Genomic DNA, 72,089 nt, shown 5'->3' with positions numbered 1-72,089 from the left:
ATTAAATAGGAATCTGACTTACCATACTGCAAATCTACCACCTCCATAAGGCTTCCCCAACCCAGTGAGCCCCTGTAAAGCTCATCCCTCTCATTTAAAATTCACTGTCCTTATTACTGCCATTTTGTGACATAATTAACTTAATTATATGCTCATCAACTATACATCCTTGAGAGAAGACCAAAATCTGTGGATGCCTCTTCATATAACCTGGAGTACTTGGTAAATGCCTGCAGAATCACTATTTTAACTGATAAGATTTGATGGCAAGCATTAAAGACCAGTCTTTAAAAGCAAAATATCCTAAAGTCAACAGTAACAGAAACCTGTGAGTTTTGCCCACTTTCCTTTAGCTGGTGATTGACAGTAGTGCCAAACAGCATAGTCCTCTTAGGATGAGAAATGCAAACCAAAGTGCAGGCATCTTCCTCTATTTAAAAACCTGAGACTTAGAAAGTTAGGAAGTAGGGTAACCCCAGACATTATCATTCTGTGACTCCCTTTGAAAAGCAGCTGTGAAGCCAGACATGGTGGTACTTTTGGAGCCCATACTCGGCTACATAGCAAGTTTAAGCTAGCTTAGGATAATATGAGAACCTTGTTTCTCACACACACACAGAGAGAGAGAGAGAGAGAGAGAGAGAGAGAGAGAGAGAGAGAGAGAGACAGACAGACAGACAGACAGACAGACAGAGACAGGGACAGGGACAGAGAGAGACAGACAGAGACAGAGACAGACAGACACACACACACACAGAAAAAGATGTGGGGATAGAAGAGACAGGAGAGCTGGTTGTGAGTGTACAGAAAGTAGTAGAGGGAATGTCAATGAATAGCAATGCCAGTGCAGAATCCTGACCTGTGTTAGGGTAATCCACCCAACTTAGAATATTAATGGGTTACAAAGACATTAAGACCTCACTCCTGAAGCTTTGCTTCAGTGGAGGTGGCACTGTGACTCTGACCCCTGCAAAGCAACCTAGCTGGAACTAGGCAGCCAGAGCTCGCATAAACAGGGGATGTGATACACTCAGGTACCCTGGTTCTAAGAGAATAACAGAAGAGAAAAGTGTAGTAACTCTGTGGTGAGTTGTTCTGATATACTTTTGACTTTCATCCTCAATATTCTAGCACTGTCATAATCAGGAGGAGTTCCTAAGGATATGACTTTCATCCTCAATATTCTAGCACCTAAGGAGTTCCTTAGGGTATGCAAGAATCTGATTTTAAAGTTAGGTGGAAGTGAGTTCCTGAAGAAAAGAATAATGTTAGATGACTAATAGACAAGTCCTTTAAGTAAAGTAAGATAAGTAAAACCAGAACCTCCTCTGCACCAAAATACATAGACACTTTACATATTATATATTTATTTACATAATTCTGTTTCCACAGATTTGAACTTCTCCTACCCAAGGTATATGCACACACATGAACACACACACACAAACACACACAAATACCACTCCACAAGGCCATGTGATAAAATTTTACCAGTTGTTTTCTCTAATGAAAAACCATGTCAATATATAAATTTATATTGAAGTACTGAAATCTGGAACAGCAGACAGCTGTCAATAAGTCAAATACTGCACAGTCAAAACCAAATTCAATTGAGTTCCCCAAACTGGGTTTTGACCCATGCAGTTGATCATGAGTTCATCCACTTGGTTGGAAAATCCGAAAGGTGGCATTCAGTTTTCCTCCTGTTTGTCCATTCTCTCTTCCACTGAGCATCAAGCATTTGGCTTTTGTCTACCTGATTTCTGTGTTCTTTTCTCTGGCGTCAGACCCTCCCACCACTATCCTGGGTGAAGCCTTCCTCTGGACTACATCCTCCCATCAACATTTCCATCTCCACCTGAGGCTGCCTGCTTCTGCCTGTTTCCCAGACTCCCTTGGCATATCCTTTCATAAACACTTATCTACTTCTGGATATGGTGCTGCAGAACCATTGCACTCTTCCTCCCCCCCCCCCCCCACGTGGGTTCATATTGGCCATATAGGCCTCTTCTATGCTACCAAACACACTTTACCTCTTCACCGTTCCCGCCTTCATCTCCCAGAAATAGCTGTCACCCCGCCCTTACCTTACTGAAAAACTCCTTATCCTCCCCCAGGGCGAGGTGGGAGCATGATTTCTGCCACTATTGTTCCATCCTGGAAACTCTGGTACTGAGCGTGCTCCACAATTAAGGCATTAGATCACCCAGAGCCTACACTGAACCTGAGGTCACACCCTTCCTTCTCAAGAGAACGGGTCTCACCTGCAAGAGGAGGTTCCATGAGCAGGGCTGTGTTTACATGCATCAGTCTCCAGAGATCAACAGGAGCTTCCCACTTGAAAGCAAAGCTGACGGCCAAGGAATTTTTGTGCTTTTGTGTCCCAGGGTCTTAAACAATCTCTCTTATTGGTCAGTGTGTGTAGAGCTAAAAGCAGAGACCCACAGGAGTGCCAGCAAACTATCTATTTAGATGTAGCTTCACCATGGGTCATGAATTCCTTAATCTGGAATCCTTGGAAACTATTTCAGAATCGTCATGGTGTTTGCTTCAAATGTGCATGGGACTTTGGAATATGCATTTTTTCCAACAACAAATCACTCACTTGGTACTGTTACAGAATTTTTAAAATATTTTATTTTATGTGTATGTGTGTGAGCCTACAGAGGTCAAAAGAGGCATTGGATTTCCCCCTGGAACTTGAACTACACACAGTTGTGAGCCACCATGTGACTGAGAACTAAACCAGGATAAGGACCATTCTGTAGCCCATTTATTTTTTTATTTTTTTATTTTTTACTGATTTATTTTTTTAATTTTTTATTAGATATTTTCTTCATTTACATTTCAAATGCTATCCCAAAAGTCCCCTATACCCTCCCCCTCCCTGCTCCCCTACCCACTCATGCCCACTTCTTGGCCCTGGCTTTCCCCTGTTCTGGGGCATATAAAGTTTGTTAGACCAAGGGGCCTCTCTTCCCAATGATGGCCAACTAGGCTGTCTTCTGCTACATATGCAGCTAGAGACACAAACTCTGGGGGTACTAGTCAGTTCATATTGTTGTTCCACCTATAGGGTTGCAGACTCCTTCAGCTCTTGGATACTTTCTCTAGCTCCTACATTGGGGGCTCTATGTTCCATCGTATAGATGACTGTGAGCATCCACTTCTGTATTTGCCAGGCACTGGCAAAGCCTCACAGGAGACAGCTATATCAGGGTCTTTTCAGCAAAAATCTTGCTGGCATATGCAATAGTGTCTGCGTTTGGTGGCTGATTATGGGATGGACCCCCCGGGTGGGGCAGTCTCTGGATAGTCCATCTTTTCATCTTAGCTCCAAACTTTGTCTTGTGTTTTGGAAGCTATATCTTGGGTATTCTAGGTTTCTGGGCTAATATCCACTTATCAGTGAGTGCATATCAAGTGACTTCTTTTGTGATTGGGTTACCTCACTCAGGATGATATCTTCCTTAATCATCAGGGAAATGCAAATCAAAACAACCCTGAGATTCCACCTTACACCAGTCAGAATGGCTAGGATCAAAAATTCAGGTGACAGCAGATGCTGGCAAGGATGTGGAGAAAGAGGAACACTCCTCCATTGCTGGTGGGATTGCAAGCTTGTACAACCATTCTGGAAATCAGTCTGCGGACTCCTCAGAAAACTGGACATAGTACTACTGTTAGATCCAGCAATACCTCTCCTAGGCATATATCCAGAAGATCTTCCAACTGGTAATAAGGACACATGCTCCCCTATGTTCATAGCAGCCCCATTTATAATAGCCAGAACCTGGAAAGAACCCAGATGCCCCTCAACAGAGGAATGGATACAGAAAACGTGGTACATTTACAGTCTGTTTGCATCACTCATGCATTTTAATTCCTTAGGTACATAGTAAGACCTCTCTGGAAAATACCACAGTCCTTCCTCAAAAAGAGGCAAGTAAGAGCTTTCAAGAGGTTCTCATGAGAATTCATTAGCTTCCATGTGAACAAGTAGTTTAGAGCCCATAAAAGTACCACGTGCCTGGAGTAGGCTGTTGCTAGTCTCAGGCATGGAAACCCAAACAATTTAGTTGGTTGAGGTCTCAGAGTGCCTGAATCACTGACAGGGAATCAGGTCACCAGGGCATTTGTTTAAAAGTTTAATTCCAGAGTGTTCCAGTTCAAAGTGAGTGCAGACCTCACTTCAACTCTAAAACTAGTACTGAAGGCCAGCTCAACTTTAAATAACATTGAGGGCAACTTCATGCATGTCCCTATATTTTATGCATGTCCTTATACTTCATGCATGTCCTTTTATAATCTTCATAGGGTTTATTCAAACCCTAGAGAGTTTCTCATGCTATGGAGGAGCAAAGTGAAGCACTGAGTTGTAACACCAAGGTGACAGATCCAAAAATGTAAACTATTCCAAACACCAGAAAAATAATAAATTAACTGTGACAGCCACTGAAAAACAGTACTCTGGCCTGGAAAAATGGCTCAAGCTGTAAATGGTTACCACACCAACATGAGAACCTAGGCTGAGACCTCAAACACCCTGTAAAAAGCCAGGAACAGTAGTGCATACCTGTAACCCAAGTGATGGGGAGGTAGAAACAGGAGGAGTTCTGAGACTTCTTGGCTGACTGGTTTAGCTGAATCAGTGAGTTCCTAGTTCAGCAAGAGACTGCCTCAAAAGCTAAGGGGAAGAGTTACTGAGAATAACATTGACACAGACCTCTGTTCTACACAAACATGCGCATACATGCATATACATGCACACAAAAATATTGTACACTCACGTTCATGTGCATATATATGCAAGTACACAAATACGTACACATATATACAAACTTTTTAAAAAGAAGACTAGCACCCTTTCCTAAGAACAACTCTCTATGTTAAAAGCATCCTGGACATTGACAAAAACTCTAAATGGGGACAATGACAAATTGAGTACCAAAGAGACAAATCAGACTCTCAGAGAACAGGAGTTTAAAAGAATCCTAACAGCTCATAAAAATGAAAAGGCATTAGCTCTGAGGGAAAGTACCTGGTCTATTTTATATTCTGTGTTGTGATCATGTCCTAACAAAATAGAGATTCACTTAGTATTTGCTGACCTCAATGAATTAAATTAAATGTAATCAACACCTCGATTGCCTTCTTTTCCCTCTCGTCTGACAATATCTTCAGTTTTATATAAAAGTGCATATTTACTCAATTCTCAGTTGATGCCTCCTGTGGAGGACATTGTCCCCAGCCCAACAAAGAGCACACAAGACAAAGATAGAAGCCAACCACTAGCTAGTCTCCCTGTGGTCCCATCATTGGTTCACTGGGGGATTTTTCCATTCAATAAACACCTACTGAGCACTTAATTTGCTGTCAGACACTGATATGGGCACTGGAGATGCTGCACACAACAGAAAGGTTAAGGTTTCTAGCCTCACAGGAAGCAGTGGGGTAGGGAGGACACATAAAATGTATTCATGCATACATCTTTATATATTTCCTCATAGATGGACACAAGTATGCAATATATATATATATATATATATATATATATATATATATATATATGTAGGTATATATATATATATATATATATGTAGGTATATATATATATATATATATATATATATATGTGCATGTGTGGCTATAATGTAGGGAGAATGGAAAGAGGAAAAAAAAGACGTGAAGCAATTTTGAAATTCGTTCAAGTGACCACAAGAGTGACCACAGAATTCAGATAAAGAATTAAAATTACACTTACAAAATTACACTTACAAAAATTAATGTGACAAACTAGGGAAACAGCCCAGTGGGGCCATGTACTTGAGTTTGGCTACCTAGCACCCACATAAATACAGGTGTGGCTGTACTCTGCTGAGTGAGTCAAAGACAGATGAATACATCCCTGTCCAGGCATGCTAGCCAATCAGTGAGCAGTGGGTTCAACAAAAGAACACATCTCAAAAACAGAGAGAGGAAGAGGGAGAGAGAAAGACAGAGAGAAAGGGAGAGAGAGAGAGGGAGGGAGAGAGATGCCTTTGACCTCTGACCTCATCATCAATGCACAAAACCATACCCACATGCAGAGAGAAGAAGACTAATGTGAGGAAATATGCTTGTGCATCTTGCGAGTAAAATCTATTGTAGAAAGTGATGAGTACAGAGTGAGCATCAGGTAGATAATGCTGTTCTATTCAGATAAAGGGAAATGGGGAAAGGAGCAAGCATGTGTGAAAGACTGTGAATTCAATGTGGCTTCCAGTCCACAGAGATGCTAAGCATAGTTGGAGATCCACGAGGAGCCTGGAAGATAGATACTAGAGAGTTATCAGCAAGGAGCTAGTAATGGAAATCTGGGAATTGGATCATCACAAAAGGTCCCAGTAGTTTAATCGCCAAAGTATAGAAGAAACTCCTGCTACTCAATAGTTATAAACTGATTTTAATGTATTAATGACTTGAATAGAGATTTCTCCAAAGAAGACATGCAGATGGCAACAGATATATAAAAAGTGTTTGACATCACTAATCATACAGGAAGTGCTAGTCAGAGCCACAATGAAAGATATTTGCAAAACTGGTGAAATACTTGCTATCAAAAAGTCCAAAGATAACAAATAGTAGCAAATAAGTAGAAAAATTGGAAGCCATGTTCATGGCTGGTGAGAATGTAAGGTTGTTTTGCCACATGAAAACCATTAAAGGCATGTCAAGAAGTAAAAATCAGAACTGCAATCTGACCTAGCAATCCCACTTCTGTGTATAGATCAAAAAATTGAAAAGACGTCATGACTCCAGTGTTTATTGCAAGGTGTGGGGACAACTTAAAAGCCAGTGGAGCAAAACAGGCGCAATACAATAAATACAATCCATACAATAAAAAAATTGATTTAGTGGAAGTAGCTAAAGCCCCCCTACCAGATGGAATCCATGGCTGGTACTGTGGTCAGGACCAAGAATCTGTGGCTAACTAGATTATAAGTCCTAAGGGAGAACTTGTTACTTCTTTTGTCCTGCTAAATAAAAATAGTTGAAAGTCAACTTCTGATGACTTCATGTTAGGCCCAGATTGTACATCTCTCATTATTCATTGGTGAAGCCTTTTATTTCCACAGTATAACGTGATTAACACAGAGTCACCACTGACCAAGGTGAGGAGAATAAGAGACTGCAGAATCTTCAGCCCTAACTGTGACCTCTGTATCACAGCTTAGGGGTCATTGTGTAGGGAGCAGAAAGACTTTAAGGGCCAGAGGTTGTAGATAATTAGAAATAAACAGTACTCTCTCAACACAATAAGGTAGTAACACAAGAGAACACACAGCAGCTGTGACAGCATGCGCAAGATCGTCAGTCAAAATCCCAGCATGGAGGGAAAGAGAGGTAATCACTAAGTCCCCTTAACTGAAGACCTATTGACCTTGAAGGAGAGATGGTTTTATTTAAGGATATGACATTCACCCACACCCCTTTTAAGTCATCCATGCTCCAATGGATGGCTCCATACACAAGAATATATGGAAAGTAAACACCGGACTCAATGTTTTAGAGGGTTGGGGTCTTATTTGTTGGTTTTAAGAGGACATGTGGGTGGGGATCTGGAAGGAGATAAGGGAGGAGTGAGGGGTGAATATCATCAAAATACATTGTATTAATTTCTCAAAGAGCAGGGCGGGGCGCTTCTTTAATTCCCGCACTTGGGAGACAGAGGCAGGCCGGTCTCTATTAGTTAAAGATCAGCCTGGTCCACAGAGCAAGTTGCTTCAAAGAAAAAAAAAAACTAAAGAGATGATAATAATAAAACTTAAGATCCTCTCAGCATTTTAAAAGAAATAAAGTTTATAGTACCAATATCACAGATGAAATGGCAAAAAGTGGAAAGTGGCCTAAATCAGCCCAGAAAGACAAATACAGTGAGTGGGAGTTATCATTTGCAGTGTCTAAAATAGTCAAATTTAAGGCATCCACATATGTGCTTCAAAATGTTGCACAGTGCCTCAAAAGTACATTTAATTTTCATGCATGAATTGAAAAGAAATATCATCATTGTCAATATCATGGGATCTTGGGTGGTTTTTGACAGTTGAGGGTGAGAAGGAAAATGATAAACTAGTTATCCACAGGCATGAAAAGTCGGTTAAGAAAAATGGATTGGTTTGATAGGTCCACTGCGTAGCTCTGTACCTACAGTCATCAGCTCTCTACTGTTGCACACTTTACAACGTTTGACGACAGAGCTCATGTAAGCACTCACACCATGATTAGAACAATAGATGAAGTGCCTAATATGAAACTGGAAGACATGCTATCATTTAAGAAAAGGAGATGCACTGTGTGTTTTTCACTTGAAAAAAAATGTCCTCAGCAATGCAGGCAGAAAAGGTCGAAGGCACTTCTAGAGCTGACAGATCTTCAAAGGATTGATTACAACTGAGCATTTGAGACAGTGGGCAGCCCATCCATAGCATGATGAATGTCGCCATCTAGTGGAACATGAGATGAGCAGCTGGCAGATGACCATTAGTCTTCATACACATTGCCCTTGGGCTGTAACAACCTTAGGGGGTTGGCTCTATGTGGAGAAAAAAGGCCACAGAGACAATTTCACAAGTTCTGCGGTTTCTCAAACAGTAAACCTTGAGTAACACTCAAGTCCCTCCGGGGCCTTGGAAAGGCTGCAAACCAGAGGCATTCAGAACAGGACTTACCACAGCCTGGGGTGGCAGGCTCCCTGCCTGTTTCATGAGTTCTGGGCATCTGTGGCTCAGAGTCCTCCTGTAATGACTAATTAATGGTCCTCAACCTTATACTGGGTTCTTCACTTATTCATCCCTAGTAGTTCAACAAACATATGAAAGCAACCCTTTCTTTTGTGTCAGGAGCGAGGTAACCGCTTACAACAAAGAACCCACATTAGACAAAACAACAGAAGCCATTACAGTACAAGAAGAGACTATTTAAAAGTTCCATGGATAGGTCCATTTCAGGGTTCACAGATAGCTCTAGTTAAGCCAGATGGGTCACAAAACAAAATGAAGTCGTGAGCCTGCTGAAGTGACAAGTAAGGATGAAGGGGTGTGGTCGGTAGGAATGGTAAAGAGCAACAGTGACGTAATCAGATAGAATGTAATCAGAATACTTTATGTCCCCGTGTGGAATTCTCAAACAAAAACAGTAACAAACCAGTTTCTGTCTGCACCAGACCTGATCCTGTGCTCTCTAAACCCAAGTAGCAACAAGAGAGAGCTGGTCTCCCAGGAGTGCTGACATACCCTGAGTACAGGGAAGATCACCAATTCTGCTCAAATTCTTGGCCAAAGAGGGACCCAGCCAGAGCCATCCGGACACAGGAACAAAGGAACAGGAAGAAACAATCACTTTTCCTTAATATTTTTTGTCATCAATGGACTTGATTCCCAATACAAAGACATAGACTAACAGACTGGATATGTAAACAGGACCCAGCACTTTGCTGCATGCAGAAAAAAGGCACCTCAGTGTCAAAGACAGGCACTACCTCAGAGTAAAAGGCTGAAAAGCAATTTTTCCAAGCATATGATCCCAACAAACAAGATGGAGTAGCCATTCTAATATCGATTATAATCAACTTTCAACCAAAAGTTATTTTAAAGAGATAAGGAAGGACACTTCATACTCATCAAAGGAAAAATCTACCAAGAAGAACTCTAAATTCTCTGCTCCAAATGCAAAGACACCCACATTCATAAAAGAAACTTTACTAAAGCTCAAAGCACACATTACGCCTCACACAATAATAGTGGGAGACTTCAACAACCGACTCTCAACAATAGACAGATTGTGGAAACAGAAACTAAACAGAGACAAGGTGAAACTAACAGAAGTTACGGACCAAATGGATTTAACATATATCTATAGAACATTTCATCCTAAAACAAAAGAATATACCTTCTTCTCAGCACTTCAACGTACCTTCTCCAAACCTGACCAAAAAAATGGTCACAAAACAGGCCTCAACAGATACAAGAACATTGAAATAATGCTTTTTTGTGACTCATCAAGGTAGGCTATGTTTACTATCCACTTGTACAACCAATTAAGGGGGATATAGGAATTAGTAGATGCTAGCAACAGTAAGAGACACAACTAGTTATCAGCTACAAAGTTGTGTGCCCTGTGTACTACAGTTCCACTCTTCTTTCATATTCATATCAGCCATTCTCTTGTTCCCAGCAGATACCAGGTACCAAAGTAAAATCAGAATCAGATAAATGATCTAAACAGTCCCATAACCCATAAATAAATAGAAGCAATCATTAATAGTTTCTCGACCAAAAAAAAAAAAAAAGCAGCTCAGGACCAGATGGGTTAAATACAGAGTTCTATCAGACCATCAAAGAAGACCTAATACCAATACTCTTGAAACTATTCCACAAATTAGGATCAGAAGGAACTCTACCTAATTCTTTCTATGAAGCCACAGTTATGCTGATACCTAAACCACACAAAGAACCAAGAAAGAAAGAGAACTTCAGATCAATTCTATTTCCCTTATGAATATTGATGCAAAAATACTCAAAAAAATTCTCCCAAACCAAATCCAAGAGCATATCGAAATGATCATCCATCACGATCAAGTAAGCTTCATCCCAGGGATGCAGGGATGATTTAATATATGGAAATCCATCAACATAATCCACTACATGAACAAACTCAAAGAAAAAAACACATGATCATTTATTAGATTTTAAAGGCATTTGTCAAAATTCAACATACCTTCGTGTTAAAAGACTTGGAAAGATTAGGAATTAAGGCCCATAACTAACCATAGTAAAAACAATATACAGCAAACCAGTAACCGATATCAAACTAAATGGAGAGAAACTTGAAGCAATCCAACTAAACTCAGGGCCTAGACAAAGCTGCCTACTCTCTCCCTATCTATTCAATATAGTACTCAAAGTTCTAGCCAGAGCAATTAGACAACAGAAGAAAGTCAAAGAAATACAAATCAGAAAGAAAGAAATCAAAATATCACTATTTGCAGATGATGTGTTAGAATACTTAAGTTACCCCAAAAATTCCACCAGAGAATTCCTAAACCTGATAAACAACTTCAGCCAAGTGGCTGGATATAAAATCAACTTAAACAAATCAGTAGCCTTCCTATACGCAAAGGATAAACGGGCTGAGAAGAAAATTAGGGAAATGACACTCTTCACAAAAGTCACAAACAATATAAAATATTTTGGTGTAACTCTAACCAAACAAGTGAAAGATGTCTACAACAAGAACTTCAAGTCTCTAAAGAAAAAAATCTAAGACCTCAGAAGATGGAAAGATCACTTATGCTGGTGAATTGGCAGGATTAATATAATAAAAATGGCCATCATGAAGAAAGGAATCTACAGGTTCAATGAAATCCCCATCAGACTTACAACTCAATTCTTCATAGAGTTAGAAAGAGCAATTCTCAAACTCATTTGGAATAACAAACAACCCAGGACAGCGAAAAGTATTCTCAACAATAAAAGAACTTCTTGGGCCATCAGCATCCCTGACCTCAAACTGATTTACAGAGCAATAGTGGTAAAAAAAAAATGCATGGTATTGGTACAGAGACAGTCAGGTAGATCAATGGAATATAATTAAAGACCCAGAAACGAATCCACACATATACCTATGGTCACTTGATCTTTGACAAAGGAGCTAAAACCACCTGGAGGAAAAAAAAGACAACATTTTCAAAAATGATGCTGATTCAACATGTAGAAGAATGCAAATTGATCCACTCTTACCTACCTGTACAAAGTCCAAGTTCAAGTAGATCAAGGACCTCCACATAAAACCAGACACACTGAATCGAATAGAAGAGAAAGTGGGGAAGAGCCTCGAACACATGGGCACAGGGGAAAGTTTCTGACCAGAACACCAGTGGCTTATGCTCTAAGATCAAGAATCGACAAATGGGACCTAATAAAATTGCAAAACTTCTGTAAGCCAAAGGACACTGCCAACAGGAAAATAGGCAACTAACAGACTGGGAAAAGATATTTACCAATCCTACATCCAATAGAGGACTAATACCCAATATATACAAAAACTCAAGAAGTTAGAGTCCAGAGAACCAAATAACCCTATTTAAAAATGGGGAACAGAGCTAAACAGAGAATTCTCAACAGAGGAAACCCAAATGGCCAGGAATCACCTAAAGAAATACTCAACATCCTTAGTCATCAGGAAAATGCAAATCAAAACAATTCTGAGATTCTATGTCACATCAGTCAGAATGGCTAAGATGAAAAACTCAGGTGATAGCAGATGCTGGTAAGGATGTAGAGAAAGAGGAACACTCCTCCATTGTTGGTAGGATTGCAAAGTGGTACAAACACTCTGGAAATCAGTCTGGTGGTTCCTCAGAAAATTGAACATAGAACTACCTGAGGACCCAGCTATACCACTCCTGGGCATATAGCCAGAAGATGCTCCAACATGTAATAAGGACACATGCTCCACTATGTTCATATCAGCCATATTAATCATAGCCAGAAGCTGGAAAGAACCCAGATGTCCCTCAACAGAGGAATGGGTACAGAAAATATGATACATTTACACAATGGAATACTACTCAGCTATTAAAAACAATGACTTCATGAAATTCTTAGACAAATGGATGGAATTTGAAAATATAATCCTGAGTTAGATAACCCAGTCACAAAGGGACATATATGGTATGTACTAACTGACAAGTGGATATTAGCCCAAACGTTCAAATTACCCAAAATACAATTCACAGATTATATGAAGCTCAAGAAGAAGAAAGGGCAAAGTGTGGATGTTTCAGTGCTTCTTAGAAGGGGGAACAAAATACTCAGAAGAGGAAATATGGAGACAAAGTGTGGAGCAGAGATTGAAGAAAAGGCCATCCAGAGTTTTCCGTACCTGGGAATACTTCCCATATACAATCACCAAACCCAGAAGTTATTGTGGATGCCAGGAAGTGCTTGCTGATGGAAGCCTGATATGGCTGTCTCCTGAAAGGCTCTGTCAGAGCCTGACAAATACAGAGGCAGATTCTCTCAGCCAACCATTGGACTGAGCTCAGGGTCCCCGATGGTGGAGTCAGACAGAGAAGGGACTGAAGGAGTTGAGGGTATTTGTAGCCCCCTGGGTGAAGCAACAGTATCAACCTGCAAAACCCCACAGCTCCTGCTGACTGGACCACCAACCAAATAGAACACATGGAGGAACCCATGACTCTGGCGACATATGTGGCAACAGATGATCTTGTTGGACATCAGACCCTTGGACCTGAGGCTGTTCGATGTCCCCAGTGTAGGAGAATGCAAGGGCTAGAAGGTGGGTGTGGATGGATGGGTGGGGGAGCATCCTTATAGAGGCAAGGAGAGAGGGGATGGAATAGAGGGGTTTCCAGAAGGGAGTCCTGAAAAAGTGATAACATTTGAAATGTAAATAAAGAAAATATCCAATAAAAGGAAACAAAAAAGCAATAATACCTATAAAGTCCCTTTCTTGCCAATAATTTGACTCTTCTACCCTATTGCACAGTTATTCTCCCCAATCAAACACTTTATTTTTATTAATTAATTATATTTATTTATATATATATATCACAAATGTTGCCCCTCTCCAAGTCCCCCCTTGCAGAGTTCTTCCCCCTTCCTCCATCCCCTTCACCTCTGAGAGTGTGGCCACCACCCTGGATATCTCTGCACTCTGGAGCATCAAGTCTCTACAGTATTAGGCACACCCTCTCCCACTGAGGCCAGACATGGCAGCCCTCTGCTGCCTATGTGCAGGGCACCTGTGTATGCTTTTTGGTTGGTGGCTCAGTCTCTGGGAGCTCCCAGGGGTCCAGTTTAGATGACACTATTGGTCTTCCTATGGGATTGCCATACCCTTAGGCTTCTTCAGTCCTTCCCCTAACTCTTCCATAAGACTCCCCAACCTCCATCCAATACTTGGCTGTGAGTATCTGCATCTGTCTCAGATCTTTTACTAGCTTGGTTAGAGTTACACCTAGATATTTTATAATATTTGTGTCTGTTATAAAGGGTGTTGTTCCCCTAATTTATTTCTCAACTCATTTATAATTTATATAAAGAAGAGCTACTGATTTCTTTCTTTCTCTCTTTTTTTTATTAGATGTTTTCTTTATTTACCTTTCAAATGTTATTCCCTTTCCTAGTTTCCCCTCTGAAAATCCCCTATCCCATCTCCCATCCCCATGCTCCCCAACCCGTCCAATCCCATTGCTGGTCTTGGCATTCCCCTATACTGGGGTGTAGAGCCTTCACAGGACCAAGGGCCTCTCCTCCCGCTGATGACTGACTAGGCCATTCTGTGCTACATATACAGCTAGAGCCACAAGTTCCACCATGTGTTTTCTTTGATTGGTGGTGTAGTTCCTAGGAGCTCTGGGGGTACTGTTTAGTTCATATGAATGTTCCTCCTATGGGGCTTCAGAACCCTTCAGCTCCCTGGGTACTTTCTCTAGCTCCTTCATTGGGGATCTTGAGCTCCATCCAATGGATGATTGTGAGCATCCATTTCTGTATTTGCCAGGCACTGGCAGAGCCTCACAGTAGACAGCTATATCAGGCTTCTGTCAGCAGGCTCTTGTTGGCATCTGCCTAGTGTCTGGGTTTGGTGGTTGTTTATGGGATGGATCCCCAAGTGGGGCAGTCTCTGGATGGTTGTTCTTTCAGGTTCTGCTCCAAACTTTGTCTTTGTAACTCCTTCCATGGGTATTTTGTTCCCCTTTCTAAAAAGGATTCTGAGCTTCTGAGATAATATTCACTTATCAGTGAGTGCACACCATGTGTGTTCTTTTGTGATAGGGTTACCTCACTCAAGATGATAACCTCAGGATCTATCCATTTGTCTAAGAATTTCATAAATTAATTGTTTTTAATAGCTGCATAGTACTCTGTTGTATAAATGTACATTTTCTGTATCCATTCCTCTGTTGAGGGACATCTGAGTTCTTTCCAGCTTCTGGTTATTATAAATAAGGCTTCTATGAACATAGTGGAGCATGTGTCCTTATTACATGGAAGAGCATCTTCTGGGTATATGCCCAGGAGTGGTATTGCAAGCTACTGATTTATTTGAGTTAATTTTATATTCAGCCATTTTGCTGATGTTGCTTATCAGCTGTAGGAGTTCTCCAGTAAAAATTGGGGGGTAGCTGATGTATGCTATCATATCCACACAGAGTGATATCTTGACTTCGTCCTTTCCAATTTATATTCCTTTGATCTCTTTGCTTATTGCTATAACTAGAACTTCAAGTACTATATTGAATAGAGGGAGTGTGTGTGCAACTTTGTCTTGTCCCCGATTTTAGTGAGATTGTTTCAAGTTTCTCTCCATTTAATTTGATATTGGCTATTGTTTTGCTGTATATTGCTATTATTATGTTTAGGTATGAGCCTTGAATTCCTGATCTCTCTAAGACTTTTACCATGAAGGAGTGTTGAATTATGCCTAAGGCTTTTCAGCATCTAATGAGATGATCACATGATTTTTGCCTTTCAGTTTGTTTATATAGTGAATTACATTGATTGATATTTGTGTATTGTTCCATCCATGCATCCCTAGGATGAAGCCTGCTTGATCATGGTGAATGATGTTTTTGATGTGTTCTTGAATTCAGTTTGCAAGAATTTTATTGAGTATTTTTGCATAGATGTTCATAAGTGAAATTGGTCTGAAGTTCTCTTTCTTTGTTGAGTCTTTGGATAGGGTAGCTGTGGTCTCAGAGAATGAATTAGGTAGTCTTCCTTCTGTTTCTATTTTGTGTAATAGTTTGAGAATTGTTGGTATTATCTCTTTGAAAGTCTGGTAGAATTCTACCCTAAAACTATCTGGCTCTGGGTTTTGTTGTTGTTGTTGTTTTGTTTTGGTTGGTTGGTTGGTTGGTTGGTTGGTTGGTTAGTTAGTTGGTTGGTTGGTTCTTGATTAGTTTGTTGGTTGGTTGATAGATTTTAACGACTACTTCTATTTCCTTAGAGCTCATGGAACTGTTTCAATAGTTTACTTAATCTTGATTTAACGTTGGTACATAGTATCTGTCTAGAAAATCATCCATTTCATTTAGATTTTCCAATCTTGCCGAGTATAGACTTTTCAAGTAAGACCTAATTATTTTTTAAATTTACTCAGTGCCTTGTTATGTCTTCCTTTTCATGTCTGATTTTGTTAATTTGGATAGTGTCTCTAAGCATTTTAGTTAGTATGACTACGAGTTTATCTATTTTGTTGATTTTCTCAAAGAACCAGCTATTGGTTTTGTTGATTCTTTGTATAGTTCTATTTGTTTCTAGCTAGTTGATTTCAGTCATGAGTTTGACTATTCCCTACTGTTTATTCCTTTGGTGTGTTTGCTTTTTTTGTTCACGAGCTTTCAGGTATACTGTTAAGTTGCTAGTATGAGATGAGATCACTTCAATTTCTTAGTAAGGACATTTAGTACTATGAATTTTCCTCTTAACACTGCTTTAATTGTGTCCCATAAGTTTGGGTATATTGTGTCTTCATTTTCATTGAATTCTAGAAAGTCTTTAATTTCTTCCCTGACCCTGTGGTCATTGAATAGAGAGTTGTTCAGTTTCCATGAGTATGTGGGCTTTCTGTTGTTGTTGAAGTCTAGCCTTAGTTCATGATGATCTGCTAGAATGCAAGGGATTATTTCAATCTTCTTGTATCTGTTGAGTCTGATTATATGGTCAGTTTTGGAGAAGGTTCAGTGAGGTGCTGAGAAGAAAGTACATTGTTTTGGGGTGAAGTGTTCTATAGATATCTGTTAAATTCTTCCAGTTCATAACTTCTGTTAGTTTGATTGTGTCTCTGTTTAGTTTCTGTTTCAATGACCTGTCCATTGGTGAGAGAGGAGTTTTGGAGTCTCACATTATTATTGTGAGGGGTTCAATGTGTGTTTTAGCTTTAGTAAAGTTTCTTTGATGAATGTAGTTGCCCTTGCATTTAGGGCATAGATGTTCAGAATTGAGATTACATCTTGGTGTGGTTTTTCTTTGATGAGTATGAAGTGTCGTTCCTCATCTTTTTTGATAAGTTTGGCTTAAAGTCTATTTTATTAATTATTATAATGACTACTCTAGCTTGTTTCTTGGGTCTGTTTGCTTGGAAAACCTCTTTCTATCCCTTTACTCTGAGGTAGTGCCTATCTTTTTGCCAAGATGTAATTCTTGTATGCATCAGAATGATGGATTCTGTTTCTAAGCCTGTGTCACTTTATTGAATTGAGTAGATTGGTGTTGAGAGATGTTAATGAGCAATGATTGTTCATGCCTGTCATTTTGTTGTTGGAGATGTTAATATGTGTATGCGATTCTCTTCTTTTGAATTTGTTGTGGGATGATTAATTTCATATGTTTTCTTGGGTGTAGTTACCCTCTTTGTGTTGAAGAGATTTTTTTTCTAGTATCCTCTGTAGGGCTGGATTAGTAGAGATATTGTTTAAATTTAGTTTTGTCAAGAAATATCTTGATTTCTCTATCTATGGTGATTAGGAGTTTTGCTAAGTATAGTAGTCTGGGCTGGTATCTGTGACCTCTTAGGGTCTACAAGACATCTATCCAGAACCATCTAAGTTTTAAAGTCTCTGTTGAGAAGTCAGGTTTAATTTTTATATGTCTGCCTTCATATGTTACTTGGCCTTTTCCCCTTACAGCTGTTAATAATCTTTCTTGGTTGTATACACTTTATGTTTTGATTATTATGTGGCAGAAGGGTTTTCTTTTCTGGTCTAGTCTATTTGGTCTTCTGTAGGTTTCTTGTACAAACTCATAGGGATGTTTTCTGATCCTTTGAACTGGAGTAGATGCTGAAGTAGATCAACTCAGAGCCCTGGATCTGGGACTGGGTGGGAGCAGAGTTGATCAGCTTGCCAGATCTCTTATACCCAAGCCACCAGGACCAGCTCTTTTGTGCTGCCAGGTGAGATATGGAGCTCTCTCGAGTACTGCAGCCTGTGAGGGGTGGGGCAGCTCTACTGATCTCATTCCTTGGGGGTCAGCCCACCTACTGGCCATTGGTAGGAAGTTAAGAGGGCATCTCCTCATGCCACCCACTGTAGGTGAGGATCAGGATCAGCTCTTCTATGCCCCCACCACCAAAGTTAGATCTCCCATATTTCCCAAGGGAGAAACAGGGCCAACTCTCCAGCCATAGGTGAGGGATGGGCCAGCCCTTGGCACAGGGCTCAGACATCAGCATGGCCTCCAATGTCAGCCTAGGGACATCCACATGGCCTTTGGTCGTAACACAGGCCTCAGACATCAACACAGACCATGGTTGCCATAGAGTCATAGACTTAGGCCTGACCCTAGAGGTAGCATGGACACTCAGATCAGTATGTCCCCTGGTGTCAGCATGGCCCTCAGACATTCACATGGTCTCAGGTGGCAGCCCAGACCACTGACGGCCAATGGCCTTCAGTGGCAATGCGGGACACAGACATCAGCACAGACCCTGGCTGTGACTTTGCCCATTGTGGCAGCCTGGGCCTGGACATCATCATAATGACCTCAGGTGGTCATGCAGTCTCCTCACACCCACCTGTTCCTCACTACCATCACATCTCTAGATCCACCTCTCTACACAGTGCATCAACTGCTTGGCTTCATCTTTTCTCCCATCTCTCCACTCTATAATATATCTTTCTCATCTCTCTGTCAATATTTGCGTATCATAGTGGTGCCCACAACAGACCCAGGGCAGGCACTTGGGTGTCTTTTTTTTGCCACCCTTGGAGGAAATACATAATTTATCTTCAACAATGAACTTTTACATAAATTCACAATTGGTTCCTAAGAACATCATATGTGTTCCATTTTCTGGACATCCCAAATACTTTATGAATCACACAGTTGGAACCATATTGAAATGGCCATAGTGACTTTCTATTTAGAACAGTTCAAGGCCCTGAACTCACTCCAGTAATATCCCTACAATTACAGCCATTGCTAAACAGCTTTGTGCAAACTTGGAATTAAAAATTATCTGACTCAGAAAAATAGTCATTTGATCTGATGGGGTTTGTTCGTTTGTCTTTGTTTTGGTTTGGGTTTTTGGTTTTTGGCTGTGTGTTTATTTGTTTGGATCTCTTTTCCCAGAATGCTACCTAGGAATCCCTTCTGTAGCTTCATGGACAAATATTGTGACACCTAAAATTGTGGTTCATTGAAAAGTTTGTGTCTCTGGTTTCATGTGATTGGTGATTTTACTATGGTCTGCTTTGTGTGGTGTTGTGTAGTTTTATAGTGCTAGGTATTGAATCCTGGCATCTTGCATATGCTAGTCAAATATCTACCGCTGAGCATGGGAAGTTTATAAGTTATATGTTCATTCTCAACTTGTGGAATAAAACTGACCATGGCTGTTAGAATAAGAGTGTCCCTCATACATTCAATGATCACCACAGAGCTTTGTTATGTAAACCTGAATTTCCGTATATTAAACCATCCCTGCATCCCTGGAGCCTTCTGATAGACTACTCCCCTGCAACATAGCTTGTCCTTTTTAGATCCCCTTCTTTTTGTATGCATGTATGTTTATATATGTGTTCATGTGTTTATGTGTACATATATGTCTGTGCATGTGGAAGCCAAAGGAAAACCTTTGCTGTTATTCCTTAGGAAACATCCTTTTTAATATTGATTGATTGATTGATTGATTGTATTAGGAGGTGCGGCTTTGTTAGAGAAAATATGTCACTGGGGGTGAGCTTTGAGGTTTCCAAAAACTCATTCCAAGTTCAATGGCTCTCCTTGATGTCTTCAGATGTAGATGGAGAACTCTCAGCTACCATGTCTGCTTGCAACTACACTCCCCATCCTGAAGATAATGAACTAAACTTCTGTACAAGCCCCAGTTAAATGCTTTCTTTCTATAAGAACCACCACGGTCAACTCACGGTCATGTGCTCTTTATTCTAATGTTTTCCTCATATCCCTGATGCCTAGTGGGCATCTCAGACTCAGCTTAGCTCTCAAGAGGTCCTTCACACTGAGCAGGGTCTTCAATATGTTCTCCACATCCACTAAGACCCAACTCGCACACTGATTCCTGTCATTCCTCATGACAGATGGCTAACCTCCCATGTCTTATTCCTGGCTCACTTTGAGCCTGATTAAAAAACTCATTCCAACTTTGCCTGAATAGAACATGATAAAGTTTTATTCAATAAGCTAATGGATAAATGAATTGCAGGTTGGTTAAAACATTTTTGGCAGTCCGGCTTGGTGGTTTCATGGCTGTGTGGTCAAGCATCTTCTCATTAGATGTTCTCTTGGATCTTTAACTTCACTGAGTGGTAACATTATTATCATTGAACATGCTGTACTTAAAAGGCTTAGATAGAGAAGTGTGACTCTCATACCCTGCTAACTGCAACTCCATTATAGGGGTTCACCAAAATGAGGAAGAGTACACTCTGTATAATTTCTTGTACAGCAGCTTAGGCAGACTGGATTTCATGCCAGTAATTTTGCAATGATACCTCTCCAGGGATGGGTAAACCTGTTCTCTACCTGGGAAAGCACTGACCCAATTACCCTGCCCATTGAATGCTAGCTTTCCCGTAAGTCAGCAAAGAAGATGAATTAAGGGCAGGGGAAAATATTTCATCTTAACTTCCCATGGCCTGCCCTCAAGTGGCTAGTCAAACTTAGCAATCACCAACAAGCTTTTGACAAAGAAAAAAAGGCCTGTTTACTCACATGCCTTGCACAAGTATCACTGTTCTAAGGACACACACTCTTGGTTCTTAAGCATGAGACTTGCTTTGTGCAAAAGACCTTCCTAAAAGAATGGTGGTGTTAGCGAGACCGGTGACCTCTTTTGAACTATAAGTTGGCCAAGTTGTGTGCAAGAATGAAAACCAGGCTGCTCAGATAGGTCTCAACTTGTCATCACAGCATGCTGGTTGCTCATTGCACCATCTGCTGATGTTACCTGTGCTCAGTGAGTGTGGAGAGTGACCCAGTGCTCCTCACTAGTTCTCCATCTTCAAGGTTTGCATGTTCCCCTAAGCATGGACTATTCCCCATCACCTTAGACTCTCCAGAAATATTTACTTCTAATTGGACTCATTTCACATAGAGTTGTTATTTTATTTTAAAGATTAAATGACTAAAATGATGAGGTTGTTGTCCACTATTGTAATGGTAATATTGATTGTATTATGACATTTTCTTTACTTTGGCCAATTTTACTGAATAGTAAGCAGGCCACTTGCAGTCCGTATCCCAGTTCCTGCTTTCCCAGACCCCACCTGGACAGCAAGGTCTGCAGCTGAATCTTCTCTCCTTTCCACAGCAACAAAGCACTCTACTCCTCCCACATACAGGGCCTGGCCTTGCCTCCCAGGCAGTTTGGGCGCCCTGGGATGTCAGCATCCTTTTTAGAGCCCCACCTGGATGCTCCTCAGCACCTGCCAGGGCCCAAGCAACTGCCTGGCCCCGGAGGGAATGACTGACCTGGAGGAGCTGGAGAAGTTTGCCAAGACCTTCAAGCAGAGACGCATTAAGCTAGGCTTCACACAGGGAGGTGTGGGATTGGCGATGAGAAAGCTATATGGCAATGATTTTAGCCAGACTACCATCTCTCTATTTGAGGCCCTCAACCTGAGCTTCAAAAATATGTGCAAACTAAAGCAGCTGCTGGAGAAGTGGCTGAACAATGCAGAGTCCTCCCAGCCAGATACTTCAGCGAGCACACCCAGCTCCTACCCCACTCTCAGCGAAGTGTTTGACACTAAGAGGAAGAAACAGACCAGCATCGAGACCAACATCAGCCTGACTTTGGAGAAGATATTTCAAGATAAACCTCAACCCAGCTCGGAAGAGATTTCCTTGATTGCGGAGCAGTTATCCATGGAGACGGAGGTGGTTAGAGTCTAGATCTGCAATCGACACCAAAAGGAAAAGAGAATCAACTGCCCCGTGGCCACCCCTGTTAAGACCACCCATCTACAACTCCTGGCTTGTCTGGTCTCTCCCTCAGCGTCTCTGGGCTCCCTCTCTGTCCGTCCTGTCCACAGCACCATGCCAGGAACAGTAACGCCATCCTGTTCCCCTGGGAACAACAGCAGACCTTCGTCTCCTGGCTCAGGACTCCATGCCAGCAGCCCCACAGCATCTCAAAATAACTCCAAAGCAGCAATGAACTCCTCCTCCTCCTCCTCCTCCTCCTCCTCCTCCTCCTCCTCCTCCTCCTGCTTTAACTCCTTGGAATCATGGTACCATTGGAATCATCCCACCCAGCTCCACTGAGACCAAAAACTTCCTCCTTTCCTCCTGGCCCCTGGTTCCCTCCTGAGAGGAGGAAGAGAGTCATGCCTTCCTTGTATGGACAGACACTTTGAGAAGAGTGGGAGCAATGGCCGCTGCCGAAGAGCAAACCCATAGTCTTGGCTTCTCCTGGATCCAGAGCCTCTGTAGAACCTAACTGTGACCAAAGACCACAGTTGCCTTGGGCTCTTCATCACCCCGCTGAGAGTTTATCGTGCTTGCCTGCCTTGTGCCCCCCTCCATGCTCTCCTGGTGGCTTGACCTCTTGGAGAAAGGGCATTCTGCCACTGGTAGTTCTCAGCTCACCCATGGGCTTCTGGGACAGCCTTTTGCTCGGTGTGCCAAACTGCAAGAAGGGTAGATTATGGCTTTGACTCTGACCTCAGCCACAATCTTGAACTGATTCCAAATTCTATGGAAAGCCTGAAATCGGACGTCTCCACCAAAGCCTTATCTTGTTAAATTAGCACAGTTTTCCCACGGAATCTCCATTTTTGCCCAATTTTCTTTCAGCCCTTACTCCTTTTTCTACAACCAAATCTGTCTATTCTTGGGTGCTACAAAGTCTCTTCCTCTCTATAAATGGCTGAGCTACCCTCTGGCCATGTTGCTCCATCCACAGGTACTCCTCTGTTGCTCACCGGTACCCAAGTTCCAGGACACTTGTCTTTTCTCTATTCCCTGTGGGTCTTCTTGTCCTGTCCCATCTCCTTTCTCCTGGCTACAGAAAAGTGGTGGTAGCATTCTTGTACATAGTACTTTCCTATTCTGCACCATGACCTTTCCTTAATGTGTAATTTTCCACCAAGATGTTTAACTCAGGTGTAAATTTTGAAGATGTCTCTATATTATTTTATCTTCCATTAGAAAAGGAGGAGGGATAACAAAGTGTGGAATACCCCACAGAGTTCCCCCATTAGCTGGGGTTCTGCTGACTTGGGGGGAACATTATATGTGGAGTCTCCTTCTGTGGATCTGTGTGTAAAGCTGTCACATGAAAGCCATCCCAGAAATGGTACCTTTTTTTTTTCCCTAAAGACCAGGAAACTGTTGAGACTCAAAGGAGTCTCTCTGTTTCTAAATATATTTGTACAGCAATGACAAAGTATTCCACTGTTAAAAAAAGAAAGGAAGAAAGAGAGAAAGGGAGGAAGGGAGGGGGAGAGAAGAGAGAGAGAAAGAAAGAAAGAAAGAAAGAAAGAAAGAAAGAAAGAAAGAAAGAAAGAAAGAAAGAAAGAAAGACGGAAGGAAGGAAGGAAGGAAGGAAGGAAGGAAGGAAGGAAGGAAGGAAGGAAGGAAGGAAGGAAGGAAGGAAGGAAGGAAGTGCCATCGATTTCCCAGAGGTTCAAAAACACACAACCTTCTCAATAGTGCCCAACTTTATTTAGCATAAGCTCTCGAAAGGCTTCAACCATGGAATCCTGTTTTGTACGGCAGTGTCTTTTTCCTGAAGACCTACTAATTTTTTAGACAAGCTTTCAATAACTCTTAACAAGTATAACCTGTGGACTGAGAACCCTGGAGTTTTAATCCTGGTGGTAAAATTTATTTCAGTTCTCTTTATCTCCTGCATGTTGTCAGAGTACTATTCTGAAAGCTGACTTATAATAGTACATCATTCATAGCAAAGAGCCTAACTTCTCCAGGCATGATGAATAGTGACAGTAGATACCACAGTTGCAAAAAGCAGTGTCTATAAATAATAACCTAATAATGATAATGAAAATTGGAAATTGGAAAAATGATCCAGAACTGCACACAACAATATTGAAGGTGTTTGTACAGCCAACTAGAAAGAGAACACATCATGCCTTCATGTATGCAAATTACAAAAACAGGACAGATGATGTCTCTGTTGATGGTGGTGGATATCAGCTTATCTTGAAGAGGAGTGTCATGAAACAGAAGAGGCAAGCCTAGAAGAGTTTCTGAGACTCCTGATGAGGAACATAGATACAGACAGTAGGGAAACCTCCTTCAGCTGTATAGACATCTTCTTCTGCATGTGTATTTTTCAAAAGAATGTTTAGATAGAACAAACAGTGGGTGCTGTTGTTTTGTGAAAGGACGGGTAGTCAGAAAGCAGTTGTGTTGCTGCAAGCTATAAGAGCCTCAACTTCTTCCATGAGAATCTATAATATATTCCTGGCGTTTTGGGGTCTTACATAAAACAAATGCTTGTTGATGTATCCAATTCTTGTGGAGTCCCAGTGTAAGACTGCTTAATGTTACACTGCCACTGGCAATTTCCAGTGTTTTGATTGGCATGAATAGGTGGCAAATGTTAGACTTGGTATTATTGGAGGTCATCCTTAATGTAGATTATCTGGTTAAATTATCATTCCCCTGAAGACAGAAACTAATAGCTCTTAATGCCCATCCTACTTAGCCCAAAATGACATAACCAGCAGAGCCCCTCAAAAAGCACTGCTTGATACAGTCATGACAAATACTTTCAAAAAGCAAACTTAGAGCTTGTGACGATAAGTGTCCAAATGCAGTTTTGTGATCATTAGTATCTGTCCTTTGCAAATTCTCTCCTGTCTATATTATGACTACAAGCAGACTGGGCATTTGACAATGGAGATGGAAGTTCAGTAGTGGAGATAGCACCCATGATATCACATATGACTCACTTTAGACTGTGAGGACCTCCTCCTGCTACTCCATGGCCAGCCCTCGCCTTACATACAATCCTAACAAATAAATGAACCCTTAGCTTCCTTGCTAGCACACCTTCAAAGCCACAAGTAGGGCCAACAGAAGAAGTGAGAGGAAGGATAGGGACCTGACACATGTGGTGTTCATAATCAAAAGATGAAAAGTTTGCCCCAACCATAGTTGGCAGGAAAAAAAGAAATTAATAAATTGCACCTCCCCGAGAAAGTCCAGTTGGTTTTAAGTATTAACTGGAGAAAAAACTTGGAAGTAGGAGACTTTGGGGATATTTAAGTGAAATGATGCATGTGTACAGTCATTAAAACAAGCAGAAAAGTGGTGTGTTTTCCCCAAGTTTGATTTAGATTGTAAAATTCAATATAACAAAATTAAAATTCAAAAGAAAAAAAGACCTACTAGTCATGGCAAAGACTGACCTCTCAGCTTGTGTGTGATGTTCCCCAGCCACTGCCATATGTCATATGGACGTTTCTAGAAATGAACAAGCTTAGAAACCTAAGTCAGAATTGGGTCCTTTCTGATAGAAAATTTCCCTATCCTCCATAGTTAGGTCTGCCAGAGACCCACGACTCACAGGAAAAGGTGGTAGGAGTGGGCTTCTTTCCTACTTTTTCCCACCACACATATCCTTCTGTTCCACTCCAAATACAAAGAGTGTGGAGAAAAGAAGAGGTAGAAGGCCTTGTTGGATTGGAGCCACTGTGGTATGCTATCAGGATGAGAGGAGCCAAATGTTAGCTCATGTGCACAGTGTCCTCTTGGGACTCTAAAGACCATCTAATCCAACTGGAACCCATGTCCCAACCAGATAGGTCCTCTAAGCAGGCTCTGCCAAAAATAAGCAATCAAACAAAATTTAGGTCTCATTACAGCTGACAGAAAGAAGACATCCTTCCTTCATCCTCTAGTGCAGTTCCAAACCATTCTTCTTCCTCTGCTTCCGGGATGCTCTTTCTGGATCTGTCTTTTAGCAAGTGCCATGCTGATATCTCCTAAGTCACTCTAGGTATAGTGTACTGGATAACACTATTCAGGGAGGAGGGGTCTTTTCCCATGCAGGTATTAACCAGACCAAGAGATGCTCTCTCAGTAGTAATAAGAAAAATATCCCCTAGAGGGCAGACGTTGTCTATGAATGGAAACCACCAATGTAGCCTATCCCAGGGAGACACTGACCAAAACTGTCAGTGCTTTCCAAGTTCTGGGACCCACCCACCTGAAGCTCCCTGAGCCCTTGGCCAGGAGGCACCAGGCTCTTCCCTCCTCTCCACACTCACGTGCCTTTCCCAGAATTAGCCCATATTTTATTTATAAGTTGGAAGGAGGAAATGAGCAAGAGTGGGGAGCTTGTACAAGTGACCGTTTTCCTTTTACAAAACAAAAAGAAAACACATTGGAGGATGTTAAAAGTAATTAAAAAGAAATGAACGTGTCACTAAAGGAAAATGCACAAACTAAGGAAAACACCACAAACGTATGGATCGTAGTAAAGTTCCATTCTGAGGAAGAACCCAAAGAGAAAAGAACTGGAGAGGAACTGCATGTCCTCTTGAGTGGCTGTGGTTTCAACTTGGAAGGGCTTGAATGATTCTGACACAATCTGGCCTTCTCTTTGTTCGATTACTCAGAGTGCAAGAACCAATGGCCAGGGAGAAGGGAGAACAGCAAGGACATGACTCGTTTGTATTCTTTTTACTCCACATTAACCTAGAAGGGATTTACACATATAAATGCTTCTAATAAATAGGTGTCTTGGTTCTATTTCAAGATAGTAATTCTAAGCCAATAGAGCAAGAACAAGGCACATAATTCAATAATATTTTATTATCAATAGCACAGAAAAGAAGTCACCATTGAACCTTTGGAGGAAAAAAAAACCCTATTTACAATAAATGGCAAGAAATTGGGTAAGGAAAGACACATAAGAAAAACTGCAGCAAATACTTCCTTTTGGTGGCAACTTTAAAATTAGGTTGCAACATAACTGACTTACCAGAACCATTTTATAAATTATTTATGTAGACTACACACTGTTATCTGAAGTCGTTAGGTTTGTAAACTGAGAAAATATATGCCAAAGAACTATGTGTACCTAAATAGTGTTGCTTGTATTTTCTGAAGGTTTGAGATCCCTTCTCTTTCTCCACTGCCGCATTAGACAAAAAAGGAAAGTTCCTTTAATGGCCACAAAACTCTTAGCATCACGAGACTTCCTGTAGATTTTAAGTTGCTGGCGCTGGAGATGTCAGGGACCTTGTGATCTGGTTAGAAGCCTGCCAGCAACAACATTGCCCAAATGACCACATGGGAGATCTAGGAAAAATGAAAGCCAACTTTTGTAAAAGCTGAGCTTTCCCTTAGGGTCTTAGTCTTCAGCTAAAATAGGCCCAGAATTCTTTATCCAACACTCCAAGATCTAGAATGTTCTTCAAAGTGTTTCCATGAGCTGATAACATACTCATTTTTCAGGGAAAAAATTGATCACTTATGAACTATCTTTATGTACTTGTTTTGTGTGAATAGTCTATATTTATGGAACAAATATTAAGGTATTGGTTGATAGGGTGATAGTCCATATGCTATTTGTGGAGTTCCATGATATATAGTATTTACAACATGTCATCTTTCTATAATCTCCAATTAGGATATTGAAGAAAACTGTTTCTTAAGGTTTAACATGGAGACTTCTAGACCTACAGTATTGTGACATGTACACAAATTCACTTTAAAAAGGTACTTGGTGAACCCTATACTCTTGTTCTTAAGAGTTGAAGGAAGTGGAGATCTCTAGAACATTCTTTATCTCAGTAATGCAGAGCCCTGAGAATAATGTCCCCCACATCATCCCTATAGAAGTTCCTCCCTTGAAGACTGCATTTTTATCCATAGCTCTGAATGCTTTGACAAATGAAGAGCACATATTTTCTAAAGTGATTCCCTTTCCCAACAAGTATTCGCTGTTTTCTTTGACAAAGGAAAACAAGGAAGAATTAGGAAAAGGGGTGTCTGTTAGTGTGAAGGTTACATATGACAAATGTGGACTGCTTCCTGATTCAGCAACATTTACAATTTATTGTATAGAAAGTGATTGTCTGGATACAAAGTTTACAGAGCTCTGCGACTACAGACAAGTTCCCTGAGACTTGGCAAGGCCCTGCCAGCTAAGGAGAACAGAATTTGCCAAAGAAAATGATGTTTCGAGTTTTGTTGTGTCTAATGATATAAATAAATGGATGGTCAGCATTGAATTCATCCTTGTGCTGTAAGATCCGGGACCCTGGCACCTCGATGGACTCACCACCATCTTCGGTTATTTCTAGGCATACTCTATGAATCACATTTGACAGGGACACTCCCTTGGTCTCTGACATTCCAGAGAAATCCGATGTACTTTCATTGAAGAGACTTTTCAGCCCTAGGCTTTCCAGACTAGCCTTGGGATCAATCATCTTTTCTACCTTAAACTTTGGGAGGGAAAGTTTGACTTTGGCATTGGCCATGGTACTGGGGTTGGTCCACTGTAACAATGTTTCTGGGTTGAGTTGCTGTTCAATCTAAAGACAAAAAAGAAAAATACTTAATTTTATTTACTTCTAATTGTAAATATTTTTAAAACTAGCTTGATCATAAATAACAAGTGTTAAGCATAGTTTTAAAGAATTTAAATCAACCTTGGTTTGAAGACAGCCCAGCAGAGAGACTAGTTCCTCATGTAAGATCTACCAGTCACCCAGACTTCTCTTCCCCACCCTACAGGAAGGCTCTCTTCTCAGTAACATATATGATAGCATGGTTTTTATTTGCTTAAATTTTGGAGCAATTTTTCAGAAAGAGATTGTGAGCACACTTGACAGTGAAATGAATATAAAATTAAAAACTTTCCTGTAGATATCCTGTTTATTCTCTACAAAGGTGCTCATAGTATTCATGATCTAGACATACCACCAAAGTTAATTAGAAGCTATTCCTTTTTTTAATAATAGGAACTTAGACTAGTTCTGATTCAAAAGTGATGAGCAAAACCATTTCAACTGGTTTGAAAAAATAGATATGCAACGAAGCATAAAATAACTTCGACATAAAATTCTTCATGGAGCAAATGAAATTAAATTGCTCCTTGACCTTCACACAGGTACCACCAAGAATGACAGTAGCTAACTGCTGCTACTAACATAAAACAATAATGTACCAGTGTTATTCTCCTGGTGCAAATAAAAGCCAAGGTTGTGCTAAGGTCATAAGCTAGTGCAAGTGCATTTTCTAACAGGAAAAGAATAATTTATTCTCTTATTAGTCTACAACAATTACTTTTTGATTAATATTCTCAGTTTGGTTTGGTACAAATTACTAGAACAAAAAAAAAAGCGAAAGCATTAGAGTTAACTAGCTTTGCAACTAATGGATTTATTTTTCTGTCTGTTTACAGCATGAGCATGGAGTTTAGGCCAAGGGCTCTTTTCCTCCAAGGCTCAAATCCTAGGTCTTCATGTGATCGACTGATCGATCATGTGGTGATAGACTGGCTATTTACCCTCTGTGACTTCCTTCCTCATCGGTAAACAAGAACATTTATAACAGTTTGTGTTATAAATGTTATAAAAACTAAGTTATCCTTTGCCCATTGTACATGACAATAAATGTTGGCTGTTTTTTCACTTTAAGGAAGAAAAGCCACAGAATGGACTTCAGATCCCTTAAAGATGACTGAGCTGAGGTGTGTGAGGCTGGCCTCTCTGGGCCTCCCCAGACTCCATCTTTACTTCTTTACTATGTTGGGCTTCTCTCGTCTAAGTGCCCAACTGCCTCCTAACCTTCTCCAGGCCTGTGGACTCATCCTCCACGTCCTTGGGGAGCACAATGAGCATACTCAGATGCTTATTCTGGAAAGGAAGTTCTATGATCTTACAGCTGATGTCATCAATGTTACCCAAGCAGAAAGTGGCCTCAAGATTCATCATTTGTACGGGTTTGGTGTCTGTCTGTTAGAAGAGAATATTTTGAAAGGGTTAATTTTCAATTTAAAAAAGAATACATGAAAACATATACATATACAAACATATATACATATGTACAAACATAGATATAGATCTAGGTGATAAAAAGATAAATAAAGATAGAAATGACAGCCAAGATAGGAGTATACAAAGTTCTCTTGTGGTTTTGGAACATTATGGTTTAAGCACAGACACAAGAATCCACATGGTATGATTCTTTTACACATCTTATGACTTCCTTGAAAGTTATTCCTGTACTTTACTATCCTATGTACTCTACATTATAGGAAATATATATTTACATATATAAAAAAAGAAAAATATGACAATATGAGTTCATATTTCATATGGCAGACAGACAACAACAATCAAAATACAAGGAATTATAAAAGTCCAGTAATCCCAGCACTCTCGAGATAGAGGCAGAAGGAGTATGAATTCCCGGGAAGCCTGAGCCACACAATACATACAAAGCCAGTTTGAGCTACATATAAATACCTTGTCTCCAAAACAACAACAACAGCACACTAAGGACATACCATTTGCCTATCATATAAAAGTTCAGGCTTCAATCTCTAACAGTACACACACACACACACACACACACACACACACACACACACACACAGGAGGGGCAAGGTGGGAAGGAGGAGGAAAGGATATGGAGAGAGAAAATGTACAAAGTTATTTTCAAACTATGTTTCTAAGTGTATATGAAATATAAACAAATTTCTTGGGTAGATTTGTGGTCAACCCTCAAGATAATTCATCAAATAAATGAAAATATTACAAAATTTGAAAGAAAACATATAAAACCAAAACCTCTTCTTGTCTCAAGCATTTAGGATAAAGGGGGCATAACTTAGAGATCTGTATATCATTTCTCAGAATAGGTATTATGTTAAGCTCTTACTCTAGTCCAGCCCTTAAAGGACACCAAGGAACATTCTATCACTCAAAATATTTAGTGACTGGCAAATGCAGTTCAAAGGACACAAAAAAGAAATAATAAAACGTTTTCAAAGACAGTGTTTCCCACGCAGTACAGAGTCAAGTGTAGTTGCTCATTAGGTAGACAGTGAAATATCACAATATCAAATCCCTATAATTCTGTTGAGGATCTAGATTTCCAAGCTCTGATGTTACCTGGCTTTATGATTTAATAGCAAAAATAAAGGGATGGCACACCTTCTCCCTCTCCTTTCAGAAGCATGCTTTAGCACTTTGGCAAATATAAAAACTACAACTCATAACATGACCAGAGCCAAAGTCCAAGTTCTACCCACTGCCATTACATGATGTGATCTTGGGGATTCGTAAGAGACACCATTAGCCACATGCTTGAGATTTCACCTATACTGAGGGGCCCTTTGGCATCCCTTCCCAGGGAGGAACATCAACCACCAATCACATCACCAATCAAATGTGCAGTGTGGTCTTGACATGACTAACAGTAGGGTGATCGATAACCCTGTAATAGCAGAGGCTGTAAATTACATGGTGCCCCAGCCCCAATGAAAGGCAGTGCTAAGAATGTCCAGGGCCATGCTAAAGATCTGTTTCTGTGAACTATGCAGTGTATGAGATGTCTAAAGTAGGACAGCTATTCCTGTCCCTTGAAGTCGGTGAAGTCCACTGCAGTCAGAAAGCTCAGGGAGAGAGTGGAGGAAGGACTGTGCGCCCCCTCTTACACAGAACCCTGGGAGATTTTGAATCTATTAGGAGCAATAACACCTTTTTTCCCTTCCTGAGAAACTATGCAGTCATGGACTGTTGTGTTTTATCTGACACTGACATTTGGGCTGAGGACATAGCTCGGTTTGTCAAATGCTTGCTAAGCATGCAGAGCTCTGGTTTGAATCTCCAGCAATACATAAACCAAGTGTGGCAGTTCCTGCCTATGATCCCAGTGTTGGAGAGGTAGAGACAGAAGAGTCAGAAGGTCAAGGTCATTTGGGGATATATTACAAGTTAGAGACTACCGAAAAGAAAATTAAAGCTGGTCTTTGGAAATTGATTATTCACCCAAAAATATCCAGAGCGCTTAGTTGTAAGACACTGTAGACACTAGGGTGGAAAGACAAGGCGCCTGCCCTTATGAAGTCCACACATTAATGCTGGAACTAGGAAAGTAAATTTGTCTGAAGGAAATTACATTTGGGGCAAGTGTGGTATAAACGTGAACTCCATGGGGGAAAGGGGGAGTCACAGAAGCCGCTCTCGCCAACCCCAACCAAGTTGGTATCTGACAGGATTTCCTTCCAGGTTCTAGCATTAAAAACCTGACACTAGATAGGTCATTGGCAAAGGGGAAAAAACCTACTACTATTATTCTGCTGAAAGAACATGGCAATAAAATGACTACTAATGATGTACTGCCATACGCAAACATCAGAGTATTAATCAACTATCATCAGAGAACTTTCTTCTTGAAGTAGATGGTAATTAACAAAGAAATTCACAGCTGGACAATCTGGAGAGAGTGAGAGCCTTCAGGGCACTTGGCCCTAAATGGGATGTCATTATCTAACCCCTCACCTCAATGCTCAGAGATCTATGCAGAAGAAGAAGGGGCAGAAAGACTGTAAAAAACATACATAGTGAGTGGTTCCACGGAAACAGCATCTTCCAGACACAACAGTATGGGTACACATATAAAGCTTCAGAGGCAGGGCAGAATGCATTAAGACCTGCACAAGTTCAGGCTAGATTGGATCCCATTCGTGAGAAGGGGAAGTGGACAGGAAAGCTCTATGCCTGACCAAAAAGCCATTTGCAATTGGTACCTGCTGGGAAAGGGCAAAGACATTTTCTCCAATGGAATGTCACTAGGTATATGTCACCCACCCTCCAGGGCAGGCTTCTCTCTCAGGAGTACGGTGCCAACACAGACTCCATGTGTTTCCTGTGCATGCTCTTTGCTATTTGTTCTATTTTGTTTTTTATTTTGTTTATCCCTTTTGACTTTTTTGTTGTTGCTTAAGAGTTTTTTGTTTTCCTTGTTTGGTTGGAATTTTTTGACAGAGAGAGAACATCATGAGGTTGGGTAGAGAGGGAGGGAGAGACTCTGAGAGGGTTATGGAGCAGAAGAAGATGATGAAAATATATCTATTTTTAGAAGATGATAGGGAGAAATACAACACTGAAAAACTGTTGCATGATATCTACAGAACAAGATACTTTGAATATTGCAGCTGAAGGGTTAACTTCTTTGGGCCTGAGCTCTTTTGTCATTTTTTATTGCATTTATTCATGCCTATGAGAGTATGCACATATATGCAAGCACCATTGCAAAGGCTTCCATAAGTCAGAACAACTTGCAAGACTCATTGCTCTTCTTCTACCACATTGGGTTTGGGGACCAGCACAAGCCATGAGAGTTGGCACTATGTTCCTTCACTTATAGAGGCAATGGTGCTGGCCCAGGTCTGAGTATTTACACCAGCCCCATCCCACCAAAGAAGACCACATCACATACAGATCCCTGAGCCTCCCTAGTTGCTCTCAAGACTTTTCCAGTCTTGGTTCATTGGTATAATTTATTTTTTTTCTAAACAGTTTCTTTACTTATAGGTATTAGTTTTATTACATCCACATCAATAGTATAAATGAAATAGCCCTGAAAAACAGGTTTATAATTCTGATGACCAGGAATGAAGATGAGTAAAGCTATACTTTTCTTTTCTTCATAGTCAACCATATTATAAATTCTTTGAGCTAGGATGGGCACTACAAAAGGGAAGGGGAGGAGTCGGGGGTAAATATTAAACCATGTGTTTTGTTGCTAGGTAAGTTTTAAAAAAATGAGATCAAAGTGCAGTGACTGAGTCAGGAACCTAAGTCCTAAGTGGCCAAGACTTCCTGACAATCCGGTGGCCTCTAGTTTGCTTTGTTTGCTTGCTTTCTCTCCTTTTTCCTCCTTTGGTTTCTGCACAGAGATTCATTCCTGTACCCTGCTCTACTGCCATGTGTTTGGACTCTACTTCCTGCTTCACACGCTGCACATACCTTGCTGATTCTGAAAGGACATTCTTTTGTTTCTGATTCCGGAAATTTCTTCATCCACTTTCCAACAAAGTAGGCAGCATTAACCACAAGGATTTTGGTCTGGTCACTTATACTGTTCTCTGACAAAATGTCCTCAAAGTGGCCTGCAAATGGTCACAGAAAACCACATATAGCAGTTATTTATCTAAGTTGCCGGCGGCTGCAAGCTTGTTCACTCCAGCAGTGGATCCCTCTGTAACCAACAGTGACTGCCAATCCTTCATAATTACTTTCTATTTCCCAACAGATTCCCCCTGTTCAAACACTGTAAACACATCTCTAGGAAAGGATATCTAGACACTGATTACAACCCAAACCATCTTCATTCCAATTCTTTCCTGGCAGGAAAGACAACTGACTGGGGTGTTTAATGGGGCAGTGTGTGCATGGAGGGTGAAGTAAGGGCAGAGACAGGGCTGAGGCGGCTTCACAGGAAGCAGGGATGGACATTGAACTCAGCACAGCCTGAGCAGTGGAGGAATTCAGGACAAACTTCCACCATGATTCTAGGTTTGGCTTTGTTCTCCATTTACATTCGCCTAAGGCCTTTTGTCCTTTTTCCGATTTTTTTATAAAGTTGTAAGAATTTTTAGTTGGAAGTAGATTCAAGGATCGTCTTTCCATCTCCAGACTTTCAAACCTGCCTTCATCGCTTGCCAAAGCCCATAATATAAAAGGAACAGCTGGGCCTCTACCAGAGCCTGTGGGCCTGTGGCAGCTTGTCAGAGAGCAAGGCAAAGCCCATAGAGGACAGTGCACCACAATAATTTGCCAAGTAATGAGCTGCTATGAGAAATGCCCAGAAAGCCAAGTTGTTGACATGGCTTGATGAGCAAAGAATTTTGCTTGTGTACTAAAAATATCTAAGGAAGCTTCCAGATGTTCAATATTTCTAAGCTTAAGGCAAGGATTTTTAACCAGGGAGGGCCAGCAGAGTATTAAATGGTACTTGCCATCTGTGAGCTCCTTAATGGAGCTGTTAATTTGACCTTTCGTTTCTTCCAGTTTGTCTTTGAAGTCAACAGTTTCCAATTCTTTTGCATATGGTCTTTTGGTAGAACTGATAAATTCCTGGAAAAAAACAAAAACGTCCAATTCACCAACTCCACTCTGGGCAGCTCTTTGCAAATGTAAATGGAGCTAATGCAGTACTATACTTAAATGCCTATTATTATACATATTTTCAAAATTGGTCACATTATCTGAAGCATTGTATAGAAAGAAGTATTTTCCTTGTGTTAGATGTTTTAGTTCTTCAATTATAAGACATATCAATTACTAAATTATTAATTGGATATCAGCTTTGTGAAAAACAAAAGAAACACTATATTATTAAATATATATTTAGATATTAATATCTATTACTTAAAAATATTTATTTACATTAGTATATGTATAATATAAATATATAGCTGTGGTTTCAGTCTAAAATGTGCCTCAGACAATTAAGGTTTAAACACTTAGTTCTCAGTTTTTGGCACCATTTTGAGACTTTCTATATCCTTTGGAAAATAGGGCCTAACTGAAGGAAATAGGTCACTGGGAGACTTGAAGATAATATTATCTCTGAACATTTCCTGTCACTCTCTACTTCTGGTCCTTCATGCTGTGAACAGCTGTCTTCTGCTATATACTCCTACTGATGTATCTACCCAAGCAAATGGGAAGAAATAGCCATGGACTGAACCCTGTGAAACTTGGAGCCAAAACAAATATGTATTTCATTAAGTTGTTTCTGGGTGGTATTTTGTCACAGCAACAAGAACAAATAATGAACACTGTGTGTGTGTGTATGTGTGTGTGTGTGTGTGTGTGTGTGTGTGTGTGTGTGTGCGTGTGTGTAAAACAGAAAATAAAATGAACAGAAAACCCTTTATCATCACTAAAATAAGTGAATATTCTTTAAAGGTTCTGGCTCTCAAATAAGATCCAAAGATCAGGGGTCAGCATGAACTAAGCTCTTGTTAGAATGAACTCTTAGGCCTTTAGACTTACTAACTTAGACTGGGCATTTTAGCAAGATTTCCAGGATTTTCATCTGCACCATGAAGTGTGAAACATAGGGCTGTAAAGAACACAGCCACAGCGGTGTGTCTGTGTCTAACTCTAACTCACATTTAGAATGCAAATCCTACCCTGACTGGTATTGATGCAAGAGATCTGAGGCCACAAAGTTGGGCTTTCAACAAACAATTTAGTGGTTTAGACTCAGGTGATGCCCCTCAGAGCACATTTGTTTGTACTTTAACTTATATATTTGTAGGCACTACCTAGTAGGAGGAGCAAAGGAAAATAAAATGAGGAAGAGAAAGGAAGGGAATGGGAAAGAAGAAAGAGAAGGGGGGAGGGAAGAAGGAGAGGGACAGAAGGGAAAAGAAGGGAGAAGGAAAAGAAGACAAGGGAGGGCAGAAAGGGGAAGGAAAGGTAGGAAAGAAAGGGGAAAAGAAGTAAAGGAAGGCAAGGGTGGGAGAGGGGTGGGGAAATGAGGAAAGAGAAAATGATGGGCAAAGAAATGAAGAAAGGCTTAAACTCCTAGTTTGGTAGAAATCATTCTAACTGTGGAGTGACGTTCAACCAAGCTAACATAACTTGAATGCCACACCAGTCTACCCTTGAACTCCTTTTCAGAAACAACAGTCTTAGCCAATTAACTTAGCTCTGGTCCATTGAACCCCAATCATGGACTGACTAAGGCAACCAGCACTACCTAAGAACACCAGAAAGACAGTGAGGTGAAGAGCCTCTGCTGTCATTGCCAATGACAAAGTCTTTAAGTGTCACTCAGGGAGCTTTTAAAATGTTTCAATGCCCAGGTGAAATTCACATCTCAATTTTCTTTAATTTCCCAGGTGACAGCTGGAATTTAAAAAGCTGTGCATATGTGTCCTTGAGCCATAAGAGTAAACTGACAACAATATCTAGTAACTTAATTCCCAGAGATCTTATACAAAAACAGATACTGAATGCAGAACATTGTCATGCTGTGGTGGGACTTTTGACTTGAGGATTAAGAAGCCTGAAGTTCCGACCACAGAAATTAAAGTTGAGTCAGTCCTGCATTAGCAGAGATGGGAAGATCCTGTCATCAAGAATCTTGGATATGTGTTTAAATAGAGATCTTAAAAGTCTTATGCTACCCTCTGGAGTCTAACAAGAGTAGACCACAATGCTCTTCATATGACTGCCTCAAGAAAGGACTTGGTTTAAATAATTACAGCAGCTTTGTACAAATGTCCTTGACTCGCCTAGGAAAACAACATTGATTCACATCTGATGAAAACTGATCATTTGTAGTGGTTATCTTCTTACTAATTCTAAAAGATATCTGGACCATGTTAAAATTTGAACTGTGGAATTTAAGACATCATCAGGCCATGTGTTCCTTGTTTAAGGAGAGAGCTTATTGCAAATTGTCTTGAGCCCCATATGAAGATCCATTTACTAGATAGTTGAAGCTTCCATTATCCCTTTTCTCCAAAGAACTAGGGGTTGGGGGGAGTACTTGTCAGTGCTTGCTGAAAGGGGACACATTTCTCTGTATTATGAGCAGAAGTGACTGTTGTTTCACATACACACACACACACACACACACACACACACACAGAGCCCTACATTCAACATCTGCAGTGGGCTGCTTCAGAGCTGTCACTCTAGAAAAGAAACCTAGCAGCAGTGTAAAATGCCCCTTCTGGGAAAAGGTCCGCACCACTGTTATAAACAACTTACTGTAGAAGGGTTCAGAGATTTGTCTATGTAGAGTCGCTTGACAAGTTTCAAAGAGTAAAAAGAACTGAGCTTATTAACATCAGAAGTGACTGTTTGAAACCCAAAGGGTACATCTTTGACATTCTCAAAATGAAGGACCTGTTAAGAGAAAAAAATTCCATTACTAAAAAACAAACAAACAAACAAAGCAAAACATTGTCCCAGAGACACAGTACTTGGTCTTTACAGACCAAGCATGAGGCCCTGAATTGGATCCCCAGATTCAGGCATTAATAGGTCTTCAGTAAGGGACGAGGCACAGAGATCAGCTCCCCACCAATCCAGGACTTGGGCTGCATGGATCTTATATGGGTCTTGTGCAGGTGACCACAGCTACCGTGAGTTTATGTGTGCCTAACCATGTCTAGTCCAGAGGGTTGCATTTCACAGCACGTCTCCCTACCCTCCATCTACATTCTATCTAGCTCCTCTTCCACCTTTCCTGAGCCTTGGTGTTGTAAGGGCAAAAGATGTCAAGACAGATGTCCCATGTCTCTTATTCTCAATTATTGACCAGTCAATATGGTTGCTGCCTACTGCAAAAAGGGGCTTCTCTAATCAGAATTTTGAGCATATATAGCCACTGGCATATTCCCCATGCCTCAGAGAATGGCCTTGCACCTATATACATACAATCACTACTAACTGAACTAAGTAGATTATAAGAAATAAAAAAAGACATGAAACTGGGAAAAGGCCATGTTTAGCGGGGGTATGAAGGGAGTTAGAAAGGGTAAATGGGAATGGGTCTGATCATGTTTCATTGTACACATACATTTAAGTTCTCAAGAATAAGAAAAAATAATATTACAAAAAGGCTAGATGTGATGGAAAAGACAAACAGGTCACATGTGGATGAGGCACAGACCCCATCCACCACCACTCCCACAGTCTTTCCAGAAAAAGAGATGAAACCTGAAGAGTAGAAGCTGGGTTTACAGCATATGAAGATGAGAAGTTCAAATGGTACAGCTCCTCTCTCCAGTACTGAGACAGTCCCTTTTGCCTCCCCCAATTTCTCATCCTGACCCAGTCAACATTGTTTCAGTTATAATTTTAGGGATACTGGTGAAGCAGGTGTTTCTATTCTAAATACTGATGAATTTGTGACAAGAAAGGGGGTTTTATTTTCCCTTTGAACCTTACAGCAATCTGCATAAGGAAAATAGTAGAAAGGAATTGGTAAGTACACCCACTATCTAAAACTTAATCTCAAAACAGCTATCAAAGAACTCATCTCATTTGAAGGTCCCAGAACTTCAAGGCTAATCAAGCGTAGCTCAAAAGAAACCCTGAAACATCTCTATACATATGTATGGATTTGCCTGGGAAATTTTACATTACTCCATGCTTCTCAAATGAGATCTCAGGCAATTTCTTTTCCTCACCTACTCTTGTATGAATATGGATCATTTAAGTTGTTACTGCATATACTCTAGGATAGAATGCAATTGTGCTTTCATCTTAATATTATGTTTGATGTCATAAAAAAATTGTGTTTGAGGAACAGTGCTTTTGTTCTCTGAATATAGGGCAGGGGGCAGGGGATAGCTTTTCCCCATTTACTAAGGGTATGTGCAATGGAGCATTTAATAAGTTATTTTTAATTGAGCTTCAAATATGTCAGGTAAGGGATGTCATATGACCTGTTGACAGCCACTGGTGAATGGGACATCTGTCAGGTCCGATGTTCTCCATCTCAATCCGGTACCTGTTCTAAATATAGGTTCTGCTCCCCCTAACTCAGTGCTCACATTTAGAATAGATTAAAAGAGCCCTGGAAATGGTAGTTCTCAGTCCTGAATAACTCCACTCACACTTGTTTTCCTCTTAGGCCCTGACTTTGAATTGCAGTAACTATTCCCATTCAAAATCAAAACAAGGCAGGGGCAGCTTACCTGTCCAATTTCATTTGCTGTGTCGCCTTTGGTGCCCACTTGCGCAAGGGACAGAGAAGTAGAGAGGCATATTGGAGAGAAGAGAATGTTTCCTGCTGGGTCCCTTTCACATAGTTGTTTGAACAAGTCAACAGCAAAAGCTGAATTTGCCAGTCTCAGGGCATCCATCCTGGGCCAAGAACCAAGCACAAAACTTAATTTCTAATGCAAAATGTGTTCCCAGCTACATCCTGCCAACAATAGTAAGAATTCTACATCAGTGAAGCAATGGTTTTGGACAGGAGACAAGAAGAAACTTTGGGTGAATTCCAAAAGCAAGGCAGCCATGAAAAAACATCTGGGCAGATGCCTTGAGGCACATGGTGTCTTACTCTGCTCACACACTATGGCCAGCATCAGGAGCCCAGGCATGTGTCACTTTCTCAGGAAGTGACCAGAGCAACCTATAGCACCAGTAATACTCAGTTCACTTTAAAATCACATATTTCAATTACTATTTTGGTTAAGCCATACAAAATAATTATTTTTATATCAAAAAATAATTGTAGCATCTATGTGTGATTCTATTTAATATTTAGTTTTATTTAATAATAAGTGTATAACTTTGTCCTCAGAAAAGATACAATGAATTCCTAATTCCTAACACCTATGAATGTTACATTGTTTGCAAGTATGGGCTCTGCATTTTTAATTAGTTAAAATGGGGTCATATTGAAGTTAGGTAGGGACTAATCCAATGTGATAAGTGTCTTTCTAAAAACAGAAAAGAAAATACAGAGACACGTACAAAAAGAAAAGAAAGATAACCTGTACACATACAAAGAGAGGAAACCGTCACATACCTCGGACAGGATGTGCACCCCAAGGTCAGAGAGACAGTTTCACGACTCAAGGTCAAAGGCTTCCTTAGATAGGACCCACTGGTGTGTTAGAGACAAGTGCATGGACAGGATTGCAATTTGTACCTTAGACCTTAACAGAAATTCCAAATGCAGACAGGAGAATAAAGTCAAAAACTGGGTTACTAATCTTCACATTGGAGTTCCGAATTCTCTGTAAAGGGCTGTATACAGAATAAACTAAAATAGATCATAATATTCCTCAGAATCTGAAAAGTGTGTTTATTAGCAAAAGGAAGACAGAGCTGAGTGCACTGGTGACCACCAGCCATGCTCGCTGACCTCCTCCTGCTTATGTCCCTTAGGCTAGTGTGCCTACTGCAACAGATTTATCACAAGGTACCCAAAAGTTAGGTTGGGCATTTATACGTTCTTTAAGGTCGAGTTTTAATCCTTCTCTTTGACAGGGTTGGGATAAGAGACAACATCATCACCCCAGCCTAGGGGCTGACTCATGTTAAGTACCTAGAAATCAGCAGAGTCGCCTGCTGTGGATGTCTGTGGACGGTTCTGTGTTGTGGATTTGGTTTAATGCTTACATTATACGTTTCCAAAGTACACAGGAATTTGCATGTCTACATGTAAGATGCTCTGGGTCCCTGCCCCCAGCTGACTCTAATTGGTAAATAAAGTTGTAGGTGGCCAATGGCCAGACAGGAAGACAAAGGTGGGACTTGAGGTTCCCAGGAAGGGAAGCAGGAGAGAAAGGAAGGAGAATATCCATGGCACACAGAGAGACTGCCAACATGTAAGAGTTGGGAATCGTGGCCCTGGAGGGTTGGAGGCCTGGGTCCAGGGTAGCCAGGATGTGATATAGAATTTAGTAAGAAATAATTCAAAAATATTGGAGGTGTGAGTGTGTTAGCCACAGGAAGGTTTGGAAGTGCCCAACCATTGTGCTGTTTAAGGCATATTAAGCATAAGGCTGTGTGTGTGTGTGTGTGTGTGTGTGTGTCTTTCAGTAGAGAATCAAGACCATTGGGGCAGATAGCAAGGAAGTCGAGTTACAGCAGACAATGGGAAAATTTGTGCAAATTAGAATACTCTTACAACAGTTTTGACTTCATTTCTTTTTTTTTTAAGATTTATTTATTATTATATCTAAGTATACTGTAGCTGTCTTCAGACACACCAGACAGAAGAGGGTGTCAGATCTTATTAAGGATGGTTGTGAGCCACCATGTGGTTGCTGGGATTTGAACTCATGACCTTTGGAAGAGTAGTCAGTGCTTTTACCTGCTGAGCCATCTCTCCAGCCCCAACAGTTTTGAGCATCTGCTTACCACAAGGGAAGCTATGAGAGACTTTTCATCCCAGGTCCAAGAAATATACACGAGAGACGTTCAGAGCAAGAGCTGGGGCTTCCTGTAGCAGCATTTGTAACACTGACAGTTCTTGGTTCACCACAAGCACAAGTCAGCATGAGTGTGAATTGGTATGAAGTGAATAGAGAAACCTAAACTCTGTTTCCTGCAAATTTGTCAATACTACATCCAGGAAGCATGCCCAAACCTAAGGAAATGTCCACTCTGCCGTTCATTAGTTACAGCATGTGCAGAGATACACTTAGCCTAAATGACTGCGCATAAAGACTCATTCAGCTTTTAATAAGGCTAATTACCAAGTATCTCAGTGCTGCACTCCAACATGAGGCTTGGATCCACATTTTGCTTGGAAACTATAAACGGATGCACATTTGACAGTTCCTATCTGCCAGATCTTCCCTTCAACAGAGAACCTTCTTCTGCCTGGCAACTTCAGCACTTGAAGTCCAAACCTGTTTATCTGCCTGACAAGTGGCTCCTTTATCAGAAAATCCTTCTTGGCTATGGAGAACGGTAGCAGCTCTTAATATCTGAGGTCCCTTCTACAGCACAATTGCCTGATAGAGCTCAAAGGTGTCAAAGGTAACATCTGTACATATGTGGAGTCAGAGTCTCCGACGAAATAAGAAAGGGAAAGCAAGCCGAGAACTGCCACCATCCCACTCTGTTTCCTGACTGTGGATCCAGAGCTACCAGTCGCCCAGTCCCTGGTCCCTGCTGTTGTTCCTTCCCTGTCAAAAGGGGCTGTGTCTCCTCCAACTCAAAGACAAAGGAAACACATCCTTCCTTAAATTGTTTGTCTCTGGCATTTTGTCACAACAACTAGACAAATGGCAAGCAGTCCTGAGTTCAATTCCCAGCACCCACATGGTGGCTCACAGCCATCTGTAATGGGATATAATTCCCTTTTCTGGTGTATATGAAGACAGAACACTCATATACATTAAATAAATAAATAAATAAATAAATAAATAAATAAATAAATAAGAAATCAACCATAATGTCACATGGAAAATCACATTAGTGGCTCTGTGATTTGTTCCAATTATCCCGAAAGCACTGAAAAGCTGCTGTCATCCAAAGTAGTTTGAGAGAGGCCTTGGACACAGTTAACTGGCACCGCCACTCCCCCACCCCCGTTCTGTAAGACAAAGAACTTACAGAAAGCTTCAACATACTGGCAGGAATGCCCAGAAAAAGGTAAGAACTTCCTCCACAGGCCATTTTGCAGAAACAAATTCTATTTTAAAACTGTCAAATGCCACATCAGAGATGAGTGGGCCCCACGCAGGAGGCTTCTGTTGTCAGCTCAGCTTCAAAATGCAAACGTCAGTCACATTTGTCACCTGCTCATGGGGTTGTCTTCTTTCACTTTCATGAAAATCCAAGACGTTTTCGTAAAGATATTATTCTAGTTTACTCCAACAGAAAAACTGCACCATTCAAAACCACTTAGGAGTTTTAAAGTAACCTTTATCTTATTAGAGAGAAAGTCAGTAACTCCTCAAGTAGTAACACGAAGTCAGTTTGCAAGAATCCGTAGTTCTTTGACTAGGGGATGACCCACTAGTTGTTTATACAGGACTAACCTGGTCAGCCCTGAAACGGTAAGCATACAAGCAACACGAAGTAGACTCAGTAGGCTGTATTTATATGTGTATGTGTTTATAAATCTATGTGAAAATAAGAAGAGAAAAAAGAGGCTGTGAATTTGAGAAATAGTAGTAGGGGGATAGGAAGGGTTGGGCAGAAGAAAGGGAGGGGGAAATTATGTGATTACATTTTAATTAACTTTTAAAAATTCTTAAGAAAAATGAGAATTAGAAGTCAAGAGAGGTATTCCTGCCATTCTTTGCTGAGGTATTGTATAATCAACGTTTAAAGTAGGACAAGATCTTGCAGTAGGATCTAGTCTGGCCCCACCTCTTCATTTTGCAAATGAGTGAAATGGAGGGTGATGCCGTGATTCTCCCAGGCCACCCACGCAGGAGTGAGAGTGGCAAAGCCAAACCTGGAATTCATTTCTCCTGGCTCCCAGCCCGGGCTCCCCACACCTCCTCACCTTCTTTCTTCATAATTGGACTTTGGCCAGCATTTGATATTTCTGTAGCCTCTCAAGTTCCCAAACTCCCATATCCTAAATGATCTCCTTCAAAGATCCCAAGATACCGTCTGTGTTGGGGAGGAATATTGCTTTTGTTTGGATTTTGCGGTGTTTGTTTAGTTGGTTGGTTTTAATGACACAGGACTTTTCCCTTAGGGTTTTCCTACCTGAAGGAGCTCTGGTTCTCCTTTCTGCCTCTGGTATTTCAATTCTTTCATTAGTTCTATAAGGCGTGGACACCTAACTCAAGCCAGGCAGAAGTAGGCATTAGGAATCCCAAGGCGAGGGCTGGAGAGATGGCTCAGTGACTAAAAGCCCTGGCTGATCTTCCAGAGGAACCGGGTTTGACTCCCAACACCCACATAATGGTTCACGACCATCTGTAACTCCAGCCTGAGAGGATTTAATGGCCTCTGTAGACACTGTGTGCATGTGGTGCACAGACATACATGCGGGCAAAACACCCATACATATAAAATAAACATAAATCAAAACAATTGGAAAAAATAAAATCCAAGACGCACACATAGTAACTTCTGTCTCCACCAAGCTATCAGCTAGTGGCCTAAGAGTGTATACTAGAGTGTATTAGTTACCACGGGGATTCTCGTCAACACCACAGCCCTAGAGGAAATCTCAGGGAATTTTCTGGGAAGCACTGACATCCAAGTGAGTCATATGAAAGGATAAGGTCTTAGTCTGACAAATATGGGGGGCAAGGAGAGAATACAAACAAATGTGTGGGTGTAAGGATAAGGTTTAGAATATAGTAAGGAATTATGCTGGCCTATCAACATAGTGATAGTAGATTCTTCACTAAGGTCCATGGCTTCACTAGCTCTGGAGAACTGGGTAGGTTTCTAGGACCAGATGTGACTTCCTTCCTGTTGAGTGGACCCTAGGTGCAATTAGACAGCTGCTGGTTACCACTAACGTGTGAGCACCACTGCACATTTTGCACACCCTGCCATGCTGGTAATTGTCATGGTTCATAAGTGTTGCAGCTGAGCAAAACTGACTAACAGCATCCCTCCCTTGGCAGGTCACATAGTGTTTTCTGGAAGCATGGGCGTGACTGTAGAAGTTTGCATTGGTTCCTCCCAGCCCCATGTTCCCAGAAATAAGAAATATATCAAAATATATTTACAAATACCTTAGCCATATAGCTGGGCTTTTCTCTTATTATATCATAACTAAAATAATCTATTTATTTTAATCTACATTTTTTTCTATGTGGCTGGATACCTGTGCTCAGGTACCTTGTGTCCCTCTTGTCACATCTTCCCAGTGAATCTCCTGTGCCTGGCTCTATCAAGTGACTTAACTTCTGTTAAGATAGGTAGATGATTCATTCATCAATAAATTAGATAGATAGATAGATAGATAGATAGATAGATAGATAGATAGATAGATAGATAGATGTGTATATATACACTTAACTATTGTATGTAATTTTAAGTTAACATAAAATAATATAATTCATCGAGGCATATTAAATAACTTTGTTGTTATTTGTCCCTTGCTCCTCTTTCTCCTCTGTATTAAACTCCCTCTCTCCTCACCAGCTGGAGACCCCTCCTCATTATCCCCACACATAAAAAGCTTCTATTTACTGCAAATGGAGGAATCCAGATTACAGGAAAACACAAGAACCCACAATTGGGCACAATGGAGAAATTGACAGATCATGAAAAGCCCAACTCCATGAACATCTACATCACAGCTCCTATATCTATGACTCAGGAAACATTTTGGGGAGAGGGATAGAAAGATTGTAAGACCCAGAATATGGGGAAGAGTGTTGTGAGTCTTTCCTATGAATGGCCTCATAAGCAGGACCAGAACAATGGAAATATCAATGAACACATTAACATGGAAGGGGGAGAGGGTTTGATGGGCTCAATACCTAGACAAAGAACTATTGACTGCTGGGAGAAGCCCTTTCTAAGGATAATGCCCTTCATTGGCTGTCCAATGCAGAGTGGCCAGCTTTGAAATCATATAGATACTCACAAACAAAACATATTCAGCAGGCTCTATTTAAACATATTTGTATCCACTCACAGAAGCATATATATGATATGAGGGTCTCTATGTGGTCTCTGTGTGTATCTGTGTTCTCTCTCTCTCTCTCTCTCTCTCTCTCTCTCTCTCTCTCTCTGTGTGTGTGTGTGTGTGTGTGTGTGTGTGTGTGTGTGTGTGTGTCTAACAAATGCAATAGAATAAATAGATGCTATCAATTTCACAGTGAGGGCCGTGGGAGGGATTTGAGGGGAAACACCCTGGGAGGGGCTGGGGAAGGATAGAGAGGAGGAAATGATGTTTCAATTAAAAATAAAATGAATGAATGGAGGCACATGCACTAGAAAGAGGGAAGAAAACTCACTTCTCTGAACTGATAGCTTACATAAGGATTTCCCAAGTATTAAGCACCAAGCCAGTAGTCAATCTGGAAACATAAAGGTCCCCATGGGCAGGGTAATTATACATTCCACTTTGCCTGAGACCACCCTAGTTTATGACTGCTGTCCTACATGCCTACAGTTAAATGATATAGGTCCATCCTATCTACAGACTATCTGCCACACTCATCTGATGAGCACACATATGAACTCTCATATACAGAGGTGGGGCGGGGGACTACGTGCTCCCAATGGAGGAACTAGAGAAAGTACCCAAGGAGCTAAAGGGATCTGCAACTCTATAGGTGGAACAACATTATGAACTTACCAGTACCCCGGAGCTCTTGACTCTAGCTGCATATGTATCAAAAGATGGCCTAGTCGGCCATCACTGGAAAGAGAGGCCCATTGGACACGCAAACGTTATATGCTCCAGTACAGGGGAACGCCAGGGCCAAAAGGGGGGAGTGGGTGGGTAGGGGAGTGGGGGTGGGTGGGTATGGGGGACTTTTGGTATAGCATTGGAAATGTAAATGAGCTAAATACCTAATAAAAAATGGAAAAAAAACTAAAATTTGCCAGACCTGATAGTTTATACTATAATACCAAGACCAAGAAGGTTGAGATAGGAGGATTGCCTTGAGTGGTGTGAGTTCAAGACCAGCCTGCCCTACAGAATGCGCTTGTGGCACTACATAGTAAGTTAAGATACTGTCTCAAACACGGTTTGATTTTCAGCATCAGAGTTGTATGGATAGTCTGTAGCCTAGCTTGCCTCATTGTACAGAATGCAGATGATCAAAGGCCTCTCTTAGGTATTTATTTATTTATTTATTTATTTATTTATTTATTTATTCTTTCTTTCACTATTGAATTGAAGATTGAAACTGGAGCTTTATGGCAAGTATTCTACCATGGAGTTATGACCCCAGTCCTTGTATTTAAAACAAACAAACAAAAACAAGTCTTCCTATGTTGTCCAGGCTGGATTTGAACTCTTCCTCTCCCATCTGGACCTTTAACTTGGCCATTCTCCTGCCTCAGCTTCCCAAGAGACTGGGATCCCAAGCATTTGTCACCAGGCCCATCTCCCTTGGAGCTTTGATGTGGCTGATCCTAGGGCAATAATATGACCCAATGCGTAAGAACACAGCCTTTATGCATCACTTTCTGACCCTGGGAGGAGAAAAATTGGTACCAGAATTTTAAATACATAGTCTCATACAGTCTATGCCATCGTGGCAACACCTGGTTCCTTGAAGCTTGAGCTTCACTGCTGACCCACTGGGTTACTGCCAGACAATGCCAGACCAGGCCACACCTAGTTAGCCCAAACTGCTGAGACTGCATGCTCCAAAGTCAACCCCAAACCCGGAGGGACTGAAATGGCACCCTATGAGGCGTGAGGAAGCATGGTACAAAGCCGCTGACTCACTTTCTAGACTCCCTTTTTGCTAGGGTTCCTTTTCTCCACCCATGTCAGAACTCATCCACACTTGCACTTACTTGAAGGTGACTGAAGCATGTAACACAGTTTGGTTAAAGATCCTCTTGGGACAAGGAGGACATGAAAGAAAATGTTTTCAGAACGTGTGTCATGAGAATAGTCTGAAGGCCTCCTTCCGTTTAAGTCACCTCTCCTTCAAGTCATGTGCCACCTTGCCACTGAGCAAACACTGGTCAAGGTCCCCCAGTTCTGAGTTCCAATTTGGGTAAATGAAACAACTTGTATTAAATTAAATTAAACAAATTATATTAACTTATATTAAATGGAGTTTTCAATATGAAATCTTTGAACAATGTCATTAAGCTATTATTGTTATCATTGTTTTATTATCATCATACTTATTATTATTACAACCCATCAGGAAAAGACAATAACCATTACATCTCAAATGTTCAAGATTTATGTTGTGCACAACTTTTTAAAAGTTTGCTGAGCAAGGAGGGCTGATTTCTGCCTAGAACATGGGTGTCAGAAAATGAGCACTGATCTAACGCTTAAAATGACAAGAAGTTCAACCCCTTAATGTCCACTACGAAGGTAAGCCCCTGTTCCTATCTTTTCGACCTTCTCTAGGCTTTCATTACCACACCCTTTCAAAGATTGGCATCTTGAGTACATCCTGGTTCCTACCTCCTCACTGTCCGGCTGTCTTCCCGGAATCACTGCTGTTCCCCCTCACCCCCAACCTCAACCCCCAGCACCATCAGCCAAGCCTCCTGTCCTCTGCCTTCTTCATATTCTGAATGTAGGTGGCGATGTGGTGGTAGTTCCCCCAGAGCCACTTTGGGCACACAAAAACCTTAGGAGCTGGCACCGAGGCTCATCATACTGAAGCCACGCTACCCTTGATAAAACACAACCATTTTCTTCAACATTTGGAGTCAACCCCTTAACTATTATATGACTTGTCCCTGAGAGAGAACTCAACAGCCCTGCGACCTCCCTTTGCTTACCTTGAGTTGCAGGTATCCCGGGAAACAAGATGCAAAAGGGGGGAAAAAGCCGAAGGAGCTCAGAGGCAGTGAAAGCTGTGCTCTCTGCCTGGGGAGCTGTGCTCACCTGTGACCACACCCAGGTCTTCCAGCCTGGCCCCGCCCAGCCTGCGCTGCCTGCACCACCCAACTGCTGAGCTTACTCATGACTCTTGGCAGCCTGTGCAAGATTGGAAGACATGATTCAGGCCCAACTTGCTGCTGCTGTCTGCACTGTTTCTGATGGCCTGCGACAAGCACGGGCAGGAAGGTTCTGTTGGTGGATCCTGCCCTGAGCTAAGCATACGCACGTATAAGCAAATAAAGACAACCAACCCTACCTGCCAAGGCAGAGCCAGAGGGATAAATGGGAGGACATAAGAGAAGAATAGGTGGTGATAGAAAAAAATTACTACAAATTCTAAGTCTGACCTCACATTTTTTTCTGTGTAGAGGGCTAGAGCGCCATCGATCATTCTGATAACATACACAGCATTACAGGCAAAATACACACTACCAAATTGATTAGGAGAGATAGTTTACTAGAATTGCAAGGGTGGGAGTGTCCTAATAGAGAACACAGCTTTGTCCTGAAACATTTTCGGAGAGTCTGATTTAACAATTCCAGGACTCCTGCAGCTCCTCAATCAGCAGTGAGATCTGTTTTGTTTGTTTGTTTGTTTGTTTGTTTGTTTTGTTTTGCTTTGCTTTGTTTTGTTTTGTTTTCCTGTCCTGTTGTCAGGGAAGCTCCTGAAAGTGAGCCAGTGTGTTTTCCAATGCAAACATCCTTGTTGTTCATGTGCTAGTTCGTTTCATCATCACTTTTAACTTCAGCATCCTCCACACTGACTACTAGAATTTGAAAGATAAGAACCAGCCCCACTCATTTCTTAACAGCCCTCCTTGATATCCCCATGACTTACTACAGCCAATGGGTGCTTGACTCAGTGAATGAAAGGTAGACAGCTTCTCCTTCTCCCGTCCTGAGTCCTATTAGCCAAGACCAAACTCATTAAATAAATAAATAAATAAATAAATAAATTCAACTCTGAAAGGAGCATTTCAGGCATCAATGGGCCACGTGAAGCAAGATCATGAAGATAGGGATATGGACTATGCAGTTCATAAGATACCGGTATCTAGCTGAAGTGAAGGAAGCATAGGTTTGAGTGTAGTCTTAAGTTTGCAAACTGTTCCTACCACTTACTGTTGGAGAAATCCTAAACAACATGCTTAATCTCTCTCCACCTCGATTCTTCACAGTTGTGAGGTGAAATGTGTATGCACATATATGACAGCAGTTAATAGCACTTTCCCTAGTCCTCAAAAAAGCTCAGGGAACAATCACAAAAGGCTGGACTGGGGTATTAACATCTAATTCATCACAACTATTCGCTCTGCACTGGGCTCCTCCCTGATTGTCACTGTGATCCAGAGACCTCCAGAGATCTTAAAACTTAACTCTTAGTGACTGCTCAACTCTCCCTTTTTCATGTTTTAATTTCCTCTGCTACATTCTTGTTCATTCTTTGCCCATTCTGGAGAGATGGTAGTAGTTCAGCAACCCCTAAGGATCCCAAACAAAGCATGATTCTGATTGTTCGACAGTTAGAGGCACCACATACTTAGGAACATGTCATGTTCCCTCTTCCTGGAGGTCTTACAAGTAACAAAGTAGGAAGTAAATATATAAATTAATTAAAGTACTTGATCTTGCATAATAAGAGACATAAGATTGGTGTGGGACTACATACACAAATGTAGTCCAGAGACGAGTACAAGCCTTTCAGCCTTTGAGTGCTCAGGACGCATAGTTGTGATGAATTAGAGTGCTCAGGAGGCATGAGGACATGGTCCTTGGACATCAGAGGATCAAGCAGGCCTAGAAACAAAGAATGAGAAGTGAAAACTGCAAACAACAAATTAGAGAAATATGGCAGCAAATGGCTAAATAGAGCTTTTCCTCACAAAAGCCCTCACTGGTGAAGTATCTCCGGACAATGTACCCAAGTGTCTATGCCTTCTATTTGAAGTCAATGTTGAGTGTAACATCTCTGACAAAAGCAGTTACTGATGGAAGACAAAGTGATTCCCCTTCATAGTTAGGGGAAATAAAATTTTGATTCTATTTGACTAAAAAGGTTTTCCTAAGTATGTTTCTCTATGGTGGCCATATATTTAAATATTCTTATATTCCACATTAAAAGACAGAAGAGAACAGTTGAGTAGGAGAGACTAGAGTTCTACAAGTATCTCGTATGTCTAAACTCTCACATTTCCAAACAAGCCTGTGGAAAACACAACAGATTCATTGTAGGAGACAATGTCCTGGCAAGAATCTCTCCTGCCGGCATGCAAGTTTCCACTCTGGCCCCTCCTCCTAACTGGGCCTTCTTGACAGGAGTCTTGGTTGATTAACCAGTGCTCTATTAAGTGTGCCATACATAACCAAGCCCTGGATCACCTAGACACTAAGAAGAAAACCTAGATACAGGTCTCAAGGAGGCTTGAGCTCAGCTTTAATACCTGAGTCTGACTGATATCTGTGGTCTTTAGTGTAATGTGAAAATCTACTGCCTGGAGAGAAAGCCTGCAAAGGATGCTTGTCAGTGATGTCAGCAAGGACACTCAGAGGAATGGGACTTGTTTTTAAAATCCTATATTTTAATACCAACATAAAACCATTTATATGAACACTGATGAGAGAGAGGGAAAGGTGGGATAAAAAGGAGAGGGGATGAGAGGTGAATATCTCCCAAATACATATATTCATGGAAGGTTGTCTTCATGAAATGACACTATCCAATGGATTCCCACCAATATTTTAAAGTGCTGTAATCCTAGTTCTGCAAAAACAACAGTATCCACGTAGCATCATTATAGTAACCAATTGCTTGCCATATAGCCTCATAAAAATCCAAGTACTCATGAGCACTGTTGGTATACTATTCTGTTTGAATAAAATTCAAACCTTTGAGAAACAGATACAAAATTAAATTTGACAGTTTTCGCTATACCATACCGTAGTATATCACACTACACTATATGGTTAAGTCAGCGAGTACACTCGGTTGCCTCTTAAAACCTAAGCAGGGTTCACTGTTCCCCAGAATTCTGAATGGCCTTTGGCACAGTGGCTGTGGGGTTAATAACCTCTCTGTGGAAGAGGTATGTTGCACAGATGCTGCTAATTCAAACAATAAAGAATCCAATTCATGCATTTGAAAGCAGGTATTCTGTTAAATACAGCTATCTTTCTCTCAGTTCTCTTTCTGGATTCTTAAGGCCACTTCATCTGATTCATCCAACCATGTTCTATTTCTTTAAAGAGGGTTTGATGGGAAAGAATATAGCTGTTTGTAGAAATTTTCTTTGCTCTAAAATTCCCAAAACAATTCATAATGGTCTCTTTCCTATATAACATTTTACAGGCCATACACATCAAAAGAGTGTGTGGGCTTTAGGGGTAGAGGGAAGAACCACAGCTTAAAGAATGAACTACCCATCCATTCAGTATGTGCTTTTATCAAACGACAATTTTCTTTAGTTCAGCAACAGTAATGGAACAAATATTTAATAACCTAGGTGACTGGTTGGTGGTTTTTCTTGCCTATGGGTTTAAACATTACAAGCATTATGACTGGATTACCCGGCATTCTGGATAAGGGATGACTAGACACACCTAGCCACTCCCAGCAGCAACACAAAGGAGAGTTGTTATAGCATGTTTTTTAATGTGATCTCTCTCCCTCTCCCTCTCCCTCTCCCTCTCCCTCTCCCTCTCCCTCTCCCTCTCCCTCTCCCTCTCCCTCTCCCTCTCCCTCTCCCTCTCCCTCTCTCTCTCTCTCTAAAATATCAAGAGTTTTAGCTTCACAGGTAAATGATGTTTCCATTGATTTGTATGATCTCTCCCCAGCAAGAAGCTTTGCACTTTTCCAGCAGTTTATAGGAAGTTCACAAGACTCACACCTACTCAACAAGAACTTTTCTCCTGTGAAGAAACAGAACCAGGCAAGATAGATTAAATAGACAGACAGACAGATAATTGTGTTTTTATTTTTGTTTTATTTTGTTACTTTTTGAGATAGATCTCATGCAACCCAAGCTGGCTGTGATCTTCTATGTAATGGAGGCTGGCCTTGAACTCCTGATTGTCCTGCCTCTTCCTACTGGCTGGTAGGATTATCAGCATTTGTGTCCCTGTCTGACTAAACCTCAGATCTCTAACTCATGAATCTACATTCCACTCTGGGCAATGATCTTCTCCTTGCTGCATGATATGGCTAGTCCATTGTGAGAATCTAAGTTCTATGCTTTTTGTATTATCAAGTCCTAGGTTTTTCCGGGGAGAAGAAATATTGTATTAAATTATAACTAGTCCTAGAAAATAAGGGTGAAATTTTTTACTAAGAATTATACTTAAAGAAACAAAAGCCAAAGATGGATAAGGCAAGACTTAGAGTTAACTCAGCTGCCAGACTTAACCTCAAGCTTCTCCCATGCTACAATTAAAACATGGAGAAGCAATGCTTCCTTCTAAAGGATCCATGGCCATCACTAATTTTAAATCAATTAGTTCAGTACAAAGGTGTTTCTAAATGATGAGAGGACCACACCCAGGGCTACGTGTGAGAATGTATTAGTAAGACCTTTTATATGTACCTTGCAAGAGCCTTTTATAGAAGGCTTTGCTTTATTTTATTTCTGATTTTGGTTTTTGAGACAGGGTTTCCTTATGTAGCTCATCAGCAAGACCAGGCTGAATTTGCACTCACAGAGATCCACCTTCCTCTGCTTCCCAAGGGCTGGGATTAAAGGTGTACATCATCATGCCCACCTTATAATGTTTATTTTTATAAAATTATATAAATAAAAACCAAAATAACACAAGTATGCAGTGTAGCTGAGCAACTTCTTCCATGTCAGAATGTAGTGAACAGTAGAAGCATATGGAAACCAGGAATGCGCCTACCAAATACTTTGTTATGCAACTGTCTGTCATTAACTTTAGATTTAGTGTCAATTTCTGAGTGGATTGAAAGAAAGATGCTTTACTCTAAATAGCATTCATTACCATGTGATGACAGATCAATTTCATGAGAGATAAAGTATAGAAATCCACAGATCTCAGAACTCTGACCTCAACATCTGGAAAGGAAGGAAGAAATTTTTACAAAGGCATCAAAGGAATTTGGACCTGCAGAAGGTGTGAATCTGCTTACCTTACACATATGTGTCCGTGACAGACTCTTTAGGTAAGAACTCTAAACTCTGGTCTCTCCCTCCTGCCTAGCATCTTTGATCTCCTCCAGAACCAGGGGGTTCTTTTCATGTGTTTTAACTACATGTGCTTCCAATATAGAGAATAGACACCAAACACTGTTCTGAGCCCCATTCTCTATTTCCACTCTGTAATTCATGTGTATATGTTATTCCCATTTAAATCCAGGCCCTTCTTGGGCCACAAACCACATAAAAGGCAGGACCCATGGTTTATGTGTTGTTAGGGTTAGGCTCTGAAGTGCCCTCAAAAGGTTCAAATGCTAAAAGCCTTGTCCAAACAGCAACATAGAGATAGAGCCTAGAAAACTGATAGGACCTTTGATGCATTTTCCTCCTCAGTGGGAAATTCCCTGATAGACTCACAACTGAATGGACTATTGATGGGTGATAGACTCTATGTGAAGTAAAAACCAATTGGAAGAAACAAAGTTCTGAGGAATGAGTTAAAAATTTATCTCTCGCTTGGTCCGGGACCCGCCGAACTTAGGAAATTAGTCTGAACAGGTGAGAGGGTGCGCCAGAGAACCTGACAGCCTCTGGAACAGGCAGAAGCACAGAGGGGCTGAGGCAGCACCCTGTGTGGGCCGGGGACAGCCGGCCACCTTCCGGACCGGAGGACAGGTGCCCGCCCGGCTGGGGAGGCGACCTAAGCCACAGCAGCAGCGGTCGCCATCTTGGTCCGGGACCCGCCGAACTTAGGAAATTAGTCTGAACAGGTGAGAGGGTGCGCCAGAGAACCTGACAGCCTCTGGAACAGGCAGAAGCACAGAGGGGCTGAGGCAGCACCCTGTGTGGGCCGGGGACAGCCGGCCACCTTCCGGACCGGAGGACAGGTGCCCGCCCGGCTGGGGAGGCGACCTAAGCCACAGCAGCAGCGGTCGCCATCTTGGTCCGGGACCCGCCGAACTTAGGAAATTAGTCTGAACAGGTGAGAGGGTGCGCCAGAGAACCTGACAGCTTCTGGAACAGGCAGAAGCACAGAGGCGCTGAGGCAGCACCCTGTGTGGGCCGGGGACAGCCGGCCACCTTCCGGACCGGAGGACAGGTGCCCGCCCGGCTGGGGAGGCGACCTAAGCCACAGCAGCAGCGGTCGCCATCTTGGTCCCGGGACTCCAAGGAACTTAGGAATTTAGTCTGCTTAGGTGAGAGTCTGTACCACCTGGGAACTGCCAAAGCAACACAGTGTCTGAGAAAGGTCCTGTTTTGGGCCTTCTTCTTCGGCCAGGAGGAGGTCCAAATACAAGATATCTGCGCACCTTCCCTGTAAGAGAGCTTGCCAGCAGAGAGTGCTCTGAGCACTGAAACTCAGAGGAGAGAATCTGTCTCCCAGGTCTGCTGATAGACGGTAACAGAATCACCAGAAGAACAATCTCTAAACAGAGTCAACTATAACTACTAACTCCAGAGATTACCAGATGGCGAAAGGTAAACGGAGGAATCTTACTAACAGGAACCAAGACCACTCACCATCACCAGAACCCAGCACACCCACTTCGCCCAGTCCAGGGAACCCCAACACACCTGAGAACCTAGACCTAGATTTAAAAGCATATCTCATGATGATGGTAGAGGACATCAAGAAGGACTTTAATAAATCACTTAAAGAAATACAGGAGAACACTGCTAAAGAGTTACAAGTCCTTAAAGAAAAACAGGAAAACACAATCAAACAGGTAGAAGTCCTTACAGAAAAAGAGGAAAAAACATACAAACAGGTGATGGAAATGAACAAAACCATACTAGACCTAAAAAGGGAAGTAGACACAATAAAGAAAACTCAAAGCGAGGCAACACTAGAGATAGAAACCCTAGGAAAGAAATCTGGAACCATAGATTTGAGCATCAGCAACAGAATACAAGAGATGGAAGAGAGAATCTCAGGTGCAGAAGATTCCATAGAGAACATCGGCACAACAATCAAAGAAAATGGAAAATGCAAAAAGATCCTAACTCAAAATATCCAGGAAATCCAGGACACAATAAGAAGACCAAACGTACGGATAATAGGAGTGGATGAGAATGAAGATTTTCAACTCAAAGGTCCAGCAAACATCTTCAACAAAATTATTGAAGAAAACTTCCCAAATCTAAAGAATGAGATGCATATGAACATACAAGAAGCCTACAGAACTCCAAATAGACTGGACCAGAAAAGAAATTCCTCCCGACACATAATAATCAGAACATCAAATGCATTAAATAAAGATAGAATACTAAAAGCAGTAAGGGAAAAAGGTCAAGTAACATATAAAGGCAAGCCTATCAGAATTACACCAGATTTTTCACCAGAGACTATGAAAGCCAGAAGAGCCTGGACAGATGTTATACAGACACTAAGAGAACACAAACTGCAGCCCAGGCTACTATACCCAGCCAAACTCTCAATTATCATAGAGGGAGAAACCAAAGTATTCCACGACAAAACCAAATTCACGCATTATCTCTCCACGAATCCAGCCCTTCAAAGGATAATAACAGAAAAAAACCAATACAAGAACGGGAACAACGCCCTAGAAAAAACAAGAAGGTAATCCCTCAACAAACCTAAAAGAAGACAGCCACAAGAACAGAATGCCACCTTTAACAACTAAAATAACAGGAAGCAACAATTACTTTTCCTTAATATCTCTTAACATCAATGGTCTCAACTCGCCAATAAAAAGACATAGACTAACAAACTGGCTACACAAACAAGACCCAACATTTTGCTGCTTACAGGAAACTCATCTCAGAGAAAAAGATAGACACTACCTCAGAATGAAAGGCTGGAAAACAATTTTCCAAGCAAATGGTATGAAGAAACAAGCAGGAGTAGCCATCCTAATATCTGATAAGATTGACTTCCAACCCAAAGTCATCAAAAAAGACAAGGAGGGACACTTCATTCTCATCAAAGGTAAAATCCTCCAAGAGGAACTCTCAATTCTGAATATCTATGCTCCAAATACAAGAGCAGCCACATTCACTAAAGAAACTTTAGTAAAGCTCAAAGCACACATTGCGCCTCACACAATAATAGTGGGAGACTTCAACACACCACTTTCACCAATGGACAGATCATGGAAACAGAAACTAAACAGGGACACACTGAAACTAACAGAAGTGATGAAACAAATGGATCTGACAGATATCTACAGAACATTTTTCCCTAAAACAAAAGGATATACCTTCTTCTCAGCACCTCATGGTACCTTCTCCAAAATTGACCACATAATAGGTCACAAATCAGGCCTCAACAGATTCAAAAATATTGAAATTGTCCCATGTATCCTATCAGATCACCATGCACTAAGGCTGATCTTCAATAACAAAATAAATAACAGAAAGCCAACATTCACATGGAAACTGAACAACACTCTTCTCAATGATACCTTGGTCAAGGAAGGAATAAAGAAAGAAATTAAAGACTTTTTAGAGTTTAATGAAAATGAAGCCACAACGTACCCAAACCTTTGGGACACAATGAAAGCATTTCTAAGAGGGAAACTCATAGCTATGAGTGCCTTCAAGAAAAAACGGGAGAGAGCACATACTAGCAGCTTGACAACACATCTAAAAGCTCTAGAAAAAAAGGAAGCAAATTCACCCAAGAGGAGTAGACGGCAGGAAATAATCAAACTCAGGGGTGAAATCAACCAAGTGGAAACAAGAAGAACTATTCAAAGAATTAACCAAACGAGGAGTTGGTTCTTTGAGAAAATCAACAAGATAGATAAACCCTTAGCTAGACTCACTAAAGGGCACAGGGACAAAATCCTAATTAACAAAATCAGAAATGAAAAGGGAGACATAACAACAGATCCTGAAGAAATCCAAAACACCATCAGATCCTTCTACAAAAGGCTATACTCAACAAAACTGGAAAACCTGGACGAAATGGACAAATTTCTGGACAGATACCAGGTACCAAAGTTGAATCAGGATCAAGTTGACCTTCTAAACAGTCCCATATCCCCTAAAGAAATAGAAGCAGTTATTAATAGTCTCCCAGCCAAAAAAAGCCCAGGACCAGACGGGTTTAGTGCAGAGTTCTATCAGACCTTCAAAGAAGATCTAACTCCAGTTCTGCACAAACTTTTTCACAAGATAGAAGTAGAAGGTATTCTACCCAACTCATTTTATGAAGCCACTATTACTCTGATACCTAAACCACAGAAAGATCCAACAAAGATAGAGAACTTCAGACCAATTTCTCTTATGAACATCGATGCAAAAATCCTTAATAAAATTCTCGCTAACCGAATCCAAGAACACATTAAAGCAATCATCCATCCTGACCAAGTAGGTTTTATTCCAGGGATGCAGGGATGGTTTAATATACGAAAATCCATCAATGTAATCCATTATATAAACAAACTCAAAGACAAAAACCACATGATCATCTCGTTAGATGCAGAAAAAGCATTTGACAAGATCCAACACCCATTCATGATAAAAGTTCTGGAAAGATCAGGAATTCAAGGCCAATACCTAAACATGATAAAAGCAATCTACAGCAAACCAGTAGCCAACATCAAAGTAAATGGAGAGAAGCTGGAAGCAATCCCACTAAAATCAGGGACTAGACAAGGCTGCCCACTTTCTCCCTACCTTTTCAACATAGTACTTGAAGTATTAGCCAGAGCAATTCGACAACAAAAGGAGATCAAGGGGATACAAATTGGAAAAGAGGAAGTCAAAATATCACTTTTTGCAGATGATATGATAGTATATATAAGTGACCCTAAAAATTCCAACAGAGAACTCCTAAACCTGATAAACAGCTTCGGTGAAGTAGCTGGATATAAAATTAACTCAAACAAGTCAATGGCCTTTCTCTACACAAAGAATAAACAGGCTGAGAAAGAAATTAGGGAAACAACACCCTTCTCAATAGCCACAAATAATATAAAATATCTCGGCGTGACTCTAACGAAGGAAGTGAAAGATCTGTATGATAAAAACTTCAAGTCCCTGAAGAAAGAAATTAAAGAAGATCTCAGAAGATGGAAAGATCTCCCATGCTCATGGATTGGCAGGACCAACATTGTAAAAATGGCTATCTTGCCAAAAGCAATCTACAGATTCAATGCAATCCCCATTAAAATTCCAACTCAATTCTTCAACGAATTAGAAGGAGCAATTTGCAAATTCATCTGGAATAACAAAAAACCGAGGATAGCAAAAACTCTTCTCAAGGATAAAAGAACCTCTGGTGGAATCACCATGCCTGACCTAAAGCTTTACTACAGAGCAATTGTGATAAAAACTGCATGGTACTGGTATAGAGACAGACAAGTGGACCAATGGAATAGAATTGAAGACCCAGAAATGAACCCACACACCTATGGTCACTTGATCTTCGACAAGGGAGCCAAAACCATCCAGTGGAAGAAAGACAGCATTTTCAACAATTGGTGCTGGCACAACTGGTTGTTATCATGTAGAAGAATGCGAATCGATCCATACTTATCTCCTTGTACTAAGGTCAAATCTAAGTGGATCAAGGAACTTCACATAAAACCAGAGACACTGAAACTTATAGAGGAGAAAGTGGGGAAAAGCCTTGAAGATATGGGCACAGGGGAAAAATTCCTGAACAGAACAGCAATGGCTTGTGCTGTAAGATCGAGAATTGACAAATGGGACCTAATGAAACTCCAAAGTTTCTGCAAGGCAAAAGACACTGTCTATAAGACAAAAAGACCACCAACAGACTGGGAAAGGATCTTTACCTATCCTAAATCAGATAGGGGACTAATATCCAACATATATAAAGAACTCAAGAAGGTGGACCTCAGAAAATCAAATAACCCCCTTAAAAAATGGGGCTCAGAACTGAACAAAGAATTCTCACCTGAGGAATACCGAATGGCAGAGAAGCACCTGAAAAAATGTTCAACATCCTTAATCATCAGGGAAATGCAAATCAAAACAACCCTGAGATTCCACCTCACACCAGTGAGAATGGCTAAGATCAAAAATTCAGGTGACAGCAGATGCTGGCGAGGATGTGGAGAAAGAGGAACACTCCTCCATTGTTGGTGGAATTGCAGGCTTGTACAACCACTCTGGAAATCAGTCTGGCGGTTCCTCAGAAAATTGGACATAGTACTACCGGAGGATCCAGCAATACCTCTCCTGGGCATATATCCAGAAGAAGCCCCAACTGGTAAGAAGGACACATGCTCCACTATGTTCATAGCAGCCTTATTTATAATAGCCAGAAACTGGAAAGAACCCAGATGCCCCTCAACAGAGGAATGGATACAGAAAATGTGGTACATCTACACAATGGAGTACTACTCAGCTATTAAAAAGAATGAATTTATGAAATTCCTAGCCAAATGGATGGACCTGGAGAGCATCATCCTGAGTGAGGTAACACAATCACAAAGGAACTCACACAATATGTACTCACTGATAAGTGGATACTAGCCCAAAACCTAGGATACCCACGATATAAGATACAATTTCCTAAACACATGAAACTCAAGAAAAATGAAGACTGAAGTGTGGACACTATGCCCCTCCTTAGAAGTGGGAACAAAACACCCATGGAAGGAGTTACAGAAACAAAGTTTGGAGCTGAGATGAAAGGATGGACCATGTAGAGACTGCCATATCCAGGGATCCACCCCATAATCAGCATCCAAACGCTGACACCATTGCATATACTAGCAAGATTTTATCGAAAGGACCCAGATGTAGCTGTCTCTTGTGAGACTATGCCGGGGCCTAGCAAACACAGAAGTGGATGCTCACAGTCAGCTAATGGATGGATCACAGGGCTCCCAATGGAGGAGCTAGAGAAAGTACCCAAGGAGCTAAAGGGATCTTCAACCCTATAGGTGGAACAACATTATGAACTAACCAGTACCCCTGAGCTCTTGACTCTAGCTGCATATGTATCAAAAGATGGCCTAGTCGGCCATCACTGGAAAGAGAGGCCCATTGGACACGCAGACTTTGTGTGCCCCGGTACAGGGGAACGCCAGGGCCAAAGGGGGGGAGTGGGTGGGTAGGGGAGTGGGGGTGGGTGGGTAAGGGGGACTTTTGGTATAGCATTGGAAATGTAAATGAGCTAAATACCTAATAAAAAATGGAAAAAAAAATAAAATATAAAAAAAAAAAAATTTATCTCTCTTTTCCCCCAGTTCCTCTTATTCTCTCCCCCTCTCCCCTCTCCCCTTTCCCCTCTCCCCTCTCCCCTCTCCCCTCTCCCCTCTCCCCTCTCCCCTCTCCCCTCTCCACACTTCTTCTGTCTCTCCCCTTTCCTCTTGCCAAACCATAGGCCACAGCAATAGGGCCAAATGATTCTAGACTGAAACCATACTACAACAACAACAAGAAGAAAGTCTTTCCTGGGTGGGAGAGTGGGAGAGATGGTTCAGGGGTAAGAAAACTGGTTGCTTTTTTCCCCAGAGGACCTGTTTGATTCCTAGCACCTACATGGAAGCTGATAACTCCATGCTTCTGCAACTCCAGCTTCAAGGGGCCCAACAGCCTTTTCTGGCATCCACAGACACCAGGCATGCAGGCAGGCAGAATATCCATACACATAAAATAATAATTTCTTTTTAAAAAGGAAGTAGGGGAAGGTCCCTTGCCTTCAAAGCCATTCTGAGCTACATGGTGAGTTCCAGGCCAAATTAACTACAATATGAAATCTTGTCTCAAACAAACAAACAACAACAACAAAAAACCCAAACACTAAAAAACAAAAACCCTAGGTAGAGAAGGGAGCATAGAGAGAGGCAAATGGCATGAAAGGCCTTCCTTGTGGAAAAGTACTACAGAAACCTACTACTGTGGAAACTTCCTAGAAAGGAATAAATTTCACTTATTATATATGTATTATTATTATGTACTATGTATTATGTATATGTATACAAGTATATGTATAACATATAATATAGAAAGATTAAAAAGATAAAATGTGTTACCCTATAATGGGGACAACTGCACCCCTAATAGACATCAGAGACCAACCAATAAAAAGCCCAGTGCCAAAAACAGATCACTTACCTTGGAGTAAGGGATCAGAGGCATATCAAAAACCCTAAAATATTACAGATTATTGCTACTTCTCTTTGCTTTTGATCACCCTCCATCTTGGATATCCTGCTTTTGTCCAGAGCCAGGTTGATCATGTGGCTAAGCACTATCTGGGACACAGCCTGGAAGACATCTAGGCTGCTGCACATCACCCTGAAGGCTCTACTCAGCAATGATGTGTGCCATCCCGCACACCCCACCACCCACCACGGTTCCTACACCTGTCACCCCTTCCATGGTGTGCCTAGTTCCACCCCGCTCTGCCATACGCCATGAGCTGCTCCATTTTTCATCTTTCCTACCTCTCCATTGCACATTTATTCATCAAATGGCATTGCAAAGTGCTGCATGTCACACAGCATTTTTGTTTTGGTTTGGTTTGGCCTAAACAGCTTTACATACAAATACTTATTGCAACAAGTCTTTGGTATGGTCCAAGGTTTCTGGTTTCTGAAGAATGGTAAACACTGTGCTGTTCCTAAGATTTTTCTCTGATATTCTGGTGTTGTCCAGAGTCAGGGTAATCTTGAAACTGGGCAGGATTTCTGGGCACAGAATCTGAAAGACCTCCAGGCTGCTGCACATCTCTCTGCCTTCAGCACGAATCTTCTCTCCATGACCCTCATGCTTGCAGTCCACTGGCTGCATCAAGGCCCTTTGCTCTCCTCTCCCACCAGGCTGAGGAGTTCTAGCTGTAGGCTAGTCTCTTCTGGGCTAAGTCTCCCAGTGGATAAAGGCTATTATATGGTCTTTCTGTTGTTGTTTTATTCCTCCTCCCCCTCCTCCTCCTCCTCCTCCTCCTCCTCCTCCTCCTCCTCCTCCTCCCCCCTCCTCTTCCTCCTCCTCCTCCTTCTCTTCTTTTCTTCTTCTTCTTCTCTTCTTCTTCTTCTCTTCTTCTTCTTCTTCTTCTTCTTCTTCTTCTTCTTCTTCTTCTTCTTCTTCTTCTTCTTCTTCTTCTTCTTCTTCTTTCTTTTTCTTCTTCTTCTTCACCAGAGTTTCCCCTCCCTCCACTCCTCCTCTTCCCCCATCCCCCCTGTCCCCAAATCATCTCCACCTCTGTTTCCCTTCAGAAAAAAAGACAAAGAGAAAGAGCAGGTCTCCCAGGGATATCCACCAAGTATGGCCTAACAAGATACAATAAGACTTGGCACAGACTCTCATATAACATCAAGCCAGTAGGAGGTAAAGGATTCCAAGTGCAGACAAAAGAGTCAGAGACACACTTCCCTCCCATTTTTGGGAGTTCCACAAGAATACCAAGCTACACAACCATAAGGTAGATACAGAAGACCCATACAGCATCCAAGTTTGTCAAATAAGTCTCTATGAGCCATATGAGCCCTGTTTAGTTGCTTCTGTGGGCTGTGCTCTTCCTTCCCCACTTTGTCAGAGTTGCCCTGGCTCTGACCAATGTTTGGCTGTTGCCTCTGCATCTATCCCTATCATTTGGTGGATGATGCCCCCTGATGACAATTGGGCTAGGCACCAATCTATGAGTATAACAGAATAGCACAAGAAATAATTTTATTGACATTTTTTGCTAGCTGTGTTTGGTTCTATTCTGGGTCTCTGGACTGTCTTGTCTCTGGTTCCTAGTCATCCAGGAAGTGTCGCATGTGGGCTTCTTCTCATGGTGTGGGCCACATATTGGCATAGTCATCAGTTCACCACCCTCACAAGTCCTTTGCCACCTTTGCCTCAGCATGTCTTGCAGGCAGGGCAGACTGTAAGTTGAAAATTTTGTGACTGGGTCACAGTCTCACTACTAGGATCCTTGCCTGGTTACAGAAGATGACCAATTCAGGCTTAGAATTCCCATTATCAGGAGACATTGCTAGGGTCACTCTTGTAGATGCCAGAGAGTTTCTATTTCAATTGGTGTCTACATTGCCCCCAAATGTGCCCCAATCCCAGTCATTTCTTCCAGTACTCTTCCCCTCCATCTCTCCCCCTCCCTCCTGTTCCCATCCCCACCCATTGGCAGTCTACCCACGGTCCACCCACAAAATTTATTCTATTTCCCCTTCTGAGGAAAATCCATGCATTCCCCCTTGAGCCCTCCTTGTTACTTGGCCTCTCTGGATATGTGGGTTGTAGCATGATTGCCCTTTACTTAACACTGAGTGTCCACTTTGAATTGAGTACATGTCATGTGTACTCCTTTGTCCACTGAGCCATGCTCCCACACTGCTCCCAGACTCATCACTGTCTCACCTACAGCCTCAGTTCTCTGCTCTGCCTACCCACCTCCTCTCCCTGCTTTGTTCGGTTTGGTTTTGAGGACACAAAGTTGGGTGATTATGGAAGAGAGGGTGGATTTGGGGAAAAACTGGGAAAGAGAATGAATGTAATAAAACACATTGTATAAAACTCTCTCAAAGAATTAAAATGAATTAATTAATTTTAAAAACTATCCTTCTCTGAATTGACAATCAGTGAGCCTGCATGAATCTGACCCAGACCCTCTGCATATCTGTTGCTGTTGTATAGCTGGGTGTTCTTGTGGTTCCCCTAACATGGGGCCAGGCTTGTCTCTGACTCTTGCCCGCTCTTGGGACCCTTTTCCTCTTATTCAGTTGCCTCATCTAACTTTAACATGAAGGGAAGTGCCTAGCCTTATTGAAACTTGATATGCCATGTTTGGTTGATAGTCTAGAGAGGCCTGCTCTTTTCAAATGGGAAAAGGAGGAGGAGTGGATCAGAGGAAGAAAGGAGGTTATGGGGTGAGATGAGAGGAGAGAAGGGAGGATGGGAAACTGGGTGGAGATGTAATATGAGAGAATAATAAAAAATAAAGAGAAAACCCTGTTCTTTCTGAAGGGGCTCTCATAGACCCATACATGGTTAGCATGGCTGTGGCAGGCCTTACCCTCCCTGAACTCCATCTGCTGTTTGGCCGTGGATCTCTGCATCTGCCTCCATCCACTGCTGGATGAAGCAGCTCAGAGAACTATGCCATCTTCCTGTCAATCCATGAGCAGGGACTGACACTTTCTTATATTTCAAGTGTTTAGTCACAGAAGTGCAACGTTCACCTACACATGTGCATCCAAACTCACTGAATGAAAAAAAGTAAAAAGCAAAGGAAAGGCCATGACTGTTCCTAGGTGTGGTGGAAAAGGTTTACTGTAGACATGTGGGGGAGCATAGCCAGAAGCAGACACATCTGGGAGAGGCCAAAGTGGTCAGGATCCTGAACTATGTTGGGGGCAGAGGGGGGGGGGCGAGAAAGAGAGAGGAGGCAGAGAAAGGGTAGGTGACCAAAATGTCTGGATTATACGGGGAAGAACCTCTGGGGGAAGGGCAGTTCAGCCCCTGGTCTAGAGGGTTCAGGGTAAAGGGTGGAGAATGCCACCCATATACTGTAATAGGTAAGGACTGAGGGATGCTGGGAGAACCTGGAGGTCAAGTCCACTTTGACGGGTTAAATAGGCACCTCAAGCTGCTTGTCCCAGGTTTGAAAGTTAACATTTCTTCCCTAAATCTTCAATCTTCTTGAGCCTCTTAGACCTCTAAAGGGTCATAGGAAGAGTATCTAGGACAGACTATAGATCAAAAATGCTTCAAACCAATCACCAATGTCTTTTTATTTCATGGGTTTTTTTTTTCCTAATTTTACATTTCCATATATAAGATGGAATGTCCTGTGGCTGGGACCCAGGCTTGAACATAGAACTCATATATTTTCACACCCAACTTATACACCCAGTCTAAAGGAAATTTTCTGTAATATTTTACAATATTTTAGTGCATTCCGTTTAACTTCGCCCTATTTCCAATTATGGTATGTCCGTATTCAGAAGTTTCAGATTTAGGGCATTCTGGATTTTGAATGTTCAGGTTTCAGGTGCTCGACATACAATAGAAACCAATAAATAATGTAGCACTGGCACAAAGACAGCGATTATCATGGAGGGAAGTAGGAGAAAATGCTACTGTGTTAATTGTGCATCAGGGTGCATATGTGCACATGTGTGTGCATGCATGCATGCACGCACTTGGGAGCCAGGAGTGGACACTGGTGCCCCTGTCTGCTTTGTTCCCTTGAAAGCAGTCTCTCACTGAACCTAAAGCTTCCATTTTGGCTGGACAGGTTGGCCAGCTAAATTCTGGGATCTGCCTGTGTCTGCCTGTGCTGCCATGCCTGGCCTTTTCCCATTGGTGCCATGGGTTTAAATTTAGGTCCCTGTGCTTGCTCAGCAAACACTCTTGACCACTAATCTATTCTCCAGCCTCCATTTTAATATTCTGAAGTGAAAGAAAAGAGAACTATGGTAAGGAAATGAAGAGTTTGGGTACAGCTATGTGGAAATGCTTGTATACTGATTCCTTGCCATGCCCTTACATCCAGACCACAAGGGAAGAAGGAGGGAGTGGGGAACAGAAGAAGTACTCATAAACTTCCAGTTCCAGACTCAAACTCCCTGAGGCAGTAATTACAGAGATCTTAGGTCAAGCCAGGGATCGGGTCGGGATTGGTCCAGGTGACATTGAGTTGGTTGTTTAGAGACCTTCACATTTAGAATGGCAGGCTATTGGCACCTTCTGCCCTGCCTCAGGCTGCCCCATGATTTTTGCTGCTTCTGGCATAAGACTGCCTGGTTCCAGCTATCTCATGCACTCTATGCCCATTATATAAATGACTAACTGGCTTTGCCTCACCTCCTACATCTGTAAAAAGGAGAGTTGCATTAGCAACTCCTCTCAGGGCGACAATGAGAAGCTTGTAAAGTGTTTGGAAGCCATTCTAAGTAAATGTGCGACTGCCAGAAGCTGTAGCCAATGTCTGTTCTCTAATGCTATCACTGTTGTGGAATTGTAAGTCTCAGACAACCTCTTTGACTTCTGTACTGCCTACATAGAGAAAAGGTCAATTACTTTTAACTAAAAAAAAAAAAAAAAAAAAAGGATTACATCTTTAAAGCCTAGGAAGATTTGATTGGCTATGTCACACATACACACATGCATATATACACAGTTTGTGTGACAGCTTTACTTTCTATGTGTGCCTAGTGAATACTTTTAGAAAGGGGATTGAGATTTCAAGGAGAATACCAAATTTAATATTTCATATTATGATAATATTCAAATGATGAATATTGATCATTACTGGCATTATAGTGACATAACTATGGTGCATGGCTAAGTTGCCACCATGAACTCGCGGTTTTCCCCAAAGTAGCTGTATAGGATGTATTATGTTTTTCAGATCTTACAATAACCATTCAGTTATGATTATGGACTCATTTTACAAATGGGAAAGATGGTATTAGAGGGTTGGTGTGACACTCAGGCACAGATCAATTGCTGTGGTTTGAGACTCTCAGTCTATCCTAGTGAAGTGAGAAGCAAGCGCCGGCCCATATAAGTGGGAACATGAAGGACACACTCAGAACTCAGGAAAACCGCACAAGCCCTGCACCATCTTGTACACTGAAAGAAGGTAGGAATTGCTCTAGTGTACTAACTGATAAAAAATTAGGCAGTCAAAAATAGTCCCCTTGGCCAGCTTGCCCCTGGTGGCAGAGGCAAATAGATCTCTGAGTTCAAGACTAGCCTGGACTACAGGGTGAGTTCCAGAACAGCCACCTAGTAGAAAGGCCTAGTCTCAAACAAACAAGAAAGGGTCCCCTTGAAATTCTCTGTCAGTTTTCTTTGCAAAGGAGACTTTGGAGGCTGTGTGCAAGGCCAGAGCACTCTGATGCTGGAGGGCAGCACTGGTCCCTTAGGACCCCAGGTCCTCAGGTCCCCACCCACCTCAGGAACTTGCTGTCATTCATCCAAAGTGAAGCCATACCGCCCTTCATAATGCATTCTCCCACATGTTCCTTTTTGGAGTAGGAATTGTCACTGGCCCTGATAGCATATGTGGTGGAGACTTGGTTCCAAGCTTTGGCACTATAGAGAAGTAGTGGCATTTAAAGAAGTCTCATCACTGGGGCTGAGCCCTTAAAGTGCGCATTCCCTCCTTCACTTCTCTATGGTAATGTGCTAACTTACCAAGACCTTAAAATCAATGGGCCAGCAGATCCTTGACTGGACCCTCCAAAACATTTTCTTTATCAGTTTCAAGAGCCTGTTAAAATGACAGACAGGCTGACTGACACAACTTCTACGTGCATGGTATTGTTAGCTGCACCAGCTGTATGTGTAAGAAGTGTGCTATGTTTGCTTTCCTTGCACAGAGTCTGAATTTTATTAACATAGGTTGCTTTTCCATCATAATGAATTTCACTGCAGCAGTTTCATGTGTACAATCTATTTTGATCCGATCCTCTCTCTCACCTGTGATCCCACCGATCACTTCCTCTTCCAATCTGGTCTCTCTTTTACTTTTACTTTTTTATTGGTTTGTTGATTGATTGGTTGGTTGATTGATTTTGATGATCCAATGAGTTTCATTAGAATTATGTACAGAGTTCTGAGTGAGGATTTGTTTGTAGGAGCATGGGTCTCCTCCCAGTGGCTCTACCACTGAAGTAAATGTCTCTCCATCCCCCAGGAGCCATAAAATACTCAGGAAGGTCTGGGGCCTCATGAATCACTCCCCAGTAGCTGCCATTATCTGTCTGGAAGTTCTGTGAAGGGCCTCCCAGTCCCTTCTCACTTCCCACATGGCAGCATGTTGACCAGCCCAACCTTCAACAGTCTGCCACTGGGGGATGGAAAACACTGTGATATCATGTGTAAAGATAATGTTCTTCCCATTTCATGCCACTCCTTCTTCTTTTAGGTTCTCTCTCCTCCATCTTCTGGATGATTCCTGAGCCTTGAAGGAAGAGATATTGAAATCCCATTTATGGGTAAGCATTAAACCAAGCACTTTAATCTCTTAATGAGTCTCTGCACTTACTGCTGTCCACTGCATAAAGGAACTTCTTTGCCCAAGGATGACAGTAGCACTAAGATGTGACTCTAAACAGAACTATAAACAAAGCAGCAATTTGACAGGCATGGCTTGTCCATTTAGCAGAACAAGAGGAGGAGCTTCTCCACTCCGGCCTTCGGTGCACTTTTCCTATTGATTCCTTCTGTGAGGCTCTTAGCATCCTAGAGTTTGATGCTCAAACCACTGTTTACCTGATACCAAGCCTGGGAGATGTTCCTGGTCAAAGAAGGAAAAGCCTGAGGGCAGTAGATCAAGTCTCTTAGTAGACTAGGGAATGAGAAGGCTGTAGGAGGATTTCAGGATCACTCCTGCCTTCCTTTTTATTCTCAGGAAGATTAAAGAATATCTTTAAACAGACAAGCACCCCTCATGTCAAAAGTGGTTTTATATCAGGAGGAAGAGGAGGAGGAGGAGGAGGAGGAAGAAGAAGGGGAGCAAAAAAGAGGAAAAAGAAAATGTGGTCCTTAATACAGCACAAGAAAGTTAATGAGTACAATTATTGGCCTGTGAAGCTGGGATTAAATGAGTACAATTTCAACAGAAATTTTTCTAACCAGTTAGGTCAGATGTGCATTGTTTGTGCTGAGAGATAAGGGTCTATAGTATGCAGAAGGTATTGGTTCTACTCCAGATGGGCTAGGCTAGAGGGGATTGTTAGATGACTAATGAAAATCTAATGTCCAAAAGAGGCCTCTGGGTGTCTCCCCTTTGAAGCACCTTGTGTTCGTTCCCTTCTCTCTTCAACTCACATCACTAACAGTGGGTTTGTGCTGATGAGGCAAGCTTACTCAAGGCCACACAATTACAGGGTGCTACAGCAATTAGTCTGGGTGGAGAACATCTATTTAATATAGTCGAGCTCCAAGATGGATGAAAGTATTTTAACTTTAATGTCTCTACCTTGAAAACTCCCAGCACTGAGCCAGGTGTGAGGGAGGGCAACTCTCAAGCCAAAGCAGTTTATCTGTCCCAGAGCCCAGTCACAGGAAACCTTGTTTAGCATGAGCAGCAGGCATTCCAGATTTACTAGAAAGATTAACTTTGCTATACACAAGAGGTATGATATCCATGAAGGAAAGTGGCTATCATACCATACCTTCCTGGCACCAGTAACTGAGTCTGAAAACAGGGAAGGCTGTACCACTATCCTTGCCATATGACAGAGATGTGAGTAATGTGTGTTTAGAGCCATCTGATATTTTCCCATCACGTCCATGTGCCAGTCATCACAATGCCAAACACATTATCAATAACAGTTGTGTTGTAATCTATATTCAAGTTTCTGCACACGGTATGATTCATGGTATCAAAACTGAGTCAGAGATCTCTAGCTCTCCATTCTCTGGCTTCCTGTGGACCAGCCTTCTTAGTGTCGCAATTAAATGTGTATAAATTTCCACCTCGTCTCCCAGAGTGACGCCCTTACACCTTGGGGTAAGTTGCTCTCATGCCTTCTTCAGTCCTCCCCAGTCTCTTATCTTTAAAATGAGGTTAATTATACCTACTTCTTTGAGGGTATGGGTACATAATTAGACTGGATACAGAGTCTGAGGATGAGAAGGAGTCTGTTGCTGTTATGCTCATTATTCTGGTGATGAATTTTCCAGGTGAAGTGGCATGTTCCTTTAAAAACCAAATATAAAATTATTCTGTTGTGATAGGGTTATGGTCACCTCTCAGTCATTGAGCAAGCATCATATGGATCAATATTCTATGTTAGCCCCTGAAAAGTGTGTTTTTCTAATCAATGTATTGCTTTGAAAACTGATTCAAAGAGAAAGAACATGTGGTTTCTGTTTATTTGTTATGAATCTTAGAAACAAAACAAAGTAAATATATAAAGATAAATAAAAAGAGACTTTCATTTAGCTCATAAACATAAGAGGAGATTGCAATAGAACCCCTAGTTAATTAATGTATCTTGGCTTACAGTTGTAAGAATTGTCACCATCACAAAGGAAAACTAATCAGCTATGCATGTTTCATAACAGACAGCCAATGGACCACATTTAGAGTAGTTTCCCCAAAACATTCAGGGCTGAATATAATGCAGCTTCTAGGTCTAACTATAAATTTCAGGAAACAGAGGAGATAAAGAAGTGACACCACAGAAATTCAAAACGTTTTAAACCAAACTGCAGGAAGTTCCCTATAGCCCATTTCTTCAGTAATTAACTTCAAGGAGAAAATAAGCTATAGAGAAAACATATGAATTCAAACAACTGTATGAGACAAGTCAAATAATTGTCCTTGGTTGCATCTTGCATCATCCAAGCTGTTGAATCATAATACGGAGAAGGGGAGACAGCCAAAAAACTTGAACTCTCAGAGTATATGGATGATATTTAGAAACTGGGGGTGGGACTCGGGACTCGGTGACAGTGGTGGGGACTGGGAGGGCACAGCGATGGGAATGGAAAATTGATAAATTAATTAATGGGGCAAAAAGGAAACTGATGTAGGCCTCAGTGGTACCATCATGACTAGCATATGCAAGGCCCTGGGTTCAGCACAGCAGAAATAATAAAATATAAATGATCTGAAACAATTATCATATCAGGTTACAGATTTTTAAAACTCCCCTCAAGTAGGGATAATCCTAAGTGCAGGAGGTGTAGATTGGGAGCAGAATGCTTGTGTAGCAAGAACTGGTACTCAACCAGCACCATTGCAAAAACAGAACAGAGTACTGTTTGTTTTTGTAAATAAATAAATAAATAAGCCTTCATTATAATATTTGTTTCATTTCCAGATGTTACTGAAATACCTTATGATATATATTTTTAAAAACAAAGGTACATCAAGTAAATCATTGCCATCCATTGGCTCCTAGGAGCCTCTTGCTTGCCTGGAATCTCGGGCTTTCTAGTGGCTAATCCTAGTTCCCCGTTCTCCTCTGCTACATGTACCCTTTCAATTTCCGCATCTTCTGTACTTCTCTCCTGTCCCTCCAATACCTGTCCCTGCCTC

The 72,089-nt window shown here is 41.4% G+C and overlaps 1 protein-coding gene and 1 pseudogene across 3 annotated transcripts; one reads left to right on the top strand and one right to left on the bottom strand.

The window, feature by feature from the left end:
• Positions 21,256-23,439, top strand: Pou2f3-rs1 (POU domain, class 2, transcription factor 3, related sequence 1; annotated as a pseudogene).
• Positions 26,805-48,978, bottom strand: Serpinb5 (serine (or cysteine) peptidase inhibitor, clade B, member 5). Of its 3 annotated transcripts, NM_001360853.1 has the most exons (8): positions 48,893-48,978; positions 40,545-40,674; positions 39,703-39,871; positions 37,766-37,903; positions 34,993-35,110; positions 34,001-34,143; positions 29,810-29,977; positions 26,805-28,552 (listed from the first exon to the last, which is right to left on the bottom strand). In NM_001360853.1, the coding sequence occupies exons 3-8, from the start codon at positions 39,868-39,870 to the stop codon at positions 28,160-28,162; spliced, it is 1,128 nt and encodes a 375-aa protein (NP_001347782.1). In that variant the 5' UTR covers position 39,871; positions 40,545-40,674; positions 48,893-48,978; the 3' UTR covers positions 26,805-28,159. The 3 variants fall into 3 exon arrangements, with proteins under 3 accessions (NP_001347782.1, NP_033283.1, NP_001347783.1); NM_009257.4 differs by lacking the exon at positions 40,545-40,674; NM_001360854.1 differs by lacking the exons at positions 39,703-39,871; positions 40,545-40,674.
• Positions 48,979-72,089: the final 23,111 nt, after the last annotated feature.

Source organism: Mus musculus, chromosome 1 (assembly GCF_000001635.26).
Source record: "Mus musculus strain C57BL/6J chromosome 1, GRCm38.p6 C57BL/6J".
NCBI lineage: Eukaryota > Metazoa > Chordata > Mammalia > Rodentia > Muridae > Mus > Mus musculus.
Note: the sequence above shows the minus strand (reverse complement) of the source record. Positions and strands in the feature narration are given on the sequence as shown.

Coding starts and splice junctions, on each gene's coding strand:
- Serpinb5 (NM_001360853.1), bottom strand. CDS start 39,870: ATGGATGCCCTGAGACTGGCAAATTCAGCTTTTGCTGTTGACTTGTTC. Junction 37,904..39,702: donor CAGCAAATGAAATTGGACAG/GTAAGCTGCCCC, acceptor TTCTCTTAACAG/GTCCTTCATTTTGAGAATGT. Junction 29,978..34,000: donor GTCCTTTCAGAATCAGCAAG/GTATGTGCAGCG, acceptor CTCTTCTAACAG/ACAGACACCAAACCCGTACA.